At 36.1% G+C, this 60,948-nt stretch overlaps 3 protein-coding genes and 1 long non-coding RNA gene across 4 annotated transcripts in view; 1 reads left to right on the forward strand and 3 right to left on the reverse strand.

Annotated features, from left to right (window-relative positions):
* The window catches only part of LOC127863834 (uncharacterized), a 6,166-nt gene extending 4,853 nt beyond the window's left edge, over positions 1–1,313 (reverse strand). Inside the window, exon 1 of the long non-coding RNA XR_008041202.1 lies at positions 1,231–1,313. This is a non-coding gene — a long non-coding RNA (uncharacterized LOC127863834). The remainder of the gene's footprint in view (positions 1–1,230) is intronic.
* An 8,299-nt stretch (positions 1,314–9,612) lies between these two features.
* LOC127863832 (glycoprotein-N-acetylgalactosamine 3-beta-galactosyltransferase 1-like) lies at positions 9,613–11,777 on the reverse strand. Its single transcript, XM_052403489.1, has 4 exons — positions 11,588–11,777; positions 10,580–10,686; positions 10,436–10,494; positions 9,613–9,649 (listed from the first exon to the last, which is right to left on the reverse strand). The coding sequence occupies exons 1-4, from the start codon at positions 11,775–11,777 to the stop codon at positions 9,613–9,615; spliced, it is 393 nt and encodes a 130-aa protein (XP_052259449.1).
* A 7,093-nt stretch (positions 11,778–18,870) lies between these two features.
* Positions 18,871–31,035, reverse strand: LOC127863833 (potassium voltage-gated channel subfamily H member 7-like). Its single transcript, XM_052403490.1, has 12 exons — positions 30,519–31,035; positions 29,228–29,346; positions 28,619–28,827; positions 27,301–27,461; positions 22,744–22,945; positions 22,233–22,459; positions 21,514–21,613; positions 20,494–20,646; positions 20,238–20,359; positions 20,019–20,169; positions 19,471–19,632; positions 18,871–18,887 (listed from the first exon to the last, which is right to left on the reverse strand). The coding sequence occupies exons 1-12, from the start codon at positions 30,585–30,587 to the stop codon at positions 18,871–18,873; spliced, it is 1,692 nt and encodes a 563-aa protein (XP_052259450.1). The 5' UTR covers positions 30,588–31,035.
* A 19,573-nt stretch (positions 31,036–50,608) lies between these two features.
* Positions 50,609–53,657, forward strand: LOC127863830 (uncharacterized). Its single transcript, XM_052403486.1, has 4 exons — positions 50,609–51,191; positions 52,151–52,238; positions 52,443–52,636; positions 53,344–53,657. Exons 1-4 carry the CDS (start codon positions 50,702–50,704, stop codon positions 53,619–53,621), a joined length of 1,050 nt encoding a protein of 349 aa, XP_052259446.1. The 5' UTR covers positions 50,609–50,701; the 3' UTR covers positions 53,622–53,657.
* Positions 53,658–60,948: the final 7,291 nt, after the last annotated feature.

The following is a 60,948-nucleotide window of genomic DNA, read 5'->3' on the forward strand; positions in this document are numbered from 1 at the left end:
TTTTTATTTTCAAGGGCAGTATTTTACTTATTTTAACTTAACGAATACAATTTTCAATATATTCTCATCTTAATTCGCATATTTACTATTTAGTGACCGAAATCTTGCGCCTGGATCACAGAGTTACGTCGTGTATCTAGTAATGTCTGATTCGTGATATATTCAACTTCAAATTAATGAATGATTTCCGCTGGCAAGACTTTGTTGCATGTAGTTTGTAATCGTATAATTGTGAAACATCAGTTATTTGTTAAGGCAATTACAGATAATACATCGTGAAATAAATATAACATCATTTATTTTTAATGGCAATAATAAATAAAAATAATAACATAAGTATAATGTAAATTCCTCAGGATCTTTAACGGAATCGTTTATTTTCAGTAAAAGGAGTTTTAAAATTTACAGTCAAAAGCAGCTTTAAATATCCTAGAAATAAACTCTTAACAACGATTTAATCAGCTATGGTTACAATTTGTAAATTGCTATACACCGTGTGTTTAGCGTTATATATGGCCTTCATTTCATTATATTGCGTTTATACCGGATATAGCTCCTTCCTCAATACGATGAGAAATATTGTAACTTGGGAACAATGAGTACCTCATGTGAGAAACTGTTCGCAGTTCAAGCTTTTTTTCCGTTCATGCGCGGATTAGTCAGTTTTATAGCCGGAAGTGCGCGAACACTGATGCGAATGTTATACAAAGATATATCATCATTATCATCATCATCATCATCATCACCACCACCACCACCCATAAGCACGATCACCACCACCATCATCATCATTATCATCATAATCATCATAATCATTATCATCAAAATCATCATCATCATCACCATAATCATCATCATCATCAGCAGCAGCAGCAGCAGCAGCATTATCATCAGCATCAGCAACATAAGTATCAGCATCAGGATCGGGATCATCATCTCTATTATCATCATCATCATCATCATCATCGTAAGCAGCAGCAGCAGCAGCATCATCATAACATCATCATCATCATCATCATCATCATCATCTAGTTGCAATAATACAACTCCAAGCTATTGACCCTCCGGGTCGCTGGGAGTTGCAACTGCTTACGGCCTTTTCCATAGAAAGTCGCCTAGAATCCAGGCGGCAGTTTCATCGGTAATATGAGCCACATAAACTATTTTCTGTCATAAATAAACACAAATAGATCATAAATATATGCATAATGTTCAAAGTAAACAACTTACATGATTTGGTGTGCTCACAAAAGGATGATTTTAATACAAGTTTCAAACGTGTCAACCGTTAATGCAAATGTCTACTTTTTGACATATGGAAAACACCGAGGTATTCCGAATTTGAAAAATAGTTTCGTGTTATGAGCCTAAAGACAAATTAAAGGAACTTAAAGCGCGCGGTGTTTTTACGCCAACATGTACCAATAAACCTATGCTTTTATTCGAACATACAACTTATGTATTTTTGTTTATAATTCTTTTTATTATTATTTAATATTTAAAAAAATGAACGATTTTTTACCTTTTAATTAATACTAACTTAACGTGAGTATATGAAAAGCGGCCAGAAAAGAGACTTTTGAACAAACAAAAAGTAAAGACGCCCCGTAAGGCTTATTATAATATAACGACAACAACAACAACAGAACAGCAACATTTATAAGCCGTAAATCATACAATTGCCTTTAAGCCATAGTCAAATTTCAAAATAACACACGTGTAATGCATGTATGGTAAGAATTGTGAAAGTTAGGAATTGATAGAAGTTTATAAAATAAAATCACTGATAACATAAGTTGTTTGACTTTAAATGGATAACAAAGAATTCACTTGGTAACATAAGTATTAGTACATGTATCATCACTTTTACATTGATATTGATTGTATGTCGATCTGAAAAAGAACAAGATGTAAGATTTATATTTTAAATTGGAACAGTATGGCCACGTTATCGACACATAATTAAATAAATTAATCAACGAATAAATACACATTTCTCTGTATCCAACGAATTATTGCTCTGTACCCAATGAATGCATCTATAACTTTATATTAAATTCGATAAATGAAGAGACTTCGATAATCACATAGGTTCATGTATTCAAATGTACCAAATCAACCGGGGACCCTCGTCGCTCTGGATTCCGTACTATCTAGATCAGACCAACACGTTTCGTCAATCTATGTACAGAAAGCTCGACGAGTTGGTCACATTGAGTGGGTAATACTTGTCCAAGTACTTACCCCCAACCCAAATGCTACAGTCGCCACCACGATCTTAACACTTCCATCCCCGGAAAACTCGTTGAGGATTCGTACCTTGGAAAAGTCTGTGGTCGAAGCATGGAACATCTCTACCACACGATGTTCCACAGATCTGTCCCCATCAACATACGCCTGATCACCTAATTTGCTTACAAGCCACGACCAGATGTTGTACACCGATTTGTACGACCTACACATACAGTGGTTTTCATAAATGTTCATTATTCGTGTATTGTAAAGCGTTTTTGATGATGATAATAAACACTAAATATAAAGAATTAATATTTATTTGTACATGCACTATATGCAATATATTGGGGTATTTTTACCTGCAAAATATAATCGTTTTATCAAGCTTGGTTGACGCCGACTTTATCCAATCCAACAACCAGGAAAGCTCCTCCTCATACTCCTCCGACGCCGACTCTTTACAAACTAATCCGATGTTAGGCTTGATACGAGAAATCTTTAAGGGACATAACGCATTGCTTCGCGAACAATTTCGATGCAATACTCTTTCAGCAATTTCACGTTTTACGCAATAACGCGCACCGCTGAACATATCATTAAACACAATACGAACCAAAGCACCCTAATGACGTTGACTACTGTAGAATCTCCATAAAGAACATTACATGCATTTTGTACTCACCTATCAGGTATAATGCATATGGACAAGGTGTTTTCTCTGAGGAAGAGATACTTCCGAATATCGTCCTCATCTGCTTATGTAGCTGTTGCCCTCACAGCCAGCATTGGAACAGACACCAGACTCATAACTTCGCCAATGAGACGGAACTCTGGTCGAAAATCACCGCCCCTTCAACGTAATTGAATAAAACACATACTAGCGCAATATAATATACACGCGAATGTATTTTACAGGTTGGGTATGTATTCAATAAACATATTTATTTCTTAAATCACGCACACGAACGAGATACAAGTGCTCACTTTGATTATAGCAAAGTTTTTAATGGTTTCAGATTGGAAGTGTGCGGCAACGCTAATGAACAATATTAAACTTTTAGTAAAATAAATATTCCTTAAGTTGCGTTGAGAATATAACTTCAGAATATAAGCACTTAATGTTTTTTTCTGATTGGCAAGCTTAATGGAACTATTTACAAGCATATTAGCATCATATATTGCTAAAATATTACCACTCTGATATGCAATGGGCCTCTTCGACAGCAAAAAAATATTCCTCAGAAAGAAATACTTGTCTCCACTCCTTTATTCTTAACGCCTCCGGAGTAATAAAAATCAAAGTTGGGTTAACGGATAATACATCTGAAATATAAACAGAACAAAGCTCTTTGTATGTACATAAAATAAAATATATTATCATAATGTACAAGATGCGTTAAACTACCTTTACCGTTTATTTTACTGGTACTTATGTCCGGATACAAACACGAATATATCCCACAAACTCTCAATCTTCTTTCCAGATATCTCATGAGGCTAATCAATGGAGAGACGACAACGGCAACGTGGTGAAAACCGGATTTCTGAGGTATAATTTATGCAAACTTAATCAATTTGTGTATGTACGCTCGCGTAAATTCACAAAATCAACTTGGTACTGGCGCTATTGATTATGATGATGGTGGTGGTGGTTATGATGATGATGATGATGATGATGATGATGATGATGATGATGATGATGATGATGATGATGATGATGATGATGATGATGATGATGATGATGATGATGATGATGATGATGATGATGATGATGATGATGATGATGATGATGATGATGATGAAGAGGAGGAGGAGGAGGAGGAGGAGGAGGACGACGACGACGACGAAGACGACGACGACGACGACGACGATGACGACGACGACGACGACGATAATGATGATGATGATGATGATGATGATGCTGATGATGATGATGCTGATGCTGCTGATGATGATGATGATGATGATGATGATGATGATGATGATGATGATGATGATGATGATGTTGACTTGATATTACGTTGTGGCGACAAAAGAAAGCGTACGAGAATCTTTCAAGTAAGTAAATACATGTAATGACATCATAAAGTTCGTCATCCTCAAGCCTTGTCCATGGTCCTCCTGAAACATCTGTTTATCGAACGTATACGTCCTACATTCTGATATAGTAATCATGCATTAAGCCCTGTTTACACATAGCGAGACTAAAGTGCATAGATCATCAGGACATACATGCGACTTCAATAATATTATATCTGTAATACTTTAAAGTTGTTCAAATATCAACATAAGCAGTTGAATTTTTTATCAAAAAAGTAGTATTGGAAAATGCAAAGTTTACGTAATACAATCTGTTTTTGTTTCCTAAACGTTAATATATGTAACATTTCCAGTTATGTGATACATTTTTAATATTTGTGTTCTATCATTTGCATTCTTGGAAATATTTTAAACGCAGGCAATCTCGTTTTGTCTCTCTGATGTTGTGTTTCGTTAAGGCCAGTCGTTGTTTCATATATTATTAGCACGAGAAACCAAGTCAAAAAGCGAAACTGCAAAGCGAAATTCCGATGCGCAATCACGAAATAAATATCGCAATTTGGCATCGTAATTCCGTGAACTCGCTTCGTGTTTTGAGTGCATTCCTTTATCTGTTTTAAGAGTGACAATTCGGAAAAAAAAGCTGCGGTATCACCAATAATACGTATATTTTTCTTGTGATTATTTTCAACTGATCATGGAAGCAAAACATATTTTATGAAACAATACATGGTGATTAAGCTCCATACAAACGCTTTGGTGAGTAGAGCAACATCCAGTACAAGTTTAATTTGTTCATGCTAGTTAGCACAATGAGTGACAAAATATCTTCGTGTTTTATGTTGAGAATTTTTATATAGACTTACACTGACCCTATCATGGGGATATTTGCTTCATCATGCTGTACGCGGTCTTTAAAAATGTCTAGTTATGCATATTTTAAATGTTGAAAATGGCAGCCGTTTAGGTAAAACGTGAATTTAAGTTAGAAAAATACCTTCAGAGTTATATTATAGTTTGTCGCTATTGGAATTCTGAGATATTCGAATCAATGTATGCAGCGATATTTGCATATAAATTTTTATGACTTTTTCAAAGGGCGTAACCGGAAAAGATCACACATATATTTTAGTATTATGCAGTGTCAAATTTAGTTAATTTCATTATTTTTGGCTATTGTTTTTTACTACTTAACGCGTAATGTGTTGTCTTACAATCAATATAAACTTTAAAATAGTTTAGAATAAAGAGTATATTACGAAAGCTTCTTTGGGATCTTAAATTAGTCCGACTCGTGTCCGAAATTCTACAAATCGGCTGATAAATTCAAGTACACAAAGAAACCAACCGTGTATTTTATCCCATTTTTAAACCGACATTGACGGTATAACACCTCATGGAATAAACTAGCCCACCTTGTTGAAGATACATGTCGCGTGCACGGGCTACATTTTATTCTACCACTGAATGATTTTTTATAACAAATCTCGAGAGTCGAGAACACTTTAGCTTTAAAATTATACGACCTTCAACCTTTAGATCTAGTCAAGGGACATAATTTTTCGCCATCCGTATAATGAATCAGCTGATAATAATGACATACTTATTGCGTCATTTTCCAAATATATGTGATCACATCTTTTTGTGTACACGAAACTAGAATGCGATATCTGGGAATAAAACATTGAAGGCGCGCATGTTTTCTTGTAAATTTATTCTGGAAGTAATTATGAAAAAGTGCATATTATATGGACTACTTACCTCGGATGGAACCGGTGAGACAAAGGATTAAGAGCTACATGTAGATCTAGCTTATTCTTGTTAAATTGATTTTCAGAATGTTCGTGCCTATTTGGATGTGAAATTGTGTGTGTAGAACATATTGATGGGTGTGTATTTTGGTTCAGTAGTCTATTCGAATTGTTTTTCGTTTGGATGAAGTAAACGTAAGGGTATTTTCTTTTATTATTAAACTTTGTCTTTGTTATTTTATCAAAGAAAGTCTATTCAGTAAGAATAACCCGTTTGCAACAAGTGTTTCAAAGTTGAATATAATTATGACGGATTATCTTGTGTTGGGTCACAAACTACAGGATGTGAAGGCAAGAGCTAGACGCCATCAAAATCTGCAGCGTCCATGAAAGAATAAGGCGCGTATAGTTTTTTTGATAATTTATGTTTAGAACGACTCTGTGTCATAGTGTGTAAATCAACATTTACATGTATGTTGACATCGACATCATTTTGTCAGGAGCAATCGCCGCCGTATTGGATTTTAATCATTTTCTTTCGAAAATTAAATAAGTTATATTAAAGTAAAATCTTATTTTTGCGGTCGTAATGTGTTACAATTTGCATGCTGCGTAAAATTGAATCAAGGTAAATGGTGACATTTTTTCTCGTTTTACAGTTTTTGTGTGAACTTGTTTAAGACTATTTTGCGTACCAGAACAAATACATTCAATATCATTACGCATGGTTACATTCGTTAGATTTTAAGCGCTTTAAAGAATGAATTAAAAATTGTGTTAAGGTTATTAGATCTTTTTATGTTAAATGTCACGTTGAAAAAAATCAAATGGGATAAATATAATACTAGGTTAGCGTTGAATGCAGAGAAGTTTATGTTGCTCAGCTTGATCACCGGCGCTCCCGGCGTTCTAAGCCTCGCAACATAAACTTCTCTGTATTCAACGCTTACATAGTATTCTCTATCTCTCCACTTCCTAATCACCATCATCATCAGCAGCAACAGATGTTGTGTTATGAACATGTGTGTGTCTAAATCGATATTTAATTCATCATCGACAACAACATCATCTACACTATCCTGATACTAATGTCGTCGTAATCATGAGCTCCATCATCATCATCATAGCTATCATTACAAATGTTTATCATCAACATCAGTTATCATCATCAGTCTCCCTAATAACTATAGTTTTAATGTCCGTCATTTTCATCTCTAGCCTATACAACAATTACAACGACAAATATTTGTTTGGTGAAATCAAGCGCCAAACACGAGTTTACAAACATCGTGCTCTTTAAGTTATTTCGATTAGTGAGTTTGCATTACATTTTTTTCCGGTACCAAAATGTTATGTCGCTGATGAACTTAACGTGCTGAGATTAAAGAAATAATGAGCCTTTTAATTCACAAAGCATCATTAAATTTAATTATGCAAAGTCACGTGTTTTAATGCCGCGTATAGATTGGATACAAGTGATAGGGAGTTTGAGGAGTTGTATGACGTTGTTGAATGAAATACACTGTAGAACCATGCACGACACCATTTTTAATATAAATATACACACACGTCCTTAACTTTAAATTCACATCTGAACATCTTATTAAATTGAATAATGTAATGCATCCATGCCAAAGATTAAAGATTGAACATATACACATATACACGCAATTTTAATGGTTAACAAAACGATTTATGGGTGCTCCATATCACGGCACAATATCAGTTGCTATGTATAAAATTTTCGAGGTAATCATGGTTTAGGAACGATACTGAAAATACTCCCTACAAAAAGAGAATATGTGCTTATTTTCTAATGCTACACGTTTGTCATGGTGGGAACTCCGTTCGGTAATTTCTTGACTTTGTTGTACGAGTAGAAGTTGGCGTAGGAGGCCGCCATGTTGCGCCCGTACACGTGCGTCTTGTAGAGCAGGTGGTCAAACACGAGCATGTCACGAGTCTCCATCCTGTGCCACGTGACACTGAGTTGACTGCAGCACTCGGAACCCTGAAATGCACATTCCAAAACTTTGAAGTTTGTATGTAATAGGGCAAAGGAGGAGCAACGGACATCGTATATTCAGTACACTATTTTAATTCAACGCAGCGTCGCTGTGATTATATTTCCATAGTTCTTATAGAATGTGGGCCGTAGACGTACGATAAACAGAAAGACAGATTACTATATCAGAATGTGGGATGTATACGAACGATGAACAGAAAGACAGATTATTATATAGAATGTGGGACGTATACGTTCGATAAACAGAAAGACATATTACTATATCAGAATTTGGGACGTATATGTTCGATAAACAGAAAGACAGATTACTATATCAGGATGTGGGACGTAGACGTTCGATAAACAGAAAGACAGATTACTATAACAGGATGTGGGACGTAGACGTTCGATAAACAAAACGACACATTACTATATCAGGATGTGGGATATATACGTTCGATAAACAGAAAGACATATTATTATATAGAATGTGGGACGTATACGTTCGATAAACAGAAAGACAGATTACTATATCAGAATGTAGGACGTATACGTTCGATAAACAGAAAGACAGATTACTATATCAGGTGTAGGACGTAGACGTTCGATTAACAGAAAGACATATTACTATAACAGGATGTGGGACGTAGAAGTTCGAAAAACAGAAAGACAGAGTACTATATCAGGATGTGGGACGTATACGCTCGATGAACAGAAAGACAGATTACTATATCAGACTTGGCACGAAGACAATAATGGTTTATTCAGTTTTAAGCCTTGCCTCTTATTCTCAATAAATATTCACACCGGATGCCTCATTGGGACATAAACGGTGTTCGCCCATTTAAGATGCCCACATTCAGCCGAATTTCCCTTCACAAAAATTGCACATTTTTCCTCCACATAAAAAACGAACTTTGAAAGCAAAAAAGTGATTTTTTAAGTTTATTTAAATTAATGAAAGCAATTATTTATTTGCACGTATCGCATTTTAAAATCCTGGAATGCATTTACTGAAACAAATAACATATTTTCATATTCGTCGAGGCCATGTTCGCTCAAAAAAGCGTTTTGCTTTTTGAAATTAGTTTTATATAAACCGTGGTTTTAAACTATACACTGCACGTGTCATCTTCTGACATAGTATTTTAGTTTTACCTCAGATTTTTCGAATTCAATTCTTTTAGATAATTCATTGCCATAATTTTACAAATCATCTTTATGTTACAATTAACGTGATTAAAACAATCAAGTGATATAAACAAAGGCCAACTTTTTTTAAACCTTACTTTCGCATCGATTGCCTAGACTTATTTAGGCACTCTCGAATCCGTATCCAGGGCAAAACTGTACTTGAAATTCTGTATGTGATTTTTTTCAAGTAAATCATAAAAAACACACCGGTAAACCCAACGGTTTTCTTACCCCTTTTGGTTTATTCCTAGAATAATAATAAATCCACTGCGGAGGCGGTCCAAGAATGTAGTCGTTTATATTATCCGGCTGCAAAACATTCCCGTTCGAATCTGTCGAGCGAGCTATGTATGTTGACACCGGCTTTCATTGCGCATCTGCCGACCTCTAAATCCTCGAAGCTTCTTTTTTCCTGGCAAGCGCCCTGAAAGGTAAGACACGGGTAAATCAAGTCTCACCGATTCCCATTTTATTCGAAACCGGTAAATTTAATACTTACCGGCCCACTTGTCTTAGAAACTAGATTATAGAGTCTCATTAGTTCCATTAGCTAAGACCAGAAATAATCCACTCAGACGCATAGCGCTCCATGCCCTCGTTCGATTAAACATTTAACATCAATCGCATGTTAAATATCTTTAACATCTAACAATGGTATCCAAATTAGTGCCACACATGGGATAGGGTAAATATTACTGTCATAAACCCAGACACTAACGTTTCGTTAAACATTTTCACAACACACGTATGCTTTATGTTGTGTTAACACATTTTCTGAACGAAATCTTGTATTTGTATACTCTTGATTTGCACGTGTATGCAATATGTCGTCTACTACCTATCCGCCTAATGCGGACGCTTGTGACGTAATGTGGCTACCAAAAAAGAAATCTCAAATGGTTGGAACTCATCCACATCTATGTAACACCTGTCAATGTCTAAACTTCCCCAAGAAGATAAATCACTAGCTTAGTGAACATCAGGATACAAATAAGAATATAAGGGTTAAAATATATTAGTGTGGTTTAACCGTGATCCCTTAGAATTATGTTTTTACGCATATAATTAAACACAATGCACCGTGATATATTGAGTTTTAAATCAAGTTGTTTCTTTCTATAAAAGAACATGGCACATTGTATATTATTCTAATGTGGCCACTTAATGTATGTATATGGCCTGGAATCCTTCGGGTTCACTTATTGCTAACCTGTATTCCTGGTATTTACTGAAATCTGGCCTGGATCTATAACAGTACTGATATCTGACCTGTAATCAAGATTTCAAAAGCATTTTGTCTGATATCAAAGTATTTACTCGTATCTGTGAATCCTAGCATACAGTAATATCTTACCTGGAATCCCTTTTCAACGAGGCGCTTAAGCCCGGATAGGCTGAACACATATCCTGCGCCGTCGCTCATGTAGGGCGAGTCGACGCAGGTGGGCTCCAGCTGGTAACCTAGTAACGACAGAACAAAACACGATCACTCCAGAGCACGTCTTATAAAACTTCTTATGACAAATTTAAGTTACGATGCTAGTTTTACAAAGTATAGTTACTATGTTTCAACCTTTTCGACAAGAGAATAGCAGTCATACTCTTAAATTGGTTTTAAGCGTCCAAGTGCCTTTCATTTAAGTAACATATTGATCATAAATGTATATTTGTTGTGAGATAAAAAGCAGTTGTTATTAAAATTAAAATATATTATTGTTGTAAATTCTGTGATTGTCCGAAAATCTTTGATTGCCGTAAATCTTTAATATTTGATAAGGCCCCAAGACCAGTTTTCTTATGTAAGGTACACTTTTAGATCAAACTTTCCTTGTGGTATCTATTGTTTTCTTAATAAAGGAAATACAATTAAATGAAATTATTGGATTAACAATAAGATATTTGTTTTCAATCTAACATGTTTTATAAAACATATTTCAAGATGTGAATATGTGCTTGATTGCAACTTACTTCGAGAGTTATGCAAATATTGTCCATTTGTGACAATGCTGTTAAAATCATTGATTATATACGTTATGTTACACATGATTAATATGTTTGGTAAAATATAAGAAAGAGAAAATCCACTTTAGACCCAATGGCAAAAAGTGGTCAGCCTTCGACTTCGTCCCAAAAATTTGGGTCTGCCTGGCTAGTCACTACTCTGTAAATGGCCCTCGGTTGGGTTTGTTATTTCTTAATTCATGTGTTGTTTCTCATTTTTATTTAATTTTTATACCATAAATTATTAAATAAGAAAACGTTTGAATCTGCGAATACCCCAATCAGAAGGATTTTACATATGATAGCTATGGTTACCGTTTACCATTATGGGAGGTTATTCCTGGAAGTAGTCTGCACTTACCCAGATACGCAGGTCTTTCCGGATTTAGCCCTTTCAATATAAAGCGCATATTCTCCATGATGACATAGGTGTCATCATCAGCCTTCAAGAACCAATCAAAATGCTCCATTTCCTGCAAGTTCAGCAGCTGTAAAATCTCGCGAGATTTCTCGGTCAGATTGTCGTATCCCTCCGGCGTATCGATAAACATAATATACGTCCCCATAGAAACCGTTTTAAAAGTATTCCCGTTTGCCGTTTTATACTCCTTCCGTTCTTAACCGCCTAAATTGATTTCCACCTTCTGCATAGGTGTCGCTCCGTGCGGCAACGGCGCATGCGTAATTATGCTTTCCTCACCGGATGCGGAAGCGAAGAACACGTGCTTGTTGCATCGAGGTGCCCACGTTGCATTAATGCCGGCCGCCTTGCTAAAGGTACCGGACTTTGTTGTAAAGATCCAACAGAACACTCGCACCTCATCGAATAACTTCCGGGCCACCGTGTCGTCGACGTAAACTATACACAACGGGCAAGTTAAATGATTAATTAAAGATACTTTTTGACAAAAAGTATGCACTTTTCATTTAACCTAACGTCTAAAATGTAAACGTTTAATGAAGCATCGATTTCAGACTCACTATTGCTCAATCTACATATCGAAAAAGGAAAAACGATAGGATAAATTGAAAACCAGATCAATGTTGAACACAGGTAAGTTTATTTTTCTCGGCACTAAAACCTGCGCTTCTCGCCGAGGCATGTATATGTTTTTCTGATACTTACTCAATATCTGCATTCAGCACTTACAGAATGGTCCGAAACCTTCTGAAGTTCGCTGTTGTATGGAGGATATGTCTGCCTAACGACGTATAGGTGATGGGTTTGATCACCGCTGTCGGAGCTGTCCTTAGATCTCCCCCAAAAGACACCAAGTATTGGTTATTTCAATAAAATGGGCTCGATAGCATCCTAATTAGCCTTGTGCTTTCGATGCAATCGAGCTACAATAATGTTAAAACTAAACGAAAAGGTTGAAATTAAACAAGGGTTTATAGTAACTATCGTCGTGAGTGAGAGGTATGTCGTCCACAGGAACATGTTTATGCTGGATCCCGACATCAATGCCAATGGCCAATGACGGTGTTGGAACTACAAAACATAATATAACATCATTATTGGAGCGACACCTGCAAACAATGATCAAATGCCACGTGCGGTCATTGCGCAGTCTGTTCAGAAACTACCCTGTCCGCAAATACGATCACACAACCTCGCCCGATTTTATAGCGGACAAGGTGGTTCTGACCATAATGCGCGGGTGCAATCAGTATAATTGTTAAGCTCTTAAAAACGTAAGGTACCAAAACCTAAGGCAAGGATCGCGTTCATTTATTTTTAAGTTTAACACAATTCCTAAACTTCTTAAAGTATTAAGTTTTGTTTTAGTCAAGTCTTACACAAATTAGTACACCTATAACCTGTTCACATTGCAACCGTCATGACTTTTAATTTTTGTAATAGACATTCCTTGGCTGCAATTTTGAAAGTTCCGTGATCTAAACTGAAAGTACATTTACGTTAATTCAAGTTCTGTACATTTTAACTGAGAACTAACCGTTGAGAAAGTAACAAATGCCTCGGTACTAACCTCTGTTAGAGAAAATGAAGTAAACTCCCATAACGACAATGAATATGAGTAGGAACGAGATGATTGCGTATTTCGAAAGGTTCTTGATAGCGCTCTGCATCCTCAAATCTCGTCTGATGTGAGAATTTATGATATTCAAGATAGCGGACTATTGGAAATATCAAGTTGTTTGCTCTTCTTCTTTTGCTAGCAACTGTTTTGTGCTTTTTAAAACTTAAAAAAAAGATATCTTCTCTGTTTTTTTAGATTAGTGCGATATTCAAAATGAAGACATATGGATTGGCACCGATATCATTTGTTTACGGCTTTTTGAAAAATGTTATGAAATGTTCACTGTTGTGATGGACGGCTAGAAGTTTCGCTGGTTTTCGCGACTGATATTCACATATATTTTTCTGTTTAGTGGTTGACTTTTTCACGCTGATTTAAGATAATCGCGATATTAGAATGCATGATGGATTCGTAATTGTAAAGTTGAAGGTCAACTGCGTATTGTCTTCTGTTGTACTGCCTAAGGTCCCTGTTTTCAGCTAAAATCACAATAACGCCACATTTAAAATCGTTCTTCAAAGTTGAAATTTAACTTACATCAAAATTACACTAGTACTGATGTTACAAACTAAGTTCGTTATGCCGTCGTCGCTTAAATCGTACTTACGTAGCCGCTTTAATCGCACCGACGTTACTTTACACAAAATAAGGGCTTAAAGATTAGAGTTGAAACAAAATACAATAAAACTGATATTTAAGTGAAACAATCGCGTAAACGACGGCTTCAAACGGTGTAATATTATACAATATGTTCAAAATATGTGCGTGTACGGTAAAGGACGATTGTAAAAGACGCATATCAAACTAATGAAAGGTTTAAACCCCTAAATATAAGTCACAGTCTGGTACCTTTATTCATTAACGTAGATAAAGAATCAAACACTTTTGGAACTGAAGAAATTGAAAAAAATAGTTGTAAATCGGTAAACTTCTTTTGAATCGACTTCCACTTTTACTTGTAACTTTAAATTTTTGGTTCCGGATAAACACCGTAAATACAGATGGAAAAAAAATCATACACAAATCGTTCGTTAATTCCGCAGTGTCGCGACCCAGCTTTCTGATCTTACAATATTCCATATAGACGTGAGTGGGAGATATCTGTCACAGAGGTCAAATCTAACGAAACTGATAGCAGAGGGACCACTGGGATCGTGATGATAAGGGCCATATTTATCAAATTTTCTTGAGAGTTAAGTAGATTAATTTTGCATCAATCAAATAACAAAATATTTTCAAAAAAATTATAATTTATCACTTGTGATTTTTTTACAAAAAATGGCATTGAATATGCCGCGTGTCTTGAAAACTTAATTTAACCATTATTGTAATATGAAACAAGTAAGCTAAATTGCTTCAGAAAAATCGGGGTACGATGCTGTTGAACACTTCTTCATTTCATTATAAATTATAATTTTCGCACGGGGTTTCTCCATCTTAGTTCCTGTATTATTACCATAATACGACAATTATAAACTGCGATACATGATTTGAAGAAAAATATAAATGTTAAGCACCAAAATAAGTGATAATTGATAATATAATATAACTATGTGTATTATTATTATTATTATTATTATAATCAATATATTATTATAATAATTATTATTAGTAGTATTATTATTATTAATATTATTATTATTATTATAAAAAATCGTAGTAGTAGTAGAAGTAGTAGTAGTAGTAGTAGTAGTAGTAGTATTAGTAGTAGTAGTAGTAGTAGTAGTAGTAGTAGTAGTAGTAGTAGTAGTAGTAGTAGTAGTAGTAGTAGTATTTATTTATTTTTATTTTCATTATTATTATTTTATTCATTTATTTTATCATTATTATTTTTTTTAATTAGTTTTATCATTATTATTATTATTAATAGTAGTTTTATTATTATTATTATTATTATTATTATTATTATTATTAGTAGTAGTAGTAGTAGTAGTAGTAGTAGTAGTAGTAGTAGTAGTAGTAGTAGTTGTTGTTGTTGTTGTTGTTGTTGTTGTTGTGTTTGTAGTAGTAGTAGAAGTAGTAGTAGTAGTAGTAGTAGTAGTAGTAGTAGTATTGTTATTATTATTATTATTATTATTATTATTATTATTATTATTATTATTCTTCTTCTTATTATTATTATTCTTTATAACTAATGTTAAGGGATTTTCGTTCCGTTCGTACACCATAAACGAACAATTCAACAAAAAACGATTGATATTTCAGTACGATATACGCCCATTTCAGTCAACGTTGCCCGTATACACATTGCAAGTCCTCGCCTTGAGCGAGGTGAAAGAGTCCACAGAACGCAGGCATGTCCTGCTGACACTTGTAATAAAACATATACACGTTCCATGTACTACAATTCCAGCCCGGATAGCGATACGTCACTACATCCGCAAAATATTTGGAACTCCGGTCCTATCCCGCCAATCGGCAAAATATACGCGGACAATTTCTGATATGGAACTTTTAAGGGGGCGTGTCGACTGGAGGTCGAAATTCGCTAAATATAAGCTTTTTTACACGCAAACTGCCGGAGATTGTTCGCTTCCTGATTATGAGTTTAAAATATGTCAGTCCCATGCAAACGTTATGCCGTACAGACGGACACAGTGACTTCTATGTTTTCCCTCCCCCTTTCGGAAAATATAAAAACACAAAAGCGTTCGCAGCACTTTCTGCAATGTCTTGGTCTAAAGAGAATATTAAATATAATATTAAAGTTATATGCTCTCGATAATTCTAGTCAGTTCCATATGCGATTTTATCAATTTCGCTCCTCGTTTATTTGGACAAAAAGCGTCCGAGTGAAGGAGATCTGACGTATCTGACATCGTCCAGATGTTTGGTGCTACGTAACGTGGTTACGTTGGCGTTGTTGCTAGGCACTGACGGCACGTGACCGAGTAACAGCAGTATATTGTCAACGGTATCACAGAGTTGGGTTTCGAACTTCTGCATTCGTCTGAAAAACAACGTGTGTGGTATGAGGGGTTATAATATTTTATCAACAGCAAAACCGTTATTATATTTAAACTCTAATGGATAAACAGTAAAGAACGTTTCCTTTGTTGTTGTACAGTTGTAGTTTTTTGCTTAGTTGAAGATACAATATGAATGTTATTGGAATTTGAAAGCAATATAAACGCAAATGTTCTGATGAATATTGTTAATATTCTCTTATTTATACATAATAAAATGCGACATATGTATATTTAGTATTTTGTTTCTAACAAATTACTTATATGACATCTATGAAACACAGGATTTAATTTATCACAGACTGATATTCACGTTGAAATCTTCAAACACAGCAGAGGGTGCATGTAGAATCAGGTATACTTGTCAGAATGTAATTTCTTGGGTTTTTCAAAAATTACTTTTTTCGTGGACAAGTGAATTAATCGATTTCTGACTATGGAAAAAACGAAGGATTGCGTCGGTCATTTTTGGATGTGTTTGTGTTAAATTCGCGGATCGGTAATAAAAATGAAATCATCGAACGTCCCACCTATAATGATTTGACAGCATGCTGACATGTGGAGACCCATATCTTAAAGCAATAATTTACAAACAGTTCACTTACATTGATAGAACATTCAGCTTCCGGTCAATATTATCCCAATATTCTGATGTCATTTCCGGTTCCGGTTCCGGTGCACTCACACATCCGGTTTCGTCTAACACCGATATGACTGCTGAAAAAGATAAAAACATCAACGCGCTGACTTCAGTATATCAAATGTATAGCTTTAATCATTTTATTGATCCTCGGAATGGGAAAAATGGGCTTAAAATACATGTGTGTAAATTGGCATCCCAGATTAGCCTGTGCAGTTCGCACACGCTTATCAGAGATGACACTTTTCGCTTGTATTGAATTTATTTCTTACAAAAATGCTCTCCTAAACGAAAATCAAGTTTAGTCGGAAAGTGTCGTTCCTGATTAGCCTGTGAAAACTGCACAGTGCTACGAATATGGGAGGACACTTAACGCAAATAAGCATTTAGCCCATTTTTACCAGAACGATACTCATTTAAATGATAGCGAAACCAGGAGATATCCTTACTTAAAACAAGAGAAAAATGTTATTTAACAAGGAGCATCATGCCCATAATTGATTGTAGACAACTTACGTGTAACCTTAATATCAATTAAAGGTAACAAGACTTGTGTGCCACGTTGTGAAAATCTGCGATAAAACTATCATAAAATTATATGATGAACGAAACAAATATGTCCGTTCAATCTGTTGAATGCCGAAAATTGACCTTTGACATATTTGTGCAACATTGACAATGGAGGTAGTCAGACGGGTTTTAGGAGGGACGCGGCTTGTCAAATTGTAAACATGGTTTGTAGGTTATTTTGGTGAAGTTATGATGAATGAACCGCTCACATTACGCACAATCTCTAACCAACACATGCAAACACATACAGCTCGAATTGTGTTAGTTTAATCGATCTTTCCACAAGCGTGTTCGATATATATTGTTAATTTCAACTTCATTAATTTCTATGAAAGGAAACCGCTGAAAGGAATTAATCAAGTCATCGCTGCAGTTATCTCCCTTATATGTTTTAGAAGACCAATACCTACATTTTAAGTCATACTAGATCTGGAAGATTTTCAAGTTTTTACTTTTTTTTTATTTTATAGAAATAAGGCATTTTTTACACAACTGTTTTTCATACTTTTAATTTGTAATATGCAGCCAAAAAGAGCATAACAAATGCAACAAAACAATTGATGGTATGAAGGACCAATACGATCGGTATGGTAATAACTCGGACCGCCCCCACTTAAAAATAAGTATCTTTTTTAGTGTAAAAAGTACATACTTGCTACAAAAATGTATCATGAATACAATCGACGATTTAAGAAACGTGTTTGACTGTGGCAATGTCCCTCGTTTTTTTTTAGATTTCATGGGTAGCAAAAATAAGTTTCTTATAGAATGACCAATTCTTGTCTGACCAGATTAGTTGAGTGTGTTTTACCAAGCCGATTTAAAAATCGTAATTCGTGTAAAAAAACTAAAAAGCTTAGTCTTAATAGTGACAAATGAGACGAATACACATGTCATACGTTCATACGTAGAAGTTGTAATAATCATGTTTAAGAAACGGACTGCCGGACGTACGGAAAAACACAGACAACCCGATGGACAGACATCAATGGTGAATTTAAATAGACTTTGGATGTTAAGTAGGATATATTGGTTGGAAACGTCTTTTGAGCAATATATTTTAATTACTAAGTAGTCATATAGGATTAAATCGATTGGGTAAATCAGGGCCGGTAAAAATGGCGAGAACTCGACAGCAACATTTGTTTTCCAAATGGTGGTTTGACATGTAAAACGTTTGTATTTCCCATACCCGTGGTGTATTTTCTGCGCATGCGCGGAGGTGATGTCTGGTAGATCCGGAGTCTCGAGATATCGGCAGCAGTACACGAAGATGACGAGACTAAAAAATCAAGGTTAATGCTCTCAATAATAGCGTATATTTATAAAATAAACATTAATATTCTTAGAATGAAAAGATTCAAGTAAATTACTGTTGCATTAAGTTGACGCCTCGAACAGCCTTGCAGTAGCTATTATTATTGCTTCAGCATTTACGGGAAACTGTGGAGCACGTGACAATTGTAAAAGACAAGAGACTGTCTTACTAAATTACAATTAGGACAGTTTTCTTTTTTAAATGCATTTCCGTTAAGTGTCGTCTCATATTAGCCCGTTCGGTCCGCTGGTATGTTGTTTCTTTGTTCAACTGTATTTTTTTCTTAGCGAAAACCCAGTTCAGACGATATGTGGAATCTCTCAACTCTGTGTTGACTGCACAGGCTAATCCGTAGCGAAACTCTACGAAACATCATTAAACCCTATTTGCGTCGCGTTCTGAGAAAACGAGGCTTAATGCATGTGCGTAAAGTGTCGTTCCAGATTAGACAGTGAAGTCCGCACAGGCTAATCAGGGACGACACTTTCCGCCTTAACTGGATTTTCGTGTAGAAGAGACTTCATTTAAACGAAACATACCATACAAGCGGAAAGTGTCGCCCCTGATTAGCATGTGCGGACTGCACAGTCTAATCTGGGATGACACTTTACGCACATGCATTAAGCCCCGTTTACTCAGAACGCGTATCATTTTCCCAGAGCGGGGCTCGTAATATTGTTTGATATATAATAAGGGAGCTTCCCGAACCTTGCTTGCTTCTATCCACGAACTCTACGTCGATATCACTAGACGCTTGTTCGGGTGAAATTTCGATCGCCCGAGACGTTTGGTCGTCTGCCGGGTCAGACGAAGGAGATGCCGTTTGCTGGCGCGCTTTTCTACGGAAGCCGTATCTACCTGTCGTGCGGTCTGGATAGTTCGACAAAAAATAAATACGGTTTAGTTTCCGGTAGTGGTATACACAATTAGAAAAAAAGGCGCACTCGTTTTCTGTGTTAGTTTGCCTAATAAGATATATTTCATAGATTGTGTTTATTAATGTACTACATTTGGTGGAGGGGATAATGTCATGAATAAACAATTTAGACATTTATATAAATAGGCGACTAAAAACAGAACATAAGTGTGAACAATAAATATAGACAAAGCGACACTTGGGAAAACAGTTAATACATCACGGGGTCATTTATTTTGTGGAAATTGATTCAACGCCATATAAATATGCCAGCACAAAAGACAAACACAAACAAAAAGCAAAAAAAATCATGGCATTTATTTAAGTATACAACACTCACCGGCGTCATAGACATGGCGTCTGCCTTTAGACTGCATGTGCGGTCGCTTCTTGCGGATAAATTTGAGTGTTTCGTCGTCCATCTTCGTCTGCCGTTGGGTTTCCGTCAACACACCCTGTATGACCAAAATACTATTTTCTTTATTAAAGAACTACAAGTACTATTTTCTGTATCCTGTTCTGGATCATATTGGAGTTTAATGAACTCAGATCAAAACACAGTTCTCATGAACTGATCATAACATATTTTCCATGAACTTCCGGGTATTACAAAATATAAATTAGGTATATGATTTGGGCTGTCAAACTCTTGAACATCCCCACTGAAAATATCGTCCTTACCTAAAGTGAGAAATAATCACCATCATCATCATGATTATACAAGGCCTTTAGATTAATAACATACATGTGGTTTAATCAACAACTATTCCATATCAAACTGAAATCAAGAAGTATTCTCAGTCAAAGTGTCTCACCAAGTATTGCCATGACGTTGTTCTCCGTGACGATCTCGAGGGACCCTCGGGCGATGAAGTACAGGGCGGTGAGGATGTCCCCGGGATGAATCAGCGTGTCCCCGGGAGGCGCATGTGTTGTCTTGAACTGCAGAGACAGCGCGCGAAGGCACCCTGCAATGGGCGCGATAAAGGATTTACGGTGTGCGTACAAGTGTAATATGTGCGAAGTAAAAAGTTATATGTGCACAAAAGTGTGTAAACAGTCCGTGCAAGCAGAATTTAAATGTTTGCGCGACAGTGTTCAATGTATGCGCAAGCGTTGTTCAGTTATCAAAAAGCTGTCAGTGCGCGAAATCGTTTCCAGTTTTCATTGAAGTATTCAATTGTGCGAAAAAGACTTAAATGTGTGCGCGAAAGCGTTCAGTGTTTTAGAAGTGGTGTTCGTTGCGTCATCAAAAGTGTTTGATCTGCTTGCAAAAATGATAATGGAGGTAAACTTTGCTAGAATTTCTCACCAATAGGTTAAGTAACCTATGTGCAAAGTTTGTAACCCAAAAGGGAGATAATGGCTGCATGTTTTTGTAACCGACAGGGGAGGTTACCGCTCCAAGGCGTTTGTAACCGACAGGGGAAATAAATGTTGAGAGGAGTTTGTTATCAACAGGGTAAATAACCAATGCAACGTGCTTGCAACCGATAAAAGCGTTTACCGCTTCAAGGAGTATATAACCGGTATGGATGGTAACCGTTTCGAGTAAATTTAAATCGATAGCGCAGTCAACTTCTGCAGTTAGCGACATTTGATAGGATAAGAAACCATTGGTTGGAGTGGGTAACCAATATGTGAAGAAACTATTTAATGACTTTGTAACTTATATGGCCGGAAACCATTCGGAAGAGTTAATAAAAAGTGGAAGTTTTAAAGCGTTAAAGAGGGGTAACCGCTGCGGGAAGTTTGTAACCAAATATCGGAGGTAACCGCTAACCCTTGGGAATGTAAAAGTGGCTAGTTTGTTGAAATAAGTACGCTATGTATACCTGCCGAGGCTCTCTGGAAGGCGGGGCAGTTGTTAAGCAGGTTCCGGTTCAGATGGAGGCAGATATCCGCCTGTAGACACTCCGGAAAACTCTTTAAAACCTGCACGAACAGATCCGCATTTTAGCCTTTTTTCGAAAAATTAATATTTTATTAAAATATATTTTCGGAATATTAACATGCTTACTAATTGTCCCGAGTAATGATACGTTTGCCATAAATTATGGACAGAAAGTATTTTAATCAACAAATCAAGATTTAAGCAAAGAAGACTCAACAATCTGCACAAGCAATTTTAAAAAATCTAATTTATTTTCCTAATCCTCAAAACAATGAACAATTTCAGAGATGAATGCGCCAAAACGGCCGACTTAGAACTAAAGAATATATTTGGGGAAAATTTAGAGGAGTTTATACCACGTCCGGCTATCAGGGTTGGACATCCACTGTTAGGAATTTAGAAAGTACCGAGAGGGAGTATTCTTTCTTTTTTCAACATTCTTTCCTTCGTCAATTTTAATTAATGTATAGTTAAGTAAGTAAATATGATCTTCTTTTTATGTGATGCTTTAGTTTAATCAATAAATAAAAAGAAAAAGTCGTGCATATTGCGTTATTACCAAAAAATAGCAGTTTGCGTCCGTTATTTGTCGATGATTTTGTGTAAAATTATTAGATAGGTCAAAGAACAATATCTACAAAAATTATGCTTAAACAGTACCTCGAAGTGCGGATCATACAGAAACTTACAGCCAAGCAACATGGCAAAAATGGAGAACATCTTCTCGGCGTTGGTGTTAGGGGAGACGTTACCGAACCCTATACTGGTGAGGGAGGTGAACGTAAAGTACAGCGCCGTTATGTAGAACGTCTTGACGCTGGGGCCGCTGTCCGTGACGTTAGCGACGTACGGCTCGTGGATGTTGGTCGCCAGCTTGTCTAGCCAACCTGCAAGCAACCGCAAATGTGAGAGCGACCGAAAAATGTTCACGGACAATAACTTAATGAGAGCAACCGCAAATGTTTACAAATTCTGCAAAGAACGAAATAAAAACGAACACAAATGTTCAAAAAGATTGAAGCAGTTAATAGCAAACTCACATTGTGTGACGTCGGAAGTATCGACGAGTAAAGCTCCAAACCCGCGTCTTATTGTAATGATAAAACAAAATGCAACGTTAAAATGTCGTAAGATAATATATATCGATCTCTGAACTGAGCGCCGGAAGTACCTATTGCGGACTCCAGGTGCGGCCGCTCCCAGTAGGCGATGGCGTAGAAGATGCAGGCGAGCCAATGACCGACCAAGGTGAAGGTCACCATAAGGAGAAGCAGCACCGCCGCTCCGTATTCAGCGAACTGCTCGATGCACCGGATGACGCGTAGCAGACGCAGAAGACGCGCCGTCTTAAGGATCCCCGCGATCGTCATCGTCTGAAATAGCGCGAGAGATCTTATTGGCTGTTGTACTTTGCTATCTGAAATTAACGACAGCAGTTTAAAAGTTTAAAAATAAGCACATCTGCAGTCACTTATATTAACAAGTGGGCATTGTAAGCAATGGAAAGGACGCACACATTGTTATGGGAAGTGATAAACAGTCAAACAGTCAAAACGTCGAACATTTGGAATACTGAATAAAAAAATTATTATGTTATTTTTATTATTTGTATTAATATGTTTGACATTGATTAACATGTCGAAAATTTTTTACTAATTTAAATTGTTGTTGTTCAAACCAGAGTTATGTAAAATTAACTAAATTCGGTTCCCGATATAATGCTCGATATGTTTCCATGTATTAGAAGATCCTGATTTATATAATCATATTATACGGGCGTGTTTATATTTCGAAAAAAACATATTCCCGCCGAACAAACACTGTCTCTAACGGCTTGTCTGCAAACGGCAAATAATTGCGCTCACGTCTGCTCAGACTACTTAGGGAAATACGAAATTAATAATCGTCATCGTTATGCCTTCACGAAATATTTCCTTATTTACTGCTTACAATATATCATGCAGTCTTCACAGCCCATCGCTTCTACAATCAAACCTTGCACGCATACGTACGTACAAAGCGCGCGTATACGTCACGGGGCTGGCATACACATTGCCCTTGAGGGAAATCTGAACTTCAGTTGTTTTTAGGGGGAAATATCGATACGAAATATACATATACAGGGTAACATATTAACACTCGCAGCGATTATAATAATAATCAACCATGCGTGTTCTCGTTAGAACACGGCCGTTAATCACGGGCGCCACCTCTTTTTGCGGTGCATTGCTAAATTAGCCAATGCTACTTCCAAGGTCGCGCTAATCACCGGATGTTTTAGAATGTCACAAATAATTATACAGAGTGAGTAGGTTTTTTCAACATATTTCTCATCATTTTTAAAAATCGAGCAATGTAATAAAATTTCAAAACATCCTCTCCTTAGCGCCACCTAGGAAGAAGCATTGGTTCTTTTATTAATGCATCGCAAAAAGAGGTGGCGCCCGTGATTAATGGCCGAGTATAAGTCCCGTCTAGAGACGGGACATAATTGAAAGGCATACGCTCTCGTTGTTAAATACCCACGAATCAGGTCTTGTTTAACTGGTTATTTATTGAACAACAAACGACGCATCGAATATAATTAATGTTAGGTAAATCCATGTACATTTTGTTCACAATTGTGCTTCTGGAAATTTGTGTCTCATGTGTATACCCTGGTAAAAGAACTCAGAACTCAGAACATATACTTAATTATGAATAATGTTGCCTGTACGCTATCAATAAATCATCATTCGCAGAACCGGTTGTCAAAATGACTGGAGCGAATAAGTTCAATGTTCAATTAATAACAAATCACCAGCAGCCGAACACGCTAGATATGGGTTTGCTCAGACCGCTGTTCGGCGGCACATCAAAGCGGGACGCTGTGAATGAAATTCCGACAAATAGTAAGGTTGCTCAATATCAAAATTCCCCAAAATGTAATTAATTAGCGCGGCGTTCATAATGGATAATACTAGTTGCCTACTAATGTAAAACATGTGTATTCTCCGTTCAACGCCTGCGTTGATATTCTCGATCGAATTGTGGTTAACATTATTGTTGCTGATTTGATAAATGGCAATTTCTTTATTATGGATAATACTAATTGCCTACTAATATAAAAATTGTGTATTTCCCGTTCAACGCCTACTATGATATTTTCGTTCGAGTTGTGGTTAACATTGTTGTCGAGCGATGAGTTGTCTGTTGACGTTGACTACTAGTATATGTCTAATTTTGTGGTTTCATTTACAGAAAATCTGATATGCATTTTTATATCATGTTTTTTTTATACGAACCAGTTACAGTACACCCTCGAAAAATGAAATGTTTGTTTTCCAGTACTGTTCATGAATATTCGAATGGACTTTATTAAGTATAAAATGCATTTGTTTATTAATAACTCACCTTTATATGTTCATTGCAATGTTCACATTTCTCCCCGTATCAATATAATGTAGTGTACACTTTACACATTAAGTCACTATAGCTGGCTAAGCCGCGTTGAAAACACATTTTGTTGTGTTTTTTTTAAATTTAGTTAAAAGCAATATTTAAGTAATTACTTTATTAATGTTTCCGTTGCTTATAATCCACATATTATAAATATGTTATTGGAAGTAATTAAACAGTTTTCTTTTCTTGTGTACAATACCTAACAATGCCTCAATGTTCCTACATTCTGATAAACATATACTGTTATTTAATAATGATCAACAATTAAGCCGAGATGATTAAAAAGACACGCAATTATTAGGTTGCCCAAACTGCTTAATAATAGTGTGCAGCAAACGTTTTAAAGAACGCACAACTGTTGTGTTCATTATTTTATTGCTCGTTCATATTTTCAAGAAAGATTAATTAAGTTAGCCCTTTTATACAGTGTGTATAACACCTACAATTTAAATTATGATCAAACATCTAAGATGAGGCATTTTATATAAAATCTGTGTAAACCCTTAAAAGTTACGCTCATTCCATATTTAGGTCACTTAACCCCAAACCGGAACTCCTGTTTGCAGGGTTACATGCAGTCAGTTTGATACTTGTCACACGTTGTTCAGTGCATGCTGCCTAGGATTTGTAAAGTACATTGCAAATGGCACGTTTTGGTATGAATTTGAAGGTATATTTGTAAGCAATAAGAAAACTAGCCATTTTGTGCTCTACTTTTTCTGTTGATGGTTCCCGGCTTTGAAAGTAGATCATACTATTTGAGCCCAAAGTGGTCGCCTCCACATGTGTCAAAACTGGTGTGCCTTTTCTAAGGTAAATATTTTGAGTTACAACACATAGAATTTGATGACATGCATTTCTTTTCAAAAGATTATGCATTTATCTTTCCAATGATGTATGATGATTTAGTGCTGAAACGCTTGGTCATGGTAAAAAAGTGATATCGAACTTCAACAACTATTTTATATGTAATATAGAACGAAATTAATTGCGCATGCGTAACCTATGTACGACACGCTTTGTTTGTCGGAGAAAAATGGCGGCCAGATAAGCATTGCTGATGGGTGTGTGAAAACTCGCGATCTGATTGGCTCATTCTGGAGATTGTCTATACATCACAATTCTTTTCAGAACACAGCCGATGTATAACAATTAAATCAAATTCCCGACGTTCTCGATATACTACAATTGCATTCCGGTGATAGGCAATGTATCACGCTTGAATCCGGAGTGAATTCCTGAGATAGTAAATGCATAACGATTTAATTACGGACTAAGTAGACGTATCACGTTATAATTTCGGATTGACGATGTATCACGATTGGTTGAATGGATAGAAAGACTTGAGCTTTGTCAAAAACGTGAATAATACCGCGCGCTGATTTGGAAGCTATAATCAAGGTTAAATAACTCAGGATTTGTGTATGATTGGGCATGATAAAAGTGTATTTATATCCATATTTCATTTGGATGACATATTAATAATCGCTTGAAAAATGTAAAAGTAATTTTCGTAACAAACATTTTGGACAAACCGACAGACGGGGTTACCCATACATATCCTCTCACTGCGGGGTGATAAATGCAATCAAGTTTTATGTTCAAATCACTGTACACAGTTCGTCTAATTTGCAGTCAATACGCCGTCTTGAGAATTACGTCCGGCTTACCGGCCACGCGCCAAGCGTTACCTCTTGGCAAGCGAAACGGACGTGGATGCGGCGGGCGGATTAGAGGTTGCAATCGTCTCGCCGAATATCAATTAGGGAATCTATTCACTAAACCGAGAGTCCAGAGATCTCTTGAGAAAGTGTGCGTGTACATACAAATTGGCGGCATTGTTTGGTATCATGTATTTCGTTGTCTGTGGAACGTTAATATATGAAGTACTATGAGGTAATATATGATATAATATATCAGATGACACGCAAAGTTATCATTTGTTTGTTAATACAGATATATTAACAAACAAACAGACGGATGGACGGATTGACAGGCTAATAGCATCTTGCGTAGCAGTGTGGAACTTCACATTAATTTTTCGGTGTGAAACGTCATTCGCGTGAGCTTTGTGCGAAACACCATTTACGAAATATGTAACCATGTGTAAAAGCAGCATTTCAGTCACTAGGAGAAATTTGAAACAATTTCAATGACGTCACGTGTAGCTATGTGTTTAACGTCAATTACGTCACAAGCAGCTATGTGTAAAACGCCCTTTACGATGATAGTTGCTAGGTGTATAACTTCATTTTTTGTCTGTGTATGCGAAGAAAACGTCACTTACGTCACTTGTGCCGGACCCAAAGAGCAGCAGATCGAAAGGAAGAGCGGCAATGGTGTCAATGACGAACCAGCCCTTGAGGTAGTTGATTGCTATACGCTTCTGATTCATCGCCACCTCGCCATTGTGAAGATACGAGGTCCGGAAGTTGATAAAAATGTCCGCTGCGGATATCAAGTGTTAAACGTTAAAACCATAAATCCACGTTTAAACATCGTCATTAGTTTTTTTCCGTTTCTATAAACGGACGACTTATATCCAATTGATCGGGGGGTAAATATCAAAGTCGGTTAAAGATGAGTCTAGTATTATAATCTTACAATAATGCAATTCCTTGTCCTTTAATCTTTACTTTCTATCTTTGCCTTAGCCTCCAAATATACTGTATTTTTAGTAAAATAGCGCGATTTGTTTGCAGAATATATGAGCCGCGTTCTGTGGAAACAGGACTTAATTCTTGTTTTTATCCTGCCTATGTTGCAAACATTAAACTTATAAAGCCAGGTAGAATAAACAAGTTAATCACCGGCAGTCCCTCGCGTGATCGCGATCTACCGTTAGTACGTATTCCTACGCGCCGATTTACACGTTCTAATATTTGACCTTTACACAAATATACATGCGAAGTTCCTGCGAAAAGCAGCGAAATGTTTTTTCAAAACAAAATGATAGTAAAAGTAATTAATGTGTATCAAATTTAAGCAAACATATGGCAATGAAGTCATCAATGTCGCCTTTTAATTTATTTACTCATAACCTTTAATATACGGCGTTTCTTTATATAAATAGAAAGGTTACACTTCACAAATACACACTAATTTTCGGTAGGTCACAATCGCATCTATTTTTCAATGAAAACTCATTAAATCGCTAATCCTCACCCTATTTTCTTTTTCTAAGCCTCGCCATATAAACTTTCTCCATCTCGTCACTAATCATTCATTATCTATTTATATCGGAAAATGTCACTATATGTACGTGCATTAAGTGCCTCTTTCCCCTAAGCGCAGCTCACATTACATAAACGATAAGCAGTATTTACAGGGTAAGTAGTATTAACAGGGTAAGAAATATTTACAGGGTAAGTAGTATTAACAGGGTAAGAAATATTTACAGGGTAAGCAGTATACATGTATACATGGTAAGCAGTATTTACAAGGAAAGCAGTAAATAAAAAGTATGCAGTATTTACAAGGTCAGTTGTTTGTTCATTTTGAATACTTTCCTTGTAAAAAAATTGTCGAAAGACTAGGAGATATTTACACCCACAATTGATGAAATAGGGCAGGGATAAAAGTCCGGAAATGGCTTGGTCGCTCACCTATAAACATCAAGTCAACAATCAAGTCAATGATCACGAGTGGGTTCGCTCGGGAAGACTCGGGACTTTCCGTGCGCGTTCCGGAATCACGGTTCCGCCGCATGGTGGCGTCTTCTTCGTTTAGAAGAAACGCGGTCTGGTAGGGTGTAAACACCGCCGTGTACAAGACTAAAACCAGTACTATCCAGTCCCACACCGCCTTAAATGGGCTACAATACACTAAAATCGTTAAAGATAAAGGCATACAAGGAAAAGAGTCGTATACAGATATAATAATCTGCAAGCAGTATATTATATATAAAGTTGTTTTAACAAATGTCTTAATACATTTTGCCATCATAATATGTACACTTTTTTAAGTTTGAGTATCGTTAAGTCAAATTTAAGTGACATATGACCACACGACCACAAAAAAATAAACAAAAATTCCTACTCTCTTTAATACTTGAAAGACCGTGGTAATCTTGTTATTGGCATTGATTTAAGCACATGGTGGGTGCATGATGCATCAAATGAGTGAAAGGTTCTACGACTAACATGTAGTGAAGAAAGAAAAATTCGTCTACGACCAACCGGTAGTGAAGAATGACAAATTTGTATGCGACAAACCTGTAGTGTAGAATGACAAACTCTGGCTGTTGGCGCCGGAAGGATGCGCCCATACCGGAAGCGCGCTCCAGCGTCGACGGCGCCTCTCTGCCCTCCGTAGTCTCATCGGATCTCGAGTCCTAGACCGACCGAAAACACCGATTAATATCGAGCGTCATCATCAGAAAAGTTTATATTCAAAGGTCATCCTAAATCTCACTCGTTTAGTGACTGAAGCTGCTGGTTGTCATTGGGGGTCAAGAACAAAACGTTTATAAGACTTTTGTTTATGTAAGTCGGAATGCGTTCACGGAGACACGGGAAACGTACAGAAAAAAGACGCACAGACACAGACAGCCAAACAGACGGATTTACAATAAATTCAGAATACTTTTTGTGTAGTTTTTATTGAGTATAAGAAATAATAAAAACAAATATACTGCTTATATTTAAAGAACCTGTAAGAAAAATACCTAAATAGTGCTTCAGAAAATGATGCAAATATTGAAAACGAGCATGTATAGGCAATGGACAATGACAGTTTTCGAATTTCTGAAGTATCTTGAATACAAATTCAAAATTAGTAAGTTGTTATACATATGACGTAAATTGTTCAGTAGAATGATTGTTATGTTCAGAAAAAAAGCCATATACTTTTGGAACTTTCGCTTTTTTGTTTAGAATTACCCTTATTTCAACACCCTACATGAACTTGTTAGCTGTATTATATGTACAAAAAAACACTGCAAAATATATGATGTTGGATAACAATTTTTGATAGAAAGCGTCGAAATAGTTATGCAATATTCTTAATGTAGAAAACTCATTTCGAAATAAATAAAAATAGACGTAATGCAAACAGTAAAAATAAATCGCTTAACATGAATTTTTTATTTAATCAAAACTGTTTGTATTGTGTGTTGTTGTTTTTTGTGTGTATAAATTTGACTGTTTTGTGTTGTGACTCTTCTGACAGCCATTTATTGTACATATAAACAGGCTATTTGTCAATCAGTAAACTTTTCTAAAAACATTAGACACCACAAAAACAATAAATGAATACTAAAAATAGAACCAACGTATATTTCAAAATTGTAACCGTTACATATGCAAGTCGATATCCAAACATAATGATAAACTTGCTAATTCGATGAAACGCTTATATATATATATATATATATATATATATATATATATATATATATAATATATATAATAATAATATAAACAAAAATGTTGACAAAACAGGACAAATATTTGTTACAAAATGACTTTTCACTACCGACAAACAAAGTTTAACTTCCAACTTTACCGTCTTCCATAAGCGCGAATAGATATTTGTTAAAACACCGTCCGAGCGTAGTAATCGTCGTGACGTCATAGTCTGTTGATGACTTCATTCTCCAGGCAACGAAATCAACGTGACGTCAAGTCTTACTGATGCCGTCATACTGGTCCAATCAGTTAACGCGACAGGAGGTGGAACATTAGCGGAGTTAAAGGTAACGTATTGATGACGTCAAACTTATTCAATTAATGAAAACTATTAAGAGTCATAACGTATCGATGACGTCACGCTTATCGAATCCATGAATCCAAAGTGAATTTTACTGCGTATTCATGCGGTCACAATTAACCAATTCATTTAATACCTATGATGACGTATGTTATACAAACGCCATGACGTTGGTTCACTATTAATTTTATTAACACTGGCACATTTGTTTCGAACAAGTAACATCCATACATCGCACTGTAAACGAAAAAAATCACATATTCTTTACCACGCTTCAAACTTCACTTCACTTCCGTTTTGATCGGCAGGTATACTGTCGCCTAACCTAAATATACAAAATGTATCTCTTACTCACAAAGCATTTGTTGGGTATTGGTTCCATTCAACTGAATGAGCATTTGATTGGAAATAATTCATAACATAAATTCAATTCATCTCGATAGATTCTCTTATATAAGCCTATTGCCAGATTTGCTCAATCTAGACACCCAGTTCCGTTAACATAAAGAATTCCTCGCAGTCAAACAATTCCTACGCTCTCAAACGCGCGTTAGATTTTCATTGGAATAGCATTGTACAAGATGCATTTGTCACCGAGTTCTGACATTACATCTCATCAGACAAACCAGTGTACGCCCAGCGACATAATATTGACATGAGTAAGACAGTCTTTGCAAGTCAGTTCACGCAAATATAGCTTAAGTTAACTTGTAGAATTATATATTTGATCCACGTTTTGGGTACTAAACGGTTTTAATGCATGTACTGAACGTACCGTCCCAGATAAGCCTGTGAAGTCAGCACAGGCTGATAAGGGAAAACTATTTCCGCTGTAATTGTATTTCTCGTTTTAGGAAAGTCTCTTCTGAACGAAAATCCAGTTTATGCTGGAAGTATTGTCCCAGATAAGCCTGTGCGGACTGCACAGTTTAAAGGGATTTTTTCACGGTTTGGTAAATTGACAAAATTTTATAAAGTTGTTTCAGATTCGCAAATTTTCGGTTTAGTTATGCTATTTGTGAGAAAACAGTATTACTGAACATTGGCCATGGTCTAATATAGCCATTATATGCATCTTTTGACGATTTAAAAACCTAAAAATTATAAAGCGTTGCAACGCGAAACGGTTGAATAATTTGGAGCGTTCTGATGTTGTCGTTTAACTTTGTTGAACTATGAAGATTGCTTATATAACGTTTAAAATACGCATCTATGCATGCTTGGCGGGATTGCTCAGCTGGATTATGCGTTTTTACTTCAGGATTCCGGGGGTCACTGGTTCGAGCCCTGCTACGGGCTACTTTGTTTTACTTTTTTAAGGAAACACGTGTTTTTTTGGTATTCATAAAATAACATTGGCATAATGATGTTATTTAAATGTATATCTTGATGCCAATATATTGCAATATGAAATGAAACACTTAAAAATTTCCCAATTTAATGATAAGAATAAAATTTAACTTAAGATGCTTCTGGAATACGACGCCAGGAACAAGACTTAACGCACATGCATTAAAAGCCATTTTACCAGAGTAAGGCTCATATATAGTTATGTTCACACTTTTTTATGTTCACACTTTTTAATGTTCACACTTTTTTTTCCATTTGTGAATTATCAAATGTAATACCCCAATCGTAAGCAATATATAACACACGTCAGAAATTAATTTTTATATATTTCATATAGTATCACGCAAAGTTTAATTAAGTTTACGATCCCACGACATCTATTGAATACACACAGACTCCTTCATAGGTTTCTTTAGCATCACGTATCGCTTCAATAAATATCTAAAAACTAGAATCGATTTATCAAAAAAACATGGGAAAAGGCGAGTTAATTAATTAATATTCACGTCTGCCCCTTTGATTAATGTGCTCACTGACAAATTCACACACAGAAAATAAATACACAGTCAATATCCGCTTGTTAATCGTTAATGTTTGCACCAAACTGCCTCCTATCAACAATATAAGACGGCCTAATTACACGTCGGTTGAGTAATGATCCTCGTTCTGGGAAAACCGGCCTTAATGCTTTGGCGTAAAGTGTCGTTCCAGATTAGCCTGTGCAGTCCGCAGTTGAGCCAGTGCAGACGACACTTTCCGCCTAAACTGCTTTTAGATAATAAGAGACTTCCGTTAAACGAAACATCGACACTTTCCGCCGAAACTTCGACACTTTCCGCCGAAATTTTGACACTTTCCGCCTAAACTTCGACCTTTTCCGTCTAAACTTCGACACTTTCCGCCTAAACTTCGACACTTTCCGCCTAAACTTCGACTTTTTCCGCCTAAATTTTGACACTTTTCGCCTAAACTTCGACACTTTCCGCCTAAATTTCGACACTTTCCGCCTAAACTTCGACACTTTTCGCCTAAACTTCGACACTTTTCGCCTAAACTTAGACACTTTCCGCCTAAACTTCGACACTTTCCGCCTAAACTGCTTTTAGATAATAAGAGACTTCCGTTAAACGAAACATTTCATAAAACACATAATCTGGGACGATTTTAACGCAATTGCATTAAGCGCCGTTTTCACAGAGCGATGCTCAAATATCTGTTGCTTTATTCCTCGAGTACAAGTAAGTACCTTTCAGGATGATACCTTTTTATAAAAAATAAGCGACAGTTAATCAAGTATAACAGTGTTTATTAAGATTGCTAAAACATTGGAACATCAAAAACAATATACCGGTAATTTGAGTTTTGCAAGCATGTTCCGGTTTAAAAAAAAATTAAAACTGTAAAAGTCAATTTAAAATACAACATCCAAATCAGAAAGAAAAATCATTCTATATAAGAAACACACTGTGAGTTCTCTTTGCTACGAAACATATCAGATTGAAGAAAATGGCCAATTATTTATGAATCCATCTTCCCTCTATATTTTCTGTCTGTCAAATGGTGCGTAAAGGCGGCGCGATCAATCGGTAGCTACACTTAAAGATTTAGTGCCTAGATATTGTCACCAGAAAAGTTCCTTCCTTTAATTGAACAAGATTGTGGACCTCGAAATGAAAGAAGAAAATTTTCCGTTACATATTCAGTTGTCATTTCATGATTTCGAGCGCAAGACATTGATTTAAGAAATCAATTTCGACGTAGATGTTTTATCAGCAAGTTACCAACAACAAGTAAATCTTACGCGTAACATTTATGAAACCATAATTCCGTAATACACGCATAAGAACGATTCAAATAAGAAGATATTAATTAATTAGGGGATATTCATTGGTTTCGATAGATTTTCGACTTTACTTCACTAGTGATCAGAGAGTTTACGATTAGCGCAATACAAATTAAACCTCTGCCAAAACAAACCAGTTTTCTTTTTATTTGATTCTTTCCCGCAGTGTGGTTGCCTTTTCAGATTAAAACACTTGACATTCTCGCGAATAATAACGCCATCACGCCCTATAAAAGATCTCATTTTACTGTAAAACCCTTGACATTCTCGCGAATAATAACGCCATCACGCCCCATAAATGATCTCATTTTACTGTAAATCTTGACATTCTCGCGAATTATAACGCAATCACGTCCCAAAAATGATCTCATTTTACTGTAAAACCCTTGACATTCTCGCGAATAGTAACGCCATCACGTCCCAAAAATGATATTATTTTACTGTAAAACAGTAAAAAGAATCGAACATGCTCACTATTATTTTTCAGTGTTTGAAACAGTTAATAATCAGTTGTAAGTCATTGATGTTTCCATATAAACCACAGGATAGCACACAATAAAGTTTTTTATTTGTAAAAAAAACAACGAATCACTTTTTTCTTCAAACATTAAAATGAGCGTCAATTTATATATTTGTATTTAATTTATATGTAGCATTTTCTGATTATGTATATAATATGGTAGTATATAACAGTTAAAGTACATGCCAAAAAGTAGATTTCTTGCAAAATAACGTAGCGTTTTAAGCATTACTACATTTAAATAAATCTCAATTTGCAAAAGTGTCGTCATTAATTATAGCCACACAGTTATGACCACTTTGTTTTGAAATAATAAACCAGAATAACTTCGTTTAATATTTGAATGACACAAGCCAGACGTTCACATATCCGGCTGAAACGCGCAAGAGAAAAATGCTCGAAGCAGACTCGTATAAATATTACGCATAAACTGGATTTTCGCTAGCTGGAGACTCAAATTAAATGTAAAATACATTTAAGGTAGCGCACCTCTAATGGGCACATATCCAAATATAATCTTGTTAATTATTTTCTTAATCAGCATCATTTCACTGAACTACATGCAAATTTGTAGGTAGGCTTTCCATGCTTTTTAAAAAAATATACCGATTTTTTCAAAACCACCCCCACGCTCGGCTTTTGTCAAGTTTATTTTCAACCCTGGGGTATATAAAAGTTCCATAATTCATTCAAATTTCCAAATATGGGCATGCAGTTGGTGTGTACAGATGCAGTAAAGGAGTTTAAAGTTTAAACAAGATGAAATAAGTATTCTTTTACAGACATTTATTTTTTACAAATTTTTATCTATGGAAGAGCGCCATGAAATGTAAGTGATTTCAGCCAAGTAAAAATTGGGTCGGTTAAAAACAAAGTGTCATAAAATTCAAAATAGTATCATAGTATTAAGTCATATTTTAAACTTAGTTTTTATGGAAACACTATATACAGCAAAAATACCAAGAACTAGACAGATTTACCGTTTACTTTTTGAAATAAAAATAAAAATGCAACATGCATGGTTCGTATTTTCAACAGTAAATCACCCAATTTCGCCATAACATTGTTTTAATTTTAATAATTGAAGAATGTGCATAAAAAATGCAACATATTTAACAATAAATATAGCTTATATGCCATTTTAAATCAAATTACGTTAGAAAATAAATAAAACGCGTCGCAAAAAAGTATACGTCGTCGGCAGGATTCGAACCTGCGCGGGAATATCCCAAAAGATTTCTAGTCTATCGCCTTAACCACTAGGCTACGGCACCTAATAGTAGGCTCTTCAACCTTCGAAGAAATCGCGGGAAATCATAAGAGGTGCGCTACCTTAAAGCCGAAAGTGTCACCTCTGATAAGCCGTTTCGGATAACACAGGCTTATTTGGGACGACACTTTACGCACATTCATTCAATTCCGTTTTTCACTGAGTGCGCTCAATCATAACTTGTTCATTTTACAGTACAAATATTCGCACAAACGAAGTAATAGTTTAATTTTGTTAACTGTTTGCTAATTTTGCCTTTATAGCAATAGTATAATGTAAGCGAATGCGAGTGTAAGTTATTTGCAAGGTTTGACATTTTCCGAAAAATACCAGTATGAAATACCTACTTTATGTATCAAGTAAGCAGTTATGTTTAGTATACGAGTACAATTGAGCCGCGATCTGAGAAAACGGGGCTTAATGCATGTGCGCAATGTTACGTCCCAGATTAGCCTGTTCAGTTTGCACAAGCAAACCAGGGAGAAACTTTCCGCTTTTATGGAAACTTTAGTTAAAAGGAACCTCTTATACACGAAAATCCAGTATAGGAAGAAATAGCGAACTGCACGGATTAAACTCCAGAACGAGGATAGATTGAATCGTAATTGAATACAGTCACCGGATTTAAGTCTCGCAAAAGAGCTTAACGAAAACCGTCCCAAGGTTAACTTAGTGTCTAACGGATATTGCAAATATGTCGGCTTTCCATTCTACCCAATTACAGCGATAATAATTCTGAGGATTATTCGGTATTACGTACGGAACGAGTCTAGAATAATTGATGCAGTAAACAGTGGCTTGTGAATTCCGTTGAGGGATTTCTACGTCGACACGTGGGAGAAAGACCGCCAGAGAAATATCTTCCAATTGAATAATTTTTTTTCGTGTTCAGTTGGTAAAATGTTTTGAGTTGCACAATACACTTTTTAGAAAAAATGTCATTTAATATGTTTACAATAACTGAACATGTACTTACACAACTCTACTGTTTTGAATAGTCATAACTAATTACATCAGCAACTACACAGATTTAAATAAAATACTACCGTCCCTGGGATTATAATCCGAGCCTTCTGTTAGAAAAATATAGTGCTGAGAAACGATGGCTTTTATATTCATTACATAATTATATACCGTAGGTAAGGACTACACGCATTTTCCAAATACCGGTAGTAAAGTAAAAGCGTTACAAACGATTTATTATTATGAAGATTTCGAATCACGATTACACATTCATGAAAAACATATTTAAACAGTCTTTTGTGTTATTTCGTTTGTTTAATTATAATGTATGCGTTCTTTTTAAATCATGACAATACCTTTTAAATCGTCATGTTTAAAACTGTGAACAAGTGCCCTTAAAATTAGTTGTTAAAAATATAGTGGAAAAGCTTACAAAAACAAGACTTCAAGAAATGTTTCTAATTTAGTCTGATTCATAAAAAATAACTTAATTCCTTTTCTAGAGTACTGACCAATAACAACTTGTTTTTTTATTATATATACATGAAGTAACAGGACAAATATTTATATATATTAGCATATCTTGTATTACAAGTCTGAACATTATTGCTGATACATGTTATCACTTTGTTTTATGATCATATACATGTATACATTGTATGTCTTATATTGAATAAAAAAAATATTTGCCAATACAACATGTAGTTTAGCCACAATCTTTCGCTCGGGTGACAGCGTATTTTACTCGTGGAAATTATTATGTGTATTTATTTGTCGACAAACATTGTTCCGCTGTCTCGAGAAGAGGACAAATTTGCATTCGCTCACCTGACGGGAGCCATAATTAACACGAAGGGCTTTCCGGTTCGCTGCCGAGACTGCAACCCTGAGTTTCCGGCAAGTAGATCCGCCGCGAATTAAATTTCTGGAGAATCGATCTTAACTTTCTCAAGACGGTCGGGTTTGAATTAAGGCAAAAAAATGAAAGGAAAGTTTTCAATCACGCTTTTCAGTAATAATTGTCAGAGAATTTTGAAGGTTGTTGGTTGAAGCAAAGTCGATAATTATGTGAAAGAGGCATATTTACGCATATCAATAATGTACCACTAATTATGGTGTTTTTTTGTTTTTGATTTTTTGCCACATTTATATAGCGCCCTTTGCATACTCGAGATGTGCGTTCAAAGGCGCTTTACATTTTTGCCCGTGTTGCTATCAGTTTCCATGGAAACCTTTCTCAATCTCTGTCCTGGGTTGGAATTACGCTATCTGTCACAGATCACATTTTCGCGTTTCTAAAGAGTGATAAATGAATATTGAATAATGAAAACATATACAATTTGTTAAAATAATGTTTTCGTAGCAATGTGCATTGAATAGAACATAGCGACGATGGGTGGTCTTGGTCGGAACTCGTTAAGTAGCCAATTTTTCAGGAATAACATAAATCCGTTTTTAAAGAGCATCCGTTTTAATCAAAGAGAACACTATTTATTTAGTAAAACATGCATTTAATTATAACTACGCTCGAAAGCCAGAAGTAGTTGTTGGTGGGGTCTATGCGTGTTTTCGTATGAAGGTTTAATTGTTAGTGATGGTGGTTATGATAAGTAAAGGTGATGTTGATTATGCTGGGGTTGTGGATGATGGTGGTAGTGGTGGTGATAATGTTGGTGGTTGTTTTGGTGGTTGTTGTGGTGCTGGTGGTGGTTGTGGGAGTCGCGTAGTTGTTGTGGTGATATAAGAAGCAGGGGTGGTAGTTGTGTTTGTGGCGGTCAAAGTTTGGGATGGTGGAGATAGTGGTTGTTGTGGTTATAGTGGTGTTAATGGTGGTGGTTGCTGTGGTGGTGGTGTTGCGGTGAGTTGGTGGTGTGGTTGAGCTGGTGGTGGTAATGGGACGGTTGTGGTTGTTGTGAATATTGGTGTTGGAGGTAGCGGTGCTGGTTAAGTGATGGTGGTGGTGGTAGTTGTTGATAAAAGCCACATGTGTTCAGATCCCGGTCTTTAAAGAATTAAGACGAGTACCTGTAATGGGTGAGATTACTTTGTGCTTTATTGATGTTTTTTCTGTGTTTTTTATTGTGTTTCATCAACACATTTTGTTTAAAAAATAACATTGAACAATATTTACATAAGCTAACGAAGTTACAACGATCTTTGCAAAATGTACCTCTGTCACTTTTTCTAGTTCGTGAGTTATAAATGTTTGTATAACGCGATTATTTGATGTAAGGGAGGCTATCGCGGTGCGCTTACGAATTCATTAATGCGAAGTGCTTTCCCATGTTATCATGTATAAGTTTGAAATCTGCATAATTGGAAACACCGGAAAACGAGACATTTTTGTACAAGCATGCACTATATATTTATAGTTTTGAAAATTATGTATTCGATCAATTGTATTTCGCTTTAATGGAACTATGTACGCCAAATTGCATGTTTGTGTCGAAACCTCAAAACAAAATTCCAGAAGACAAAAGCGGACAAGCGAAAAGCGTTGAGCGTCGCGTTAAAAAAAGCAAAACAAACATATAAATACGCACATAAAAAAAGAAAGTGTTCTTCTGGTACGGCATGCTAATTTTAAGCGGCCATTTATTCAAACCACCGACCCAAACATAAGGACCCAGTGATTGTATATGTCTCCTATCGTTTGTCCAAACAAAAAGACGTAATTTGATTTCACAAAAATTATAATAATTTCAAGAAAAATCTGTTTTCACTGAACATTGACTAACACATGCAAAAACATGAATTTAACGCGAATAATGTATATTAATGTATATTATGCATTTTGGAAACTACATTTCCCGATTTCCCGACAGTGCGCCGGGCAAAACGGTCCAAACTTGGAAACTTTAAGGGCCTTTTTACAGATTTTGGCATATTTTAAGTTAGTCATTAAATGCTTTATTTTGATAAATGTAAACATTGGATCTTAAAAGTGCCAGTGAAAAATCAAGAATACAATTTAAAAAAATGAAAAAAATGTTGCTCGCACCGGGGCTCGAACCAGTGGCCCCAGGAGTCCTGGAGTAAAAACGCATAAGCCGTGTCGGCTATTCTGCTGAGTGTTTATGCAGGGCGTATTTTATACTCTATATAAGCAATCTTCGTAGTTTCGTTAATTTAAACGACAACAACAGAACTCTCCAAATTATTCAATCGTTTCGCGTTGCAACGCTTTAAAATGTTCAGGTTTTTAAATCGTCAAAAGATGCATATTATGGCTATAGTAGACTATGGTAAATGTTCAGTAATACTGTTTCCTCACAAATATCATAACTAAAACGAAAATTTGCGAATCTGAAACAACTTTATAAAATTTTGTCAATTTACCAAACCGTGAAAAGATCCCTTTAAGTGCGTGTCTCATCCTTTGAGCCATGCTCTGGGGAAACGGCGTTTAATGCATGTGCGTAAATTGTCGTCCCAGATAAGACTTTGCAGTCTGCAGAGTTTAAACAGGGACAACCCTTTTTGGATTTCCGTTTAGAAGATGATTCCTTAAAAAATCCATACAGCGGTATTTACGCTCATGCATTTAACCCTATTTTTTCAGAGCGAGGCTCGTTTAATAATTTTATGAAAATCTCAATACACGTAAGTCCTGAGTAATGTTCCGCACAATAAGCGGAAAACTCTGACGGACGGACGATGCGATTACTGTACGCCTTCTTTCGGATGAATTAAAATGAAAAATTTTCAAGTGCGAATTTTAGAACAATACATATATTTTTAGATTGGGAATGGGGCCGATTAATTTCTTTATATGATTAGACATACAGTCAGCGATGAGTGTTTTGTTCTCTAGTTCATATATCTAAACATTTTATAGATATCCCAACTTACAACAAAACCAGACGTAAGGCTTGCGTCATCTGCGTCATTAGAAATGATGACGTCATTTCCGGTCCAGAAAGATGGCCGCCATGACGCAACTGTGCGAAAGCGTCTCGCTACTGTATTCATTTTCGTCTGAAATTTTGCTAAAAAGTTTATTTTAACCTGTGTCAAAATATTTACAACATAACCAACAACATAAAGTAACATATCTCTTTAATATAAGTTTTAAATTAGATCAGAATTTAAGAAATGACGTCGTACTGCCGCGCTTTAAGTCAAACTGTCGTTAAACTATTCTGTTTCTTTTCTGTTCTGTTCTGTTAAGCCTTTTGTATTAAATGCTTAAAACTATTCCTTTACGATTTTACAAAGTGTCGACTAGAAGAACAGATTATATAAAATCGTTTGAAAAAGTAACATGCTTAATAATTTAAAGTAATTATAAACCAAGATCTGACACATGCCTGCCAGAAAATAACCAAAACTTACCAAAGAACTGGTAACTCGAAAGGGCGCCACTTATCACTTACTCCACGCTTTAACCACTAATAACACACATTAAAATACTGACAGTCGTATCCGGTACGTCTTGAAGACTAAAAATGAGTGCATGCGTACACACGTATATATCGTACAATTGTGACGCCCTTAAAGTATGGGAACCACTTATGTAGCCGGACAGCCGAACCAGTTTATGAATATAAGCGCGCGCCCTGCACCAGCGCAAATATATCGCGTTTACATGCGCGCATGAACACAGCTCAATTATACAAACACTGTGCATTCACAATCCACAAAAATCGCAAAGGCTCGATTAAATGAAGAACAGAGTAATACTGTGAAGTATCTTTATATTAATAATAAATGTGAAATTCTATTTAACTTCTACTTCTTTGCCCCGTTTGAAATCGATTGTTGGCAAACAAGGTTCTCAACAAATTCGACTAGATACACCTGTTTTCATTGACATTCGTATCGGTTTTTCGGTGAACTATTTGTATTAGTGTTTAATTAAGCAACTAGAGAAATAAAGAAAATAAAACCGCGTGAATCGTTTGGACAACGTGTCATCTTTCAGTATTCGATAAAAAACAATGTGACTGGATCTTTGTTCACGTAATCGATGGCGGGCAACAACGAATATGTTATCAATATTAACCGGCTACTACCACGATATGAATGCATTGAAGGAGCTTTGTTCCTGTTTAATGCATATTCGTTAAGTGTCGTCGCAGATTAGCTTGTGTCCGAATTCCGCAGTCCGGATTATCGTTTAGAAGAAACTTCCTTTAAACGAAAAAATATCATAAAGGCGGAAAGTATCGCCCATCATTAGAATGTGCGAACTTCACTGGCTTATCTTTGACGACTTATTACGCACATACGTTACGCCCTGTTTCCCCAGAGCGAGACTAAAATATTAAAGAGACCTTTTCACGTTATGGAAAATTGAAAAAATAAAAAATGGTTTCAGATTCGCAAATTTTCGTTGTTGTTATGATATTTGTGAAAACAAGTTACACTGAACATTTACCATGCTTTACAATATACATAATATGTATCTTTTGGCGATTTAAAAACCGGAAAATTATAAAGCGTTGCAACGCGAAACGATTGAATAATTTGGAGAGTATTGTTGTTGTCGTTTTGTTTTGGGACACTACGAGGATTGTGTATATAAAGCATAAAATACATTACTAATTGTATGAGCACGGATGGCCGAGTGGTCTCAGCGCTAGACTTTAACTCCAGGGGTCAGTGGTACAAGCCAAGATGAAGGTTTTTTTTCTTTCTTTAAATATATTCTTGGATACGACTTTAAACGAAAAATACCTTACAAGCGAAGAGTGTCGTATTTCTTATTAGGCAAACTAATACAGAAAAAGAGTGCGCCTTGTTTCATTGTCTCTACCACAACCGGGAACCAAACCGTGTATATTATTTGTCAAACTATCCAGACAGCGCGACCGGTAGACCCGGCTCCGGTAGAAAAGCGCGCCAGCAGATCGCGCCTCCGTCGTCTGATCCGGCAGACGACCAAGCGTCTCGGGCGAATGAAATTTCACCGGAACAAGCGTATAGTTATATCGACGTAGAAATCGTGGATATGAGCAACCAAGGTTCGGGAAGCTCCCTTTTTATATATCAAAAAATATTACTAGCCTCGCTCTGGGAAAATGATACGCGTTCTGAGAAAACGGGGCTTAATGCATGTGCGTAAAGTGTCATCCCAGATTAGACTGTGAAGTCCACAAAGGCTAATCAGGGACGACACTCTCTGCTTTTATGGTATTGTTCGTTTAAAGGAAGTCTCTTCTACATGAAAATCCAGTTAAGGCGGAAAGTGTCGTCCCTGATTAGCCTGTGCGGACTGCACAGGCTAATCTTGGGTGACACTGTACGCAAATGCAGTAAGCCCCGTTTTTGCAGAACGCGACTCAAATTGTGTTTAATGATTTTTCGTAGAGTGTCGCAACGGATTAGCCTGTGCAGTCAACACAGAGTTTAGGGATGCCACATTTTGTCTCAACTGAATTTTTGCTAAGAAAAGAATACATTTTTAACATTTTTTTTTTATATCAGTGGACCGAACAGGCTTCTATGAGACGACACTAAACGCAAATTCATTCTCTATGAGCTATTCACTGTTTGTTTTAACCCATTTATGCCTAGCGTCTAGAAAAAGGCCTTGGCAAACAGCGTAGACCCAGATGAGACGCCGCAAGATGCGGCGTCTCATCAGGGTCTGCGCTGTTTGCTTCAAGGAATTTCTGTAAGAAATATTATCAATATAGAAATAAATATACTTGACATCCCTAATATTTGAAATAAATTGATCCAATATAGAATGATGGGAGAGTCAACTAGGCATAAATGGGTTAAACAAAAATATCTGTCCTAATTGTAATTTAGTAAGCCAATGTCTTGTCTGTTAAAGTTACCACGTGCTTCAACAGTTGACACGTTCATCCACAGTTTCCCGTAAATGCTGCAGCAATAATAATAACTAATGCGTGGCCGTTCGAGGCGTCAACTTCATGCCACTGCAACTTCCATTAAATATTTCCATTCTAAGAAAATTTATGTTTATTTTAGAAATAAACGCTATTATTGTGAGCATTAACCTTGATTTATTTGTTAGTCTCTTCATCTTCGTGTACTGCTGCCGATATTTTGAGACTCCGGATCTACCAGAAATCACCACCGCGCATGTGAAGAAAATACAAAACGGGTCTGGGAAATACAAACGTGTTTCATATCAAACCACTTGGAAAATAATGTTACAGTTGATTTTCCCTCCATTTTTTACCGGCCCTGATTGACCCAATCGATTAAAAGCTATTTGACTATTTAATAATTAAAATATATTCATCCAAAGTCAATCACAACCAGTATATCCTACTAAACACCCGCAGTGTAGAATGGGATAATACACCATACCGAGCGTTTTGGTCTTTTTACCATCAATTGTTTTGTTGCATTTGTTATGCTTTTTTTGGCTGCATATTACAAATTAAAAGTATGAATAACAGTTGTGTAAAAAATGCCGTATTTCTATAAAATAAAAACTTGAAAACCTTTCAGATCTAGTATGACTTAAAATGTTGGTATTGGTATTCGATCATATAAAAGGGAGATAACTGCAGCGATGACTTGACTAATTTCTTTCAGCGGTGTCCATTCCTAGAAATAAATGGCGTTGAAATAAAAAATAAAAAATAATTGATTGATATCGAACCGGCTTGTGGAAAGCTCGATTTATACCAAGCGTCTAGAAAAAAGGCTTGATCCAATTTAGAAGGATGGGAGAGTTCACTAGGCATAAATGGGTTAATCTACCACAATGCGAGCTGTGTGTGTTTGCATGTGTTGGTTACAGATTGTCCGTACTGAGAGCGGTTCATTCAGCATAACGTTATAAAAATAACTTACCAACAACGTTGAACCCATTATACCTAGTGGACTCTCTCATCCTTCTAAACTGGATCAATTTATTTCCAAAATTAGGGATGTCTAGTATATTTATTTTTATATTTAGATTATTTCTTACAGAAATTCCTTTAAGCAAACAGCGCAGACCTAGATGAGACGCCGCATCATGAGGCGTCTCATCTGGGTCTACGCTGTTTGCCAAGGCCTTTTTTCTAGACGCAAGGCATAAATGGGTTAACATGGGGCAAGCCATGTCCATCGTAACACCCGTCTCCCTATTGACATTGTCAATGCCACACATATATGTCAAAGGTCAATTTTTGGCAGTGAACAGATTAAACGACCTTATTTATTCGTTCATCATGGAATTTTATAGTAATTGTATGGCACATGGTCACCACGTGGCGCGCATATCTTGTTAACCTAGAAAAACGTTACGGTTACACTTTAGAAGTAAAAAACCAATAACGGTCATAATGCTCCTTGTTGAAAAATAACGAGCATAATTCACAAAGAGGTCGATATTTTTTTCTTGCTTTAAATAACGTTGTTTCCTGGTTTTGTTATCATTTAAATAAGTATCGATCTGGTAAAAATGGGCTTAATGCTTATTTGCGTTAAGTGTCCTCCCATATTAGTAGCACTGCGCAGTTTGCACAGGCTAATCAGGAACGATACTTTCCAACTAAACTGGATTTTCGTTAAGAAGAGCCTTTCTATAAGCGAAAAAATCATCACAAGCCGAAAGTGTCATCACTGATAAGTGTTTGCGAACTGCACAGGCTAATCTGGGATGCCAATTTACGCACATGTATATTAAGTCCAGTTTTCCCAAAGCGATGATCAATTAAATGATTGAATTTATTAATGTTATATACTGCAGTCAGTGCTTTGATATGTTTTATTTTTTTCCTCCGCAGTCTTATCGGATTCCGACAAAACCGGATGTGTGAGTGCACCGGAACCGAAAACGACGTCAGCATATTTGCATAAAATTGATCGGAAGCTGAATGTTCTATCAATGTACGTGAACTGTTTTTAAATTATTACGGTATTATAAAACGCGCTTATATAGGTATGTATAATATATGTTCACAGATCTTACATGTACCCCGGGCATCTTATCATGTATAAATTAGGCTCATTGTCGGCTCGGGTACTACTTACATGTACCCCGGATACTATTAAGTATACTTAAATTTAGAGTGGGTACTATTAAGTTTACTTACATGTACCCCGGGTACGGTCAATATACTTAAACGTACCCGGTCGATATTAGACTGTACCCGAGTTGTTTTCCCAACCAAAAATCGATGTCGTAAAACGCGCTACCGATTACCGTCAAACGGTATGGTTTATCTTAAACTAACTTCTCGTTGAGAAAAAACTGCATCAACAACCTTTTTGAGTATGAGATTCAATAATATTGAGGCTATTTAAGAGAAAATTGACATACATATTGTAATACTAAGACACTTCTAAGTTGTCAGGATAGAACAAACGACCGAGTTAAGGTTTAACAAATCTATTCAAATCGTAGAACGCGACTTAAGAAGTTTGGTTTACGAATAAATAACTATAAGTATGATGAAGGTGCGCAGCATCACTGTTACTTGATTAATATTTTAAATAACTTAAAAGAATACTTAAGAGTTTACAGGACTATTCCCTACCATTATGATGGCTTTAGCTTAAGCTGGTAGGTTTCCGACTTTTAAATGACGTGGATTTTGAGTCATTGACCGAGGTGAAGTATCCGTGATGCTGCGCGCTATTTATAGTGAAGATGCTTTAGGATTTTAGGCGCCCTAACCATTCAACGTGCACTTAGGAATTCCTTAACCAATAAAACAAGTTTACAAAGAGCCATTTTCTTAACAGCATTTCGGAATCCTAAATCAACAAAGTAAGTCAATAGTATGAGTTGTTACATTATAAAAAGCAATTTTTATTAAAACACATTACATTAATACATAATATCAGGCAGAAATGTTCTGCATTTAAACTCTGTTAAACATTTTAATAATACAATGGATACATGAAACTATATGATGCATAGGCTTTCTACGCGTAACAAAATAGTTCCAAAGCATTTGCAACTGGAACATAACTTTACCAAAATGCAATACACAAATGCATCCTTAGATTAATAATACATGTGAAAGCCATTAATTTTGGAGAACAATAGTTAGGGAAAACAAATTATGTTGTGCAATTGAAAATGTAGGTCGTATTCCTACACAGCGGCTGACAGCGTCATAGTAAACAAACATGGAGCGTATTTTTGGATTGGAATTACTGAATTGTGATAAACAATGGATTGTTAGCAAGTATCTGGAGTTAATAAAACATATGTAAGTAGATTTAATTGATAATATCATAACTATTACATATTACAATATGAACAAAATTAATTTAAAAAAATAACCGAAAACGAGCGTTAACATTCCCGGGTACCTATTAGTATATTTACCGTACCCGGAATACATGTTACTGTAAGTATACTTAAGAGTTCCCGGGCACATGTAAGTAGTACCCGAGCCGACAATGATCAATCGAGCAAAAATAAGGGTATATTAATAGTATTCATCTGAGCATTTGCGTTTATACTTCTACCAAATAATGTGAATATACTGAGCTCAAGCCAGGGATTGAACCCACGACCTCCAGACTGGTAGTCAGACACTTTAACCACTTCGCTAAAGAGCTAGCCAAACAGCAAGGCTGTTGGAAGTGACCTTATTCCACTACACTCCTCCCCCTTTTAATGGTTCAATGCCCAGACACGCCCGCTACAGCATGTCTTGCATCCACATTGCCCTCCCAGAAACCATTAAACAGCTCAGACCCTTTCCCGCATCCACAGTTCTTTTTTTTTTGGCCTCGTCGCCATTTATGTGAAAATGCTGAGCTCAGGCCGGGGATTGAACCCACGACTCCCAGAGTGGTAGTCAGACACTTTAACCACGTCGCTAAAGAGCTAGCCCAACAGCAAGACTGTTGGAAGTGACCTAATTTCAAAACACAAGTATATTAACGAAACGTTTCTGACAAATATCAGTATTAAACAAATAAAACCAGTTCGACACGTTACAGTTACAGAACAGTTGATAAACTGATAAATACGTAATTATTTTACCATAGTAAAATACTTTCTCTTTTGAAACGTTGACACAAATAGTTATGAACAACCTTCTATATGGATTTCAAAATATCGATCTCAATCCAATTAAGTCCTTTACAAAACGGTAAATATTTTCTTACGACGCAAGTGCATGATTCTTTATCATGAATAGATCCGTCTTTTCATCCGATTTTGGCAGTAATTTAACCACGATGAAGCCTGTCGCAAGCTCTGACGTATTTCGAAATATATAGGCAATATCTAAAATCTTGTTTAAAGTATAAACTATGGGGGCGTACGCCACTAATTGCAAACTCGTGAACTTTCGATATAATGAGGTGGGCGTTAGTGGGTATGTTAATTTTGACTATTTGGTTCGTTTGTCACTCGCGCATGTTTAGTTTGAGGCAACTAATTATATTTACTGTCTGATACCATACAGCGAGTATAAATCTAACATACATATCGCGCATTGGAAAAACGGGGCTTAATGCATATGCGTAAAATCGCGTCCAATATTGACCAGGTAGGACTTCACAGGCTAATCCAGGACGACACTTCATTCATTTACAGTATTTTTCTAATAAAGGAAGTGTCTTGTAAGAGAATATTCAGTTAAGACGGAAAGTGTCGCCCCTGATTAGCCTGTGTGGCTAACTTAACGCAATTGCATTTAACCCCGTTTTCACAGAGAGTGTAATATATTTACTGTCTGATAATATACTGTGTGTATATAGATCGTACATAATCTTTCCTGTTTGAGCTGGTTAACGCAATGGTCCTAGCACGAGTATATACGTATATGCTACTGTTTATGTACATAGGTCTTTCTTTTATAAATTGACCTACTATGAGTACACGCCTGCATGTTTCAGCTCCGTAATCACGCCTATTCCGTTAGGCAGTCCTGTCATAGTATTTACATCGAAATGTCACGCATTACTCACACAACTTTGATGCTGTCGCCATTTTGCACTTTTCAGAAAACAATGAAATACCGTAAAATCATTAGTATTCGTAAAGTATTAATTTTCGTTAGTTCCGAGGGTTGACCGATCATCCACGCATTTATTAAAAATAAATCGGAAATGAACGTCGCGATTCCCTCATGCTTTTTTTCTCCGAACAAACAGCACACAGAAATAAACGAATTTACAAGTTCATGAAAAATGCTAAATTTCACGCCTACCAATATAAACGATTTTACAGTACACGTATAGCATAAGTGTGGCGTAGTGCAACACAATATAATAATGGGACAAGTTTGTTCCAATTTCGGTGATCACTTAAAACTGACTTATTAAATTTTAGATTCCATTCAACCGCGCGTGTGTTTCAAATGTTTACGCTCTCTTTTGCTCAATAGGCATTTGTGATCATACAAAAGGTGGACTTGCTCGGAATAATAGGAAAATGTTCTTCAATATGGACAAATCGTGATAGAATTACGATAGAAATACCAATTCAGACATGAATAGAATAAGTACGATATGTAGGTCTTGATATTTAAATGTAACTTCGATGAAATACTTAAAGGCAGTCAAAATAATGGCTGTCTTGTATGTATTGCGATTTTTTATAATTGAAATTTGGATTTTAAAATCAATATATTGATACCTTTGGTCAATATTGAGAACTGAATGCTGTGGGCGGAATAAAAACAGTTCGGATTTATGCGATCGTAGGTACTTTTGTTCAAATATTAAGCGATTAATGAATTAAAAAATAAATACATCAATAAAAAAACTATACGTGTATCTATTTTAAACAAACAATGAAGTAATGCATGAAATAAAAAAAAAGATGCATTAATCTCCTGTCTGAAAACTTGAGCATGTATTTATTGTAAAGTGACCTTTTCACGTTTTGGTAAATTGACAAACTAAAAAATATGTATAAGATTTGCAATTGTTTTGTTGTAGTAATAATATTTGCGAGGAAACAGTAATACTGACATTTACCGTGATCTGAGAAATCCTTTATATGCATCCTTGCTCTTGACGATGAAAAAAACCCTGAAAATTATCAAGCGTTACAAATGCGAAACGATTGAATAATTTGGAGAGTTCTGTTGATATCGTTATATATTGTGATATAACAAGGATTGCTTATACTAGTATGTAGTATTTACTACGTCAAAGACTATGTTAGGAAGGATGGCCGAGTGGTTGAAGCGCTAGACTTTTACACCAAGGGTCAATGGTTTGAGCCCAGTTGTGGGTTACCTTTGTTCTGTCTTTAATTTTATTCTTGTTTGTACTTTAGCTATTTATCAAAAAAGCAGCATTTAATGACAAACATAAAATCATGCCATGATCTGTGAAAAGTTTCCTTTAATGAATGAACAGCTATGTCAGATATTTTCATGCCGGCACTCAACAATGCAATAAAAGTATTTACAATTAGACACATTCCACAAATTCTTAGAATGGTTTTATATGTTGCGGACAATATCAAACAACGTTTACCCTTTGTTGAAGACAATAAATGCTTACATGTGTCTGCTATCTTAACGCATTTGATGATAAGACCCTCCGGCACGAATGTCGAAACTACGAGTGCAATATGAGAAACAATAACGAATTAACAGTAGGATGCATATCGCTTTGCCACAACTATGGATATATAGCAATAACAATTTTACTATAACTGCGACAGATGTTAGTTTAATATCGTCGTCACATGATCTACGAAGGTGACATATGTCGACTGATTCTATATGACCCACATTTATTATATCACATGGGTAAGGCACGCCTCTTTGAAAATTAAAAATAATGTCAACATGTTTGAAATGGCAGCACGGTATATTAATAGCATATATTGTTCATTATTTAGTGTTATATTGCCAATGATAATATAATAAAACTTAATATTTTTGTAGACTAATTGTTTTCAAAGCGCAATGTCATGGACAATTTACTCTATAACTATATTTTGCTGTGTTCACTTAAATTGAATAAAATTATGTTTATCCGCATTCTTCAAATACATTGTTGGAATACTACTATAAGCGTTTCTTATCTTTCAGACATCTAGAATTCTCTCAAGATATAATGCACCGACATTCAAGAACACGAAAGTAAAGACTACTTATTTGCGAGTAACTTCATTGTCTGAGGTTACAAAAATGTCAAAAGCAAGTAAATCCGGAGTGGAGAAAAGCACAAACAGGTTGAATGTTGAAGTACAAAGAGTGTCCTCTTTTAAGACAGTAAAACGTCCAGTTATTAAGAAGAGAAATGAAGATAAAGGTTTCAAACTATTTTACGGACCTAGTAAAACAAAACATAATGGATTGACTTTAGACGTTTTGCAATCATTGACGCCATTTGAAAATGGCGTCGATTTAGTGACGCAAGAGTCACGTGATCTGTTGCTGAACTGCATAAAACTACACCCAATTGTTCACGAAGTGTTTTTTCCGGAAGTGACGAAAGATCCCCGAATAACCGACGAAGATTTACGGGGATTTCCGATTCACAGCCTGGCGGTTGCAGTCATTTGCGAGGCCATTTCAAAAGGAGAGGATTCGTACAAGTTTTACTGTATGATCGAAAAGAATAACTTGGAAAATGTGCTGACTGATCTGTATACTAGCGTACATTGGAAGAAATTGGGTAAATATTGCTTTATGCCATTGGTTATTAACAAAGAAGTATCTGCATAATAAATATAATAAGTGACCAAGCACTTAAAAATGACGTCATTCACAAACCTTAGGCCGGATATCGTTGACCCTCAATTTTATTTTGAGTCTAAAGAAAAAGTAAATTAAAAAGTAAAACATAACTATAATATTTAACTTTATTTTGCACTATTTTGATCATTGAAGATTTATTAAGTTCTCTATATTATAGCTTGTGTAATTCGCAAAAACACAGGAGAACGGTATACCGATTAAATTTTAATATACACATTAAATAGTTATGTGGTCGATTACCTTTCTATGTTCTGCTCCTGCCTCTGATTCACACAGGATAGTTATCGCTTACTGGCGCTATCTTGGTCATTGTGGGCGCAGGTACTACTTGCATGTACCCCGGGTACTCATAAGTATACTTACATATACACCGGGTACGGTAAATATACTTAATCGTACCCGGTCGATATTAGACTGTACCCGAGTTGTATTCCCGCCCGAAATCCGATGTCGTAAAACGCGCTACCGATTATCTTAAACAAACTTCTCTTTAAAAAAAACTGCATCAACATGCTTTTTGAGTATGAGTTTCGGTAATGAAGAGGCCATTTAACAGAAAATTGACAACAATGTGAATATAATTAAGTACAACAAAATAGCCCTAAACGACTGATTAAGCGTTAATTTTCCGGGGAACCTTTTAGTACATTTACCGTACCCGGGGTACATGTAAGTATACTTAAGAGTACCCGGGGAACATGTAAGTAGTACCCGAGCCGACAATGACCAATCGAGCCTTACTGGCATCACTAAGTATTCTAGCATTGGGAAACCAGGTATTCGAGGAAAAGAGTGAGCTGAACGCCGTAAAATTACTACTGTCGAAACCTCGAAAGGCCGACCGGACTTGTTATTTGTTGTTGTTGTTTTCTCCAGGGTTCTCCATGTACTGCGCTCTGTACCCATCCGTAGTGAGAGACGCACGGACGAACATCAGTTTGCAAGACTTCATTGACGATGATGGGTAAGCATGTTCTCTGTCTTTTTAAATAATGTTTAATTATTTAAATTCGCTGGCAAGAAATTTCGTTGTTAAAAAAGCAACTTTTTCATGGACACGAAATTTCGTGGATTTTATATGTTGGAATAGCAAGAAATATTCCGCGAATGTTTGTCGTTTTGTCGACCATGTGGGAATATATAAAAAAAAAAGACGGACTACTTTCAGGCCGGAGTGGGCGGAGCGTATTATTGAGCGCATGACGAAGCCCTCTTGGACGAAGCGATGGGTGCAGAAAATAGTTCGCGGTCATGTGACAGAGGAGGAATACAACATGGCGATGAACACACTGTTCGTGAAATTGCACATGTTGCACCCGCAGTCTGTCATTCCGACCTTTCGTCTGCTGAATCACATCCGAGGTACGTGCTGGAAATAATTACATATACACATATTTAGGTGTTGTCCTTATTAGCATATCTATAGGTACATGTTGGCAACATATCTATAGATACATAGTTGTGTTAATAACATATCCACAGGTACGCTGTGGTGTTAATTATATATGAGCCGCGCTGTGCGAAAATGAGGTTTATGCATGTGGGTCCCAGATTAGCCTGGGCAGTCCGCACAGGCTAACCAGGGGTGAAACTTCCGTTAAAACTTGATTTTTGCTAAGAAGAGACTTTCGTGAAACAAAAAAATGTCATAAAAGCGGAGAGTGTCGCCCTGATTAGCCTATGCGGACTGCAAAGGCTAATCTGAGACGACACTTTACGCACATGCATTAAACCCCTTTTTCACAGAGCACGGCCCATATCCATAGATACGTGTTGGAATAAATCATTTATCAACATATACTCACATTTAAACATTGGTGCAAATAAAGTATAGAAAACATAGACAGGTTTTCCGTTTGTTTGACGATGATAAATCATTTTCCGTATTCATTCGTTTGAACTATCGAATAACTGAATGACGCTATGTGTTTGCGCTATTCTACCGAAGCATGCAATAGCTTACTGATTAAATAAACTTAATTTAGAAATACAAATTTCACATGGTGTATACAGTGACTTAATAAAATAACGTATATTTAGTAAGCAAAGAGTTTCTGTCTTCATTTCAGCTCTCCCGGAATGCAACCTAGAGCTGGCCACCCGGGACTACCTCGGAGGCCCACCGGACGCTGCGGCACTCAGCGCGCATGCGCGGACGGCCGTAACAAATGAGACCATGCCTAGCAACGGCGCGTCGCGCATGAGCCTCGACAAAATCGAAGTTTTTTACGGCATTGATGTCGAGGAGTTTATAATGACGGAAGCGCGTAAGGTCGGCGTCTGGAACGGGCGACGTCCCGACAATAAAAGAACTAGTGACCTCCAGGATAGATGCAGCGTCATGTAATCTCGTGATCACATTTGGCCGTTTCCGGCTCTCGTCGAAAAAATGCGAACGCATCCAGATGTCGCAGCCGGAATAAGCTCGCATACCTTATGGAATAAGCATCAATTATTCGTCTCTGACAACAAAATGAACAAACGCATGCGTTAGATGTGACGATGTTACAAATACCTTTCGTTGATTCGGACCTTCTATCTAATAACGTCGAAGTCTGGACGGATTTACACAATTACACATGTGTTTAGATTTTTAGGGAGAAAATCTCCAGTGTTCTTCCGTATTGAATGTATTATTGTTCATTAGACTTATTTTGTACCAAAATCATCATGTTTGTCTTCTGTGTTTGTTTTAATTGTTAAACGTACATTTTTGGTTTGAACAAATGCGAATAATGCGGTATCGATGTATAAGTTATGCTATTCACACATTTTTGAATGTATGACAAGTATCGATAAAACAGTTCGTGTGATATACGTAACGATTTAATATCATACATCGATGACGAGCGATAATTACACGTGTTCGCTTGTACGCTTGTTAATTATAGTAGATCTAATAATTCACAGGCTTATCTGGGACGAAATGTTCCGCCCAAACTGGATTCTTGCTAAGAAGGGACTTTCTTTAAACGAAAAATACCATAGAAGCGGAGAATGTCGTCCCTGATTAGCAAGTGAAAATGCATTAAACCCAGTTTTCCCAAAACGCTGCTCAGATTATTCTTGTTATCGCATAATGTTCGAAGTTGTGCCTTTGTTATTATTATAAATGGTTGCAAAATATGTTAATATTTGAATATATAATTTAATATGTTGTATATGTAAATATTTGTATATATGTAACATAAAATAACATGTAAATATATTTGAATATGTTATATGTAATACAAAAAGTTGTTGCGATTAATTCATATTTTATTTACGTTTTAAATTAAAATAATAAAAGCTATTATTTATATAAAATAAACAACACTGAATTGGTACAAAAGCATGTTCTTGTTTTTATTCCAAATCGCACGAAACAGCGTCTACGTTGCATGTTATGATCACCTGCAGTCTATCTTTTGTTGTGTAAACTATTTTAAAATATTCAAAGCTGCAGCCTAATGATGGATACTTATACATTTAATTAAAACCATCGATTTAGTCAAGACAAAGTATAAGGGTATGCTGGATTCGCAATATTCGTGTGTGTTTATGTCTGTTTTACTTCCTGTCCTTGCCAGTCCGCCTTTCTGTCTGTCTGTCTGGCACACCAATAATACATGCATGCACTTTACCTTATGTGAAAAAAAATGCGCATGTGCAATTCTGCATCAGGCTTCGTTAAAACTTGTTCGAAAATTATGCCCCCTGCCCTTCGAACATTGAATAACTGTAACATGATTATTGTACCCTACTTGCTACATATCGTACGGACGGACGAACACAGATTTATAATTCTCGTTTCTCGGTGACTAAGTCTGTACATTATTGCTGCCATACAATTTATAATTTGTTAATCAAAGCGCGGCAAGGTGTCAAAGTGCGATATTTTCTCATTCACAGAAGGGTGTGGCGATATCGGGACATGTAATCCCGGAGCGCACATTACCAACACCGGAAACAGTACCGGTAAGTCGTTCATAGACATAGTTAACTTCGTTTTATCGATATTGTTATCAATTCATAACTAGACAAACGATAGATAACAAACACGTGAATAAACATATAATTATTGATCTGAACATTGTTCACTATTTAGGTCTGACGTTTTTTATTGGGAGTTCGCCATCGCCATGTTGCGGAACACTTAACAACTGGAAATTTTATGTGACGTCACCAGGTGATGGTGACGTCACGATGCATCTATGGCGGGCGACGTCAACGCCAAATAGTTACGAACAAGTCGCGCAACAGACATTTACAGGTAACGAGGATTACACACGCGGCAATACATTTTACAAGTTGCTCTCTTAAGGCAAATATGAAGTATTAGAGGCTAATAAAATTATTTTTAGCATAAATCCGGTAAGGAGATATAGAGGGGAAAATGCAATGCGGTTTCTTCACGTTGAACACGTTTCAAGAATAAAACAATAGAGTAATGCAATGTTGTACACCTTACACGTGTTTCTTATTACAAACCCATTTACTTATTTGAAGCCGGACCTTAAAACTCAACATGGAACGCACACATGTTTTTCCGAATAGTTTTCCGTTTCGTTATTTTCATTTATTTTAAAATTTCCATTTTTTAGCCTCCGTCGGGCTAAACACGAATTTGGCGACGGGTATCGTAGAAGTGGAAAACGGTGACCTGATAGGATGGTATGTATTACGTCGATCAATAGCTTTGTCCGTTTCCGATTTATGATTAAATTTATTTTATTATAAAATATTTGGCATTATATTTATTGTTATATTTTGTTAAAAAACACACACTCATATAATGGCTAAGTAACACCAGAAAGCTTGGTTTTCCACACACACGTTAGTTTCTCATATTCAACAGTTATAACAGAGTCAATATTTAAACTCACTGGAAACATTCTCTTTAAGAAGTGCTCATTTTAAGCGTCAATCGAGATTTTAACTTGGTTGTATATAATCGTTTCTCTGATATGAAAAAACATGCCCGTAATAGTTATTTTGTGTGAATCTGTTTAAATTGTTTGGCTCATATTGTTGTTACGCTTGTTCACTTCCGATACCCGGTCTTTTCGAAAACGTATGTTGTTGTTATTCCGATAGTAAGCTTCCGTTAAACAGCGAACCGGGTTTACAGTCTTTCCACAGTGGCTTCCGTTAAACAGCGAACCGGGTTCACAGTCTTTCCACAATGGCTTCCGGTAACCGGGTTTACAGTCTTTCCGCAATGGCTTCCGGTAACCGGGTTTACAGTCTTTCCACAGTGGCTTCCGTTAAACAGCGAACCGGGTTCACAGTCTTTCCGCAATGGCTTCCGGTAACCGGGTTTACAGTCTTTCCGCAATGGCTTCCGGTAACCGGGTTTACAGTCTTTCCACAGTGGCTTCCGTTAAACAGCGAACCGGGTTTACAGTCTTTCCACAATGGCTTCCGGTAACCGGGTTTACAGTCTTTCCACAATGGCTTCCGGTAACCGGGTTTACAGTCTTTCCACAGTGGCTTCCGTTAAACAGCGAACCGGGTTTACAGTCTTTCCACAATGGCTTCCGGTAACCGGGTTTACAGTCTTTCCACAATGGCTTCCGGTACAGAGCGATATTGCAACCAGGCTTACTGTCTCTCTGCAAATCTGTTTTTATTGTTCCGCAGGTCCACTTCCGGTTCTGAACTAATCCCCTTTAGCACCACCACGACGGGTTCGAGCAGCACTCAGAGTCAGGTGCTGGCGAACCCGGGAGTTGGGACAGAAGTTCCCTGGGCGATGACGCCGGACACCACCAATACCTACGCCGCCGGTGCCGTTGTAACCGCCAATAAGTATGAGCAGTAGTCCATTTATATCGAGGCTATCTGGATTCCCATCATATTGCCATCGCCACGAGGAGACCTGGTAGTTGGGTTAAGAGTTTGAAGCAGTGTTTTCGACACTGAACCTAATTTTACCTTATGATGCGTAATACTCGTTCAAAGGTTTTGTTTGAGAATGGGATCGAACGTGCGACCCATTAGTTACGTTGCCAGTGTGACAATAGATCTCTTGTCACTAAGTTTGATGCTTGTATTACCAAGTGTTACACAGACATTTCATTGAAAACGACAAGTTTAAAAAATATTCACGTAGAAAAGCGTTACAGACGTTGCAGGATTTTTGTCATAGATCCAATGATGTTTATTTGAAAAATAGGTACGGCCTCAACGTCTGTGTTTGGCTCTCCATGTGTTTTATTCATTTGTATGTGCCGATTGATGCGATTTTGCGAGTCTGCGTACATCTCAAAGAAGAAAACCAACAGACATGAAGCACCAATTAAAGAAAAAAAAACAGAAAGTCACATGTATAAGAAGTTAATAGTAATGTAATAAGCACTCATTTATTTCATAATGCGTATTCAGATGAGGACCCAGTAATTGTGGACGAAAGCGTAACAATCAGCGACACTATGACGTCACAGCCTATATTCACCATTGTCGTCACGGACGCGGACACAAACGACGTCGTGGCGGCTACTTCCGGTTTCAGCGTTACGAAGACTGCCGGAAGTTCCCTTTTCTCGGTGGTAAAGACTGCCACAGGATGTAAGTCTTGAAGCGATTATTTTCAGTAAGGAAAAATAGGCAAGAGTAGCCTATTGGAGATATGAGCCGGTTTTCGAATATTGTAAACTGATTATTATTGTAATATATTCGAATATTGCAAATTTAATATTTTTGTAATATATTCGAAAATTGTACAATCATTAATATTTTAATATATTCGAATATTGTAAACTCATAATTATTGTAATATATTCGAATTGTGTAAACTTATTAATATTTATATATATTCGAAAATTGTAAACTTATTAATATTATAATATATTCAAATATTGTAAACGAATTATTAGTGTACTATATTCGAATATTGTAAACGAATTATTAGTGCAATATATTCAAATATTGTAAACTTATTATTAGTGTAATATATTCGAATATTGTAAACTCATTATTGTTGTAATATATTCGAATATTGTAAACTCATTATTGTTCTAATATATTCGAATTTTGTAAACTCATTATTAGGACATGAATTTTCTTAATTTCGTGGGTTGACCGGTCCAACTTTTTTTTAACCATTGATGAACTTTAAAATAACGAATGTAAATGATGTGTCGCATTCAAAAACTTTGCTGCTATCTCAAAGGACAAGGTCACGCTGAGACGTCAAAACACAGAAAAGATCAATATCACTCGTTTGGGGTTTTATTTATTACTATTTTTTTTTTTTGGGGGGGGGGCATTTGTAACTTACAGTGACAGCATTTAAACCTTACAGTGACCTAACTTGTTCAACAGTTTTCCACTTCTTTAGGAGTAGAAACTACTTTCTGTACATAGTTGTCTGGAGTCGTCCTTAAGTACTTAGTGTTCATAGTACATATTCAGGTACGAGTTAAAAAATAATAAAATAAAACTAGGCAACACTGTCTAGTGATAAAACCCTAGTCATCTCTATACCTTATCGTTTAACAATATATATCAAATTCGAATTTTCAGATGCTATTCGTAGCGGCGCCTCTTTGAGCGCCGGAAGTTATCCCCTGACTATCACCGCCACCGACCGCTGCGGCGACACCGCCACCGGAACGATAACAGTTTTCGTCACGAATACCGTAAGTGTAACGTCATCAACGACTTTTCACAAATCGCGTGACGCCATACACAGCGTGACGTCAAGGACAGTGTGTCGTTTAAGAAAGCATGACGTCGTAACAATTTGACTCGCGAATTTACATTTATTTGAGTTCTTATCCTGGTCGTCATTAATAAGCTTGTTTTATTAGGGTATTTTGTCCAAGCTAATTTTACTCTATAATCTATCAGAATTAAAATTTACGTCAGCTTGTCTTATTTTTTCTGGTTGTTTATTGGGAAATATCACTGAACTAATATATTAATTCCATTATTGCTTATTACTATTCATGCTTTTTAATGGATTATTCCTCGAAACAAATCCCGGGATTTAAAACCGATTATCTACTTTTTGATGAAAGGGAACAATTTCGATCATGTTTAATGTTGTTCTGTGAAATGTCATCGCTTTGACGCCATGCCGTGATAATTTCAGAAAACTCTCCAGTCAAACCCTTTTAATTAAAAAATATATTTTCCCGAGTGAGGGAATATATTTATTTTCGATGGCATCACAAGTGGATGAAAATGATTTATTGTTTTGTTATTTAAATCTTTTCAACAGTTTGTTAACATTTTAAAAGGTTAAAAATTAAACTTTCTTGGGAGTAATACATCCGTCATTTTATCGTAAAAAAGTGAAAAAAAAAAATACTGATTGTCTCATTATTTATTGTGTCTGTTTTAAATAAGTAGAGCTAATTATCAGTTTTAAATTACCTATGTTTCTCTGTAAACCACAATAAAACATAAAACTTAATATGTTTGATCAAATTAAAGGCCATAAATTCAAAATTTATTACAATTTGAAGATTTCATATCATGAGCACAGGTACACACAATGTAAGTATTTCGGTGTTTGACAAATGGTAAAGATTATTTCCTTAAAAGACTTGACTATACTCATATAAATATATTTATTTAATTAACTGCACTTAAGATATTTATGTATCAGATATCGTCCATTTAGCATTTTGTCAGTCTATAAATAAACTGATTCAACAATTATATACAACGTGTATCGTGTCTCGTTTAGTATATATAATGCAACTATTTAACGTTTGAACTTTTCTGTATTCAGTATCCTCTCCTCTCTAGGCCCCGGTGTTTGTTCCGGTTTCTCTTCAAACCGTTCATCCGACACCGATTAGTGACGTCACGACAACGGCTAGGACCCTCTATACATTTGACGTCACGGACACGAATCCAATAACGTGCACAGTCGATAACACCAAGTTTGAAATCAAAACGGTTGGATCAGGTTAGTATTATTTACAAATATAAAAAAGTTAGAATATGGTACGCTCCGCCTTCACTGGAGTTTCGTTTCGAAAATGCCTATAAACGAAACTTTCCATTAAGGCGGAAAGCGTCGTCCCTAATTAGCCTGTGCGGACTGCACATGCTGATATGGGATTACATTTAATAAACAGGAATAAAGCTCAGTGTTCCCAAAACGAGGCTCATAATTATTATAAAATCGTCCTCTGACCGACAATTAACAAACTATTTGTATACTACGTATTTATACTTTAAGTTATTTATTATAACTATTTTTTAAATATTAAGGCTTACTATTTTAAAACTTTTTTTTTAATTTCTGCGTTCTTCATTGTATATTTTTATTGAATTATATATATTTTCATTTAGTGGGGTCATATGGTGAAATGATTGTTCACTTTTTGATAAAAGCAACAAACTTGGCACATTTGTAGATTTAAGTATTTCATTCATTTTTAGCTATGGACCCATCTCCAATTTTCAAGATGGCCGCCATTTTCAAGATGGCCGCCAAAATGGCCGCCAAACTTTAGGAAATTACATGTTACTGCCATATTTGATAAAAATATTCTGTTTTTGGCATTAAAATTAGCTGTTTTATGTTAGTAATTAATGAAAATATGTTTCTACACGAAAAACAAATGAATATTGCATATAAGTCAAAATGGCTTCCAAAATGGCCGCCTAAAGTAAAAAAAAAAAGATTTTCCACCTCAAATCTATAATTTCATAACTCATTCAATGTATGTTAT

The sequence above is a fragment of the Dreissena polymorpha genome, unplaced genomic scaffold (genome assembly GCF_020536995.1).
Source record: "Dreissena polymorpha isolate Duluth1 unplaced genomic scaffold, UMN_Dpol_1.0 chrUn045, whole genome shotgun sequence".
NCBI classification, from domain to species: domain Eukaryota; kingdom Metazoa; phylum Mollusca; class Bivalvia; order Myida; family Dreissenidae; genus Dreissena; species Dreissena polymorpha.

Excerpts from the sequence above, each read along its gene's own strand:
- LOC127863832 (XM_052403489.1), bottom strand. The coding sequence starts at position 11,777 with ATGTTTATCGATACGCCGGAGGGATACGACAATCTGACCGAGAAATCT. Across the intron at positions 10,687-11,587 it reads GGAAAGACCTGCGTATCTGG|GTTACCAGCTGGAGCCCACC; the intron begins GTAAGTGCAGAC and ends TGTCGTTACTAG. Across the intron at positions 9,650-10,435 it reads AGTAAATACCAGGAATACAG|GGCGCTTGCCAGGAAAAAAG; the intron begins GTTAGCAATAAG and ends CTTACCTTTCAG.
- LOC127863833 (XM_052403490.1), bottom strand. The coding sequence starts at position 30,587 with ATGACGTCACGACGATTACTACGCTCGGACGGTGTTTTAACAAATATC. Across the intron at positions 29,347-30,518 it reads ATTCGCGCTTATGGAAGACG|GACTCGAGATCCGATGAGAC; the intron begins GTAAAGTTGGAA and ends CGGTCGGTCTAG. Across the intron at positions 20,647-21,513 it reads CTTCCAGAGAGCCTCGGCAG|GGTGCCTTCGCGCGCTGTCT; the intron begins GTATACATAGCG and ends CGCCCATTGCAG.
- LOC127863830 (XM_052403486.1), top strand. The coding sequence starts at position 50,702 with ATGTCAAAAGCAAGTAAATCCGGAGTGGAGAAAAGCACAAACAGGTTG. Across the intron at positions 51,192-52,150 it reads CGTACATTGGAAGAAATTGG|GGTTCTCCATGTACTGCGCT; the intron begins GTAAATATTGCT and ends TGTTTTCTCCAG. Across the intron at positions 52,239-52,442 it reads GACTTCATTGACGATGATGG|GCCGGAGTGGGCGGAGCGTA; the intron begins GTAAGCATGTTC and ends GACTACTTTCAG.